General features: G+C 42.7%; 3 protein-coding genes across 5 annotated transcripts; 2 read left to right on the top strand and 1 right to left on the bottom strand.

Annotated features, from left to right (window-relative positions):
* Window positions 1-991: 991 nt before the first annotated feature.
* ATP5PB (ATP synthase peripheral stalk-membrane subunit b) lies at window positions 992-12,842 on the bottom strand. 2 transcript variants are annotated; one of them, XM_003892379.4, is made up of 7 exons: window positions 12,688-12,842; window positions 12,396-12,432; window positions 7,995-8,140; window positions 6,111-6,274; window positions 5,611-5,736; window positions 3,099-3,278; window positions 992-1,486 (listed from the first exon to the last, which is right to left on the bottom strand). In XM_003892379.4, exons 1-7 carry the CDS (start codon window positions 12,725-12,727, stop codon window positions 1,409-1,411), a joined length of 771 nt encoding a protein of 256 aa, XP_003892428.2. In that variant the 5' UTR covers window positions 12,728-12,842; the 3' UTR covers window positions 992-1,408. The 2 variants fall into 2 exon arrangements, with proteins under 2 accessions (XP_003892428.2, XP_021781520.2); XM_021925828.2 differs by having other exon boundaries at window positions 7,995-8,176; window positions 12,688-12,838.
* A 122-nt stretch (window positions 12,843-12,964) lies between these two features.
* WDR77 (WD repeat domain 77) lies at window positions 12,965-21,893 on the top strand. Of its 2 annotated transcripts, XM_017945785.2 has the most exons (11): window positions 12,965-13,218; window positions 13,470-13,655; window positions 14,578-14,719; window positions 15,010-15,059; window positions 18,047-18,117; window positions 18,246-18,300; window positions 18,770-18,841; window positions 19,398-19,506; window positions 20,068-20,136; window positions 20,768-20,843; window positions 20,899-20,961. In XM_017945785.2, the coding sequence occupies exons 1-11, from the start codon at window positions 13,104-13,106 to the stop codon at window positions 20,959-20,961; spliced, it is 1,008 nt and encodes a 335-aa protein (XP_017801274.1). In that variant the 5' UTR covers window positions 12,965-13,103. The 2 variants fall into 2 exon arrangements, with proteins under 2 accessions (XP_017801274.1, XP_003892427.1); XM_003892378.3 differs by having other exon boundaries at window positions 20,768-21,893.
* A 12,354-nt stretch (window positions 21,894-34,247) lies between these two features.
* OVGP1 (oviductal glycoprotein 1) lies at window positions 34,248-47,896 on the top strand. Its single transcript, NM_001112617.1, is given in 11 exon segments — window positions 34,248-34,284; window positions 34,888-34,917; window positions 35,340-35,544; window positions 36,540-36,596; window positions 38,188-38,353; window positions 38,840-38,964; window positions 40,199-40,307; window positions 40,411-40,596; window positions 42,151-42,267; window positions 45,721-45,856; window positions 46,837-47,896. Coding segments are annotated over 11 exon segments (1,872 nt in total). The 5' UTR covers window positions 34,248-34,259; the 3' UTR covers window positions 47,553-47,896.
* Window positions 47,897-65,675: the final 17,779 nt, after the last annotated feature.

Genomic DNA, 65,675 nt, shown 5'->3' with positions numbered 1-65,675 from the left:
AAGAACAGTATTAAATACATCCTTAATGTGCCACCATCACCACTATCCAGCACCATAACTCATCTTGTAAAACTGCGTGATGTCCTCAAGGTTCATTCATGCTGCAGCCAGTGTCAGAATTTTCTTCCTTGAAGTGCAGTAATACTCCATTGCATGGATATGCCACATCTTGCTTATCCATTCATCTACTGATGGACACTTGGGCGGCTTCCATGTTTTAGCTATTGTGAATAACGCTGCTATCACCATGGTGTACAAGTATCTCTTCAAGACCCTGCTTTTAATTTTTTTGAGTATATATGTAGATGTGAGATTGCTGGGTCATGGTACTTCCATTTTAATTTTATGAGGAATCACCACACTTTTCCGTAGTGGCTACATGTACCATTTCAGATTTCTACAAACAGTGCACAAGCGTTCCAACTTCTCCATATCCTTGCCAACACTTGTTATTTTCTATGTTCCTGTTAGGTGTCTGCTGGATTTTTTTTTTTTTTTTTTTCTAGATGGAGTCTCGCTCTGTTGTCCAGGCTGGAGTGCAGTGGTGTGATCTCGGCTCACTACAACCTTTGCCTCCTGGGTTCAAACAATTCTTCTGCCTCAGCCTCCTGAGTAGCTGGGATTACAGGCGCCTGCCACCAGGCCTGGCTAACCTTTTGTATTTTTAGTAGAGATAGGGTTTCACTGTGTTGGCCAGGCTGGTTTCAAACTCCTGACCTCAAGTGATCCACCTGTCTCGACCTCCCAAAGTGCAGGGATTACAGGTGTGAGCCACTGCACCTGGCCTGCTGGATTCTGAAGAGTGATTTTATGACACAGTGAGTCCATAATATTTTCTACAGGCATACTACTAAAATAGTAATGTCAACTATATGAATTAATATATGTAATATTCCATTTAGTTATTTTAAGAGTACTAGAATAGCTTTACACATCTCATAACCTATCAGTCAGAAATAGTTCATCACTGAATGGTCTCATAAACAAGACAGTAGTTCAACAACATCTTTAATTTTTACCCCGATGACAAAAGCTGAGTATTTCAGAGAATTATAAAACTTGAAAAACCTTGTTTCATTCAATTGTCACTTTATTGCAAGATGGTAGAATTAATTGCAAATTTAAACTATAATCTGGTAATCTTTAGTCAGGCCGCAAGTTTTTATAAAGACAAACTGCTTATTCAGAAGTGATCATGGAACAACTCAAAGGCAGAGTAAGAAGGATGAGAAACATTTGACTGGCCGATAGAGATTTTGTTCTCTTACTATGTGAAACAAACTTTTCATTTTTAGGAAGGGTAAACTATAACTTCAGTAGACATCAATACAGAAAGATTTCGTCAAATAGACTAGTTTCCATTTAGTCTGTCAACTGTTTCTAGCTGTCTCAATTGGGATAGATTCATTTACATAACCGGCTGTGCTTGAGCCTTCTTTGCCAGCAGCTTTAGGTCCGCAATGCACTTGGCAACTGTCTCCTTTTCCTGTGATAAGGAAAGAGAAATCTGGTTAGACCTTTCCAAAACATAGAAAAGTATAGAGTATAAACATCATTATTCTAAAAGACACCTCCTACCAGACCAGAACTTCAAGATTATTGGCTTAACATTATACGGCTTCTAGACAGGTTTAGAAGTAAAACTAATTAACACAGAGGAGATACAATTTATTTTAAGCAAATCCAGCGGGTTAGTTAAAACTCCCTGGCTCACAGCTTTTATGAGTGAAACCTGTATAGAATCTGAGACCAGATATTCCTGTAACCATCTGCCACTGATGTTGGCTTGTACAACTAACAGCTGCTTGAAAAAGACCAACTCAACAAATATTAGTAATATACAAATGTTAAGAATGAAAATAATTTTTAGTCTCTTTTCTAGACTTCTTTTGTATTTTCTAAGTTTCTTAAGCATGTATATTACATTTATGTAAAAGACAGTTTACTAGAAAAAGAAAAAAACTTTTGATAGGACCCTGTTTTTCTTTTTTTTTTTGAGACGGAGTCTCACTCTGTCACCCAGGCTGGAGTGCAGTGGCCGGATCTCAGCTCACTGCAAGCTCCGCCTCCCGGGTTTACGCCATTCTCCTGCCTCAGCCTCCCAAGTAGCTGGGACTACAGGCACCCACCATCTCGCCGGCTAGTTTTTTTTTTGTTTTTTTTTTTTTTTTGTATTTTTTAGTAGAGACGGGGTTTCACCGTGTTAGCCAGGATGGTCTCGATCTCCTGACCTTGTGATCCGCCCGTCTCGGCCTCCCAAAGTGCTGGGATTACAGGCTTGAGCCACCGTGCCTGGCCTAGACCCTGTTTTTCTAATCCTACATACGTTATGCTGAAAATGACCAGAAATACTTAAATGTTATAAACCCGAGAAAGAAAAAAATCAAGTCATATTAAAGCAAAAATATAAATGAAAAAAAAAATAGATTCAGTTTAAGCAAACAGAAAACATTTCCGTTCAAAACAGACAAATTATGCAGGTGAAAAGAAGAAATGGAATGTCATGGAATTAGAAAATGGAAGGGGCTTAGAAATAGCCTTGTTCAGTCTTTTATTTATTTTATTTTTTGAGGCAAGGTCTTGCTCTGTCACCCAGGCTGGAGTGCAATAGTGCAATCAGAGCTCACTACAGCCTATGCTTCCTGGGCTCAAGAGATCCCCTCACCTCAGCCTCCACAGTAGCCCTAAGTACAGGCGTTTGTCATTGCACCCAAGCTACTTTTTAAATATTTTGCAGAGACAGGATCTCGCTATGTTGCCCAGGTTGGTCTCGAACTCCTGGTCTCAAGTGATCCTCCTGCCTCGCCCTTCCAAAATTTTGGGATTACAGGCATGAGCCACCATGCCCAGCCCAGTCTGTTTTATAGAGAAATTAAATATATCAGTTAATGCTACCCAAATTTGAGGAAAGAGAAAAGCCAGCCTGACAGATAGGCAGCATCTTCCTGCTTATCACTATCCAGAAAAACAAACCGGGGTTACACTGCTACTTCTAGGCTAAAGACTCCTTGCCAGCTATTCCTACCTTAATGAAACATCAGCAGATACTTGTTAAGAGATACCAGTACAATGTCAGAACCTATAAAAATGTTGTGTACCTGCTCTGTGGAGATGCTTTGCACCACGTGCTTTTCCACCCAATTTATCATGTGCTCTTGTTCCTTTCGACGTGTCATGTTCTGCACAGCTATATGATAGTCCAGGCGATTTTTTACTTCCTTATATACTCTATATAGTCGTTCCCGGTAAGTAACCTCCAAAGCCATAGCAATGTTATTCTGGGGCAAAATGAAGAAATGATAAACATTGTATACTTGAAGGAATACTTCTACTCTGAAGATTCTGCCAGTGAGAATGCCCCACTTCTTTTGTATTTTATGTGGAATTCTTTTATTTAATAAATATATACCTAGAAATTATAACAGCATATGGCAAAAACATACTTAAAAGTGTATGCTGTAAGAAATAAGTCTCCTTCAGTCCCCCCATAGGCCACTAACTTCCTGTATTTCTTGTATTCCCTCCCAGAAATATTTAATAAAAATATAGGTATACACATCAAAATATAGGCATATACACATCACGTTTATTAATTATGACAGAAAAACCTACCTCAATTTTAAGCTACATTGGATTCCACTATACTGGTACTCCATAATTAATTTTTTGGTTCTACAAATAATGGTGCATACATTGTATATTTGTCTTTGTGTTTATGTCATAATACTTGCTGGATCAAATAATAGTTAACATTTGTAGAGTACTGACTACACTCTAAACACTTTTGTGTTTGGATTCAATTAAACCTTACAATGAAACCATGGCATAGTTATTATAATTATATCCATTTTGCAGTGAGGAAACTGAGGCAGAAGTTAGGAAACTTGACCAAGGTTACAGAGCTAATAAACTATGAAGCCAAGATCAGCATACAGGCAATAAGGCTACAAGGTCAAGCTCTTATATATTTCTACTTAGCTAACCCATAGGCATCACAAACCAATGCACACCAAACTGAAGGCTATTGGCAACAAGGCAATCAGAGTGATCCTTCAATGACTTTCTCTCATTCAGAGTCCAAGTCAAAGTTCGTATAGGAGCCTAAGGTCTTTATGTATCATAGTCACAGGCTACCCTCTATCTCCTTTTATTCTCCCCCCACCAATTCTACTTCAGCTGTATGAACCTTCTTACTTTTCCTTGACTATATCAAGCAAACTTCCAGGTTTAGGGCATTTGCAATTGTTCTTCCCTCAGCCTGGCACTTATTTCCCCAAAAACCCACATACTTTGCACTATTAGTTCTTTCACGTCTCTGCTCAAATATCATATTAGAGACATTTCCTGAATGCCCTTATAAAAATAGTAACTCCTTCTTCCTGCAATTTTGTAGAAAGGGTCTATGCCCAGGCTGGTCTCAAACTCCTGGGCTCAAGTGATCCCCCCGCCTTGGCCTCCCAAAGTGCTGGGATTATAGGCATGAGCCAATGCACCTGGCCTGCAATCTTTTTAATACTAGTTTATTTTCTATCTAGCATTTACTACCTGTTGACATTTGCATCTGTTCAATTATTTATTTTCTGTGCTTCTCCCAAAGACTGGCTAGAAAATAAGACTCCATCAAGGCAGAAGCTGTTTGTTCTCCACTATATTTTCAGCACTCTGCCTTGGTCAGAGTATCTACATAGGAAGAATTCAATAAATAGCCATCAAGTAAATATAAATAAATAAAAACCTAAATTACTATCATTTCACTCTTAGGAAAAAGCTACATTTTCCAGTATGGTTTTTTAAAAAAGCCAAAATATATGTATGCATGCATTCACATATGTGTATATACTACGCAAGAAGCAGGAAGCATTCTCCCTTTGTAACCTAAATATACACGGAATTAACATTTTTCTGGGATTTTTCAAATATCCATGTGCTTACGAGTCCTTAGGGATCTTGTTAAAAAGAATACAGATTCTTGGATAGCCCTTAAGAAAGGTTCTGATTCCACAAGTCTTGGAAAGAGGCAAAAAAAATTAACACCAAAGATAACTCTAATGCATGTGGTACCAAGACCACATTGGCCAAGATCCTAAACATTTCAGATGCTTACTCTAACTCCAGTCTTGACTTCCTGGGTGCAAGCAGTCCTCCTGCCTCACCCTCCTCAAGTCCTAGGATTACAGATGTGAGCCACTGTGCCCAGCCTGCTTTGTGGATTTAGAATATGCAGTATCAGATTTCCTTACAGCAAAGATGTTAAGATGTTCTTGTAGCAAGTGTGTATGAAATACACAGGATGTATTTTACCTATAGTCTTCCTTATACAGTGCATGTCATTTTTAAATCAGCTTTAACTTAATGACTATTTCTTTTTGTGTGGATCCGAAATGTTTTTTTAATAGCTTCTACGGTTTCTAATTTTATAATAATTTGAACTATTTTTCCACTTGACAGTTCTTAAATGTTTGAATAGCCGTGAATGCCAACTGCTACATAAATGTTCTCTTTTCTAAATAAAATATGTTCAATCTATTTAATCATTCTTCATAAAAAATTCTGAATTTAAAAAAATGCACACAAGTAACTTCATTCTTTCTAGAAACTTCTGAAACCTACCCTTTGCACATCAAAAAGGTAATGGCGCTTCTGAGTCAGTGCCTGCTGTGACTTCTCCATATCAATTGCATTCTGGAATTGCTGGATGGAAGCCTGCTTCGCCTCTTCTAGTTGGGCAAGTTTTTGCTACAATTGTGATAGCAACAACAAAGATCAGTGAAAACACAAAGGGTAAAAAAAGGAGATTCATTTCATGTTTCTTCAAAGTTGCATCTCTCATTTGTAAAAACACCCACAAAGAAAATAGAAAGAAATGCACAAATCCTTAAAAATAATTTCCCATAATAACTATACAATACCTTTTGAATGATTGTAGAAAAGCTGAAGGGTTTAGTAGATATAAAAAAATTATCTCAAATTAGTAACTAACATTAACACTTATTTGAAGCATTAGATTCATTTCTATGTGTTGCTCCCCTAACAATCATATCAAAAATATCACTAGATGACCTTCATGTTTCTGCTAGTCTAAAATAGGAAATAAGGTTTATGGTTCTTACCTCATTGATTTTATCAGCATATGCTGCAACAGAGGGACCATATTTTTTAATTCCATAGACCATTATCCCTATTACTGACATGGCAGTGAAGGTCTCTCCGGTAATCACATATATTTCTTTGGATAAAGCATACAAGATAAGCCCAGTTCCGAGCACATAGGGTCCTACAAGAAGAAGAGTTATTTTATGAATGGATATGCTATGCCTAAAAGAGGGAAGATAGAAAGGCACTTCTATATTTGATTAGCAGAAAGCAAAGTAATGACTTAATTAGATTCAAAGACAAAACACTGGATTGGGAAGCAGTATGGTAGAGCTGAAAGAACAAAGATATGGACTCAGGGAAATCTGTATACGGACTGTGCAATTTTAAAGAAACTGAGCAATGTAAATAATCTCTGAATTTAGTTCCTTATTTGTAAAATGGGGACAATACCTTCTTCAGTCTGATAAATTTGAGAAATAATGTTAAGCACAATACCCAGCACAGTAAATTAAACTATTCTACAAAGATGCCAGATAACTTTCTGAAGTAACTTGTCCAGCAAAATATACTATTTATTGAATGGGAACACTAGACAGGTTAAAATTTACACAAGAAACAAGCAAAAACAACTACAAAGTGGTATGTATATAAAAGAATGAATAAATATTAGGATTCCCAACTCCTGTAGCACCTAATTACAACGCTTCAAATATGGTTTTTTCTTTAACCAGGCCATGTATTCTGAAAGGATGCAAACCATGATTTACATTTCTTCAGTCTTTCCTCCATGCTTCACAGGATGTAAGAGAGGCCCACAGCAGGCTTTTAGGAAAGCATTTTACAGTATTTCTGAGAATCATAGGATGGCAGGATGTATCATGACAATAACAGGGTTACAAACTCAAATACATTTTACCCGGTTTCCCATACAAAGTTCCAACAGTTTTTTTTTAATTGTCTTTAATATACAAATTTTAAATATGAATTTGCAAGAAACATCTATCATATGTAACATTTTTATCACCCATTGAAGTCTGAGGAGACTAATGTTTCTAGCAATTTCAGTTAGGAAAATGCTACTTTAGGTGAGTCTAGGGCTAAAAACAGAGTCTTTGGCTTCCAATCTTCCACAGTCATAGCAATACTTGGGTATGGGCCAAGAAAGGCAGTACATGTAGTAGAGAGAATCATAAACTTAATCAGGGGACTCCTGCTTTACCTGGCTTCATTTTTATTCATACCCTTTTCATTATCTAACAGTATATTATACAGTTACTCATTTCTTTATTGTCATCCTACAACAGAATGTATGTTCCATGACAGCAGGCACTTAACACTGTTTAACACCATATGCCTTCAACAGTGCCTGGCATACAGCAGGCATCAAAAAATTTGATCTACTAACAGAGATAATTCTGCAAAATTAAGTTTAAAATCCCAAATACATTTATACCAAAAACAAGTTGGAGCAATCAAATCAACTGTTACAATTTCCTTTTGAAAACAGCTGACTTGCGGCTGCAGGCGGGTGGCTCAAGCCTGTAATCCCAGCACTTTGGGAGGCCAAGGTGGGTTGATCCCACGAGCCCAGGAGTTGGAGACCAGCTTGGGCTACATGGTGAAACCTTGTCTCTACAAAAAAATTAAAAAATGAGCCAGATGCATGCCTATAGTCCCACCTACTCGGGAGGCCGAGGTGGGAGGATGACCTGAGCCTGGGGAGGTGGAGGCTGCAGTGAGCTGTGATTGTGCCACTGCACTCCATCCTGGATGATAGAGTAATACCTTGTCTCAAACAAACAAACAAACAAACAAACAACCAAACAAGAAAACCCACCTAATTTGATTTTAGTGATGCCATCAAACCAAATTACCAAAGACCAGGCAAAAATGCTCACCTGTTACACCAGTTTTAGGATAAAGAAACTGGAAGAATTCCTCAGGGATCAGTCCATAACGAACTTTTCCTCCATATTCAGGAATAGGTGGTACAGGGGCAAGGTGTGGCTGCCCTGTATGGAAGGTCCTTGTTGCCTGCAATACTCTACAGGTAATTATTGTACAAATGTAAAGCCTATTTCTTTAAGGAGAATACAATGTATGAATAATTAGCAGAAACAATAAATGGGGTTGAGGATTGAGGCAGTTTTCTAACTCTCATAATGGAAAGAGAATGGACTGGGAATAGGAAGGTTAGGGTCCAGTAATCAGCTGTGACAAGAGCAAAGAATTAATTACAGACACTTAACCTTCTACCCAATACTGGAATCCTTTCTATAAGCCTTGCAGATCATCTGTCTAGCACTGTGTATGTCTATTATTAGCACTGAAATATGTAAGAATGTGGATGTGGCAGCCAGACAGACTCCTTGAGTTCAAATCCTAGACCTGCCCCTTGACTTTGAGTAAAGAATTTAAAGCTTTTATAATCTCAGATTTCTCTCAGTAAAATGGAAATAAAAGATAATACCTTATATGGTTGTTGACAGGATTAACTGAGTTAATATGTGTAAAGTGCATAGAATGATGTCTGGCACATGGAAAAGTGCTATGTAAGTGGCTAGCTATTATATGCCTGGTATGTTGGCTCCTCAACCTTTTTGAATACTCTCTTTGATGGGAGTGCTAATCACTATATGTAACAGACTTTTTCAGTACTGGGTAGCTCTAATTATATTCATCTTTGAATTGAGATGCTGCATACATTCTTGGAACCTCAATCCATTCTTAGTTCTAATTTTGCTATGTAAGATAACACACATGTACCAGGGTGAAACATCTGTTCCCTCACAATCCTGATTGCCCATAAAGACTTCTCTGGTTTTGTCTTTTTTTTAAATGAGGTATAACAGAACTGTATATAATACTCTAAGCATAGTCTGGTCAATTCATTCATTCTACAAATACTTATTGAGAATTTGCTATTGCCAGTACTGAGCTTGAACAATTGAACTATTATCAACAGTGGATTTGGAAACTATTCTTGTATTAAAGCAGCTTAAGACTACACTTAACAGTTACAGCATACTGATGTCTCCTTAGGCTTCTGATGAAATAAAATTTAGTCCCTTTATGTCTGCTGTCAAGTTTAGTCTCCTTCAAGTTTTCAGTATATTTTTGTCCCACTTCCCACCTCCCATTCCTCTACTCTGTCAACCTCTATCTCCTTGTAATGTAAGAATTTACATTATTTCATTTATTTTGGTACAATGCTTATCTTTTGAATATTATTTCTGCCTCCAAATATATTAGCTACCCCACCAGGTTTTGAAATCTGAGAATCACGCTTGAGATTCCTTCATTTACATCAAGGTTTCTCAACTCAGCACTACTGATGTTTGGACTGGATACTACTTTGTTGTAAGGGGTTGTTCTGTGCATTGTAGAACGTCTGGCAGTATCTTTGTGGCCTTTACACAACAAATACCAGTAGCCTCCTTCCTCCCCGACCCACCCAATGGTAACACTGAAAAATATCTCCAGACATTGCTAAATGTCACCTGCAGGCAAAGCACCCCAGACTAAGAACCACTGATTTAAATCATAGTACTAAAGGGTATGCTTAAGCTGATAAGTCTCCCTAACTAGCTATCTTAGTTCAAGCCCTTATCACCTCTTGCTTAGTTTAACAATCCAAAACCTGATCTCTCTGCTTATTTTATTTTTTTTTGAGACAGAATCTCGCTCTATCACCCAGGCTGGAGCACAGTGGCGTGATCTCTGCTCAATGCAACCTCCACTTCCCAGGCTCAAGCGATTCTTGTGCCTCAGTCTCCCGAGTAGCTGAGATTACAGGCGTGTGCCACCACGCCCAGCTAATTTTTTTATTTTTAGGACAGATGGGGTTTTGCCATGTTGGCCAAGCTGGTCTCAAACTACTGGCCTCAAGTGATCTGCCGTCTCGGCCTCCCAAAGTGCTGAAATTACAGCTGTGAGACACTATACCTGGCCTCTGCTTCTTATTAAATACCCCAACTTAAACCTAGCCCTCTCACATTACTGCCAATGTTTCTAAAATGAAAATTTGACTTGAAAACTCAACAGGCTCTCTCCTGCCTACTGAAAACTACTTAATATAACATATATAATCTAGTACCTGTCATTTTTTTTTTTTTGAGACAAGGTCTCACTCTGTCACCCAGGCTGGAGTACAGTGGTGCCATCACTGCTCACTCGCAGCCTCCACCTCCTGGGCTGAAGCCATCCTCCCACCTCAACCTTCCCAATAGCTGGGAGTACAGGCGTACACCACAATGCCCAGCTAATTTTTAGAATTTAAAAAAAATTTTGTTGTTTTGTTTTTGTCTCACTATGTTGCCCAGGCTAGTCTCGAACTCCTGGGCTCCAGTGATCCTCCTGCCTTGGCCTCAAGATTATAGGCATGAGCCACCACTGTGCCTGGTCCTGTCAAATTTTATAACCTCATCTTCCTTCATTCTCTTACTCTCCTGGAATTACTTAACAGCTCTCAAAAACAAACGAAGAAACACCACAAAAAAACTGCCCAATGCTGCTCCTTCTGTCTTGTATGCCCTTCATACCATGACTTCATAGCAATGACAACCAAGACCAATCAGCCTCCAGATGTGTAAAGCCCTCCCCCATTTTGGGCTAACATTCATTCTTTTAATCAATAAAACATTTACTGACTGACTTTCTACTAATGCTAGGTACCAGTAACATGGCAATGAACAAAGCTCCAGCCTTTGACATTCTAGTGGGGGTATGGGAAGGGTGAGTGTGTATCTCCAGACAAAATTTCAGGCAGCTCTAAGTGCTATGAAGAAAACCTGAGCAAGGTAAGGGGATAGGGAGCCAGATGACATTTGACCCAATGATCTGAGGAAAAGAGAGAAGAGCAAGTAGAAAGATATTGAGGCACGAATGCGCTTGGTAGTTTTCAGAGGAACACCAAGGCCAGTATGGTTGAAGAATGAGCTAAAAAGAGAACAGAAGGAGATAGTGTCAAGAGATAGGATGGGATCAATTCATGTTGGACCTTCTGGGTTATGCTAAGTTTGGATTTTATTCAAGTGGGATGGGGAGCTCTGGAAGGCTTTGGTGGGAGATTGACATAATCCTCCTGGCTATTATGAGAATGGGCTGTAATGGGACAAGAATAGAGATGCAAGACTAATGAAGAGACTACTAAAATACCTAGGTGAAAGTTTGCGGTGGTTCATACTTTAGTGGTAGTGGAAGCAGCAGTCAAGAGTCCAAATTTCTAGAGGAAGAGCCTTGCTGAGGTACTGGACATGAAGTGTGAAAGAAAACCAAGGATATTCCTTGTATCTTGTAAATATAAGTTATTTATTACCTGGTATTACAATTATTTGTTTACAAGTCTGTATGGGGTCCTTTTTCTTCTAAATTGGAAGCAGTCAATTATAGCCTCACTTCATTGCACACGAGACTTAATTACAGACAAGACCACTTTTTCAAGTCCAGTTTTTTCAATTTGATAGTTAACATAATTTGCAAGCTTTAGAACTAAATTTGGAAGTAAAAAGAAATCTCTAGGAAAATGGACATGTCTTATGAAACAATTTTAACGCAAACAGCTGCTAAATTTACTAAACACACACCATGTACCAAGAACTGTTTTTGAATTTCACAGAAATTGTCTCTTAATTCTCAAAAGCCACAATGCACTACCATGCGCCATTTTGTAGATGAGGAAATTGAGGTCACACAGCTAGTAAGTGGAGGGGCCAGGGACCCTGCACTGGCTTTGGAGCCCTCACTCTAAACCAATACTCTAAAGGTGCCTCCCATTTCTAGACTGTGAGCTCCATGAGGGCAGGTAATTTGCCATACTCATTCTTGTATCCTTGGTTATGTGTTTAGGCAACATAAATATTTACTGAATCAATGAATGATTTCTCTGATTGTTATTATATGGCAGCAAAAACTAGGTATCTGGGAAACAGACTATAAGCTTCACTGTTTTATTGAACAAAATTTGTTCTTGGGTATGTAATCTACTCTGATTCAGGCTGTGGGAGCTACATGTCATAAGGTCCCAAGGGAAGGTCACAAAGGAGAGGGGCGGGCATAGAAGACAGCAAAACCAATTTCTAGTTTAGTTAGAATACGTTACTTATCCTGTTAAAGTCTTGGTCATTAGTTCATATGACAGTGTTCCTGGCAGTTACAGGAACAAGTGTTTGAAAGAGGGTTTAAGTGTCCCAAAATTATCGGAAAGAGATTTCTGGCCTAAAGCTAAGGGGGTGGGGGCAGGAATCGAGAAATAAAAGATAGTAAAAACAAAGACGAAAGGGACCATTATCCTCACTTACCCTGGACCTAGGAAGGCTGCATTCTTCAGAGACGGGGCTGCAGACAGACAAGGCGAAGGTCAGCAAAGTCAAATGAACTCTGGTTTGTCCCTTCCTCATCCCCGCCAGGCTAGATCACTAAGGCTATGTACCCCTCTTTCCTGTCCCTTAAGTCCCCACGCTCCTCTCCGAGCGGCAATGATCACTCGCCGCTCAGGCCCGTGTCGCTGCGCCCTTCTCCCCTCCTTGTGACCCCTAGATTCGCTTCTTTCCAATCACTCTGATAGCCCAGAGCAGCGTCTACACCCCTCACCCGCTGTGGCGGCGGCGGAAAGTACCACCCGGGACAGCATGGTCAGCGAAGGTTCCGGTAACAATCTTAGAGTCCCTGTGACCCCGACAGGAGAATCTGTCAGGGCAGGAGCAAGATGGCCGCTCTCAAGTCTCGCGAGATGAAAATTTTGTAGTCTTCCTTCAACTTTCCTCGGGAGATTTTTTTTTTTAAAAAATTATCGCGAGACGAGGCAAGTAACGCTGAGAACCTATCGCAGGAAGGCGACAGCCGGAAAGCAGGATGGAGCCACAGAAGCAATTCTCGCGAGAAGTACACTTGCCGTAGCCTCGGGAGAGGGGCGGAGGCTCAGAGGCATACCACGTGGGGTTTGCTATCGGAGCTGAGTCTCCGGCTGGCGTCCAATTTGAGTCTAGGTTGGAGTTGGAACCGTGGAGATGCGGAAGGAAACCCCGCCCCCCCTAGTGCCCCCGGCGGCCCGGGAGTGGAATCTTCCCCCTAATGCGCCCGCCTGCATGGAACGACAGTTGGAGGCTGCGCGGTACCGGTCCGGTGAGCCGAGATCCCGGGCCTGGGAGCTCCCTTACCCCGGCCCAGGGCGCCCCTCCCCAGAGACTGACCCTCCCAGCCCATCCCCGCCCTGCATGTTATCCTGACCCGTGGGTCGCGCCGCCGAGCTGTCCCCAGCCCTGCCGCGCGTTCCTGAGCTCAGATCCAGACCCGGCCCGAAAGCTGTTCTGTGCGGTCTTCATGGAGGCGAGCCCTTCCACCCTTCACGCGCTGACGGCTTGTACCCCCCGTAGATGGGGCGCTTCTCCTCGGGGCCTCCAGCCTGAGTGGCCGCTGCTGGGCCGGCTCCCTCTGGCTTTTTAAGGACCCTTGTGCCGCCCCCAACGAAGGCTTCTGCTCCGCTGGAGTCCAAACGGAGGCTGGAGTGGCTGACCTCACTTGGGTTGGAGAGAGAGGTATTCTGGTGGCCTCTGATTCAGGTGAGTCACTTTCCCCTCATCCACCCCTCACCCCCACCCCCATCCCCGGGTGGAGTGGTAGAATGGAGGCTTGGGGTACGGGTAGGGCTGAGCTCAATATCTAATGTCCTATGTTCAGTGCTTGGAGGAGCCTGAGAGTGTTGGCCCTGAATGCAAACTCTTGTGTAGGTGGGAAATATATTTTCTAAAATTCTAAATTGTCTGTTGAGATTTCCTAGAAAAATCCGTAACAAAATTAAGCAACGGATTGGAACCATTTTTCTTCTGTGTAACCTGCTGCTTAACCCCCGCAGCCCAGACCAAGCATAGTCTTGATTTTAAGATGACACTGAAGCCAGTCTGTGCTACATGTCTCTTTCCATTTCTTACCGCTTTCTTGTCTTCCTTCTGCTTTCTTTGTGTTGACTGTAGGCTCAGCGATGCAGGCTTTGGCATTTTTTTTTAAAATCAGAATTTGGAAGTTGGCTGGCATTGCATGGAAGTTTAAAAGATCCACTTATAGATTTAACCTCTCTGACAATTGAGCTTGAACAGTACATAATCAAGAAAACTTTTGGCGGATTCTCTATACTGAGTCAGTCACTGTGCAAAACGTTCAATTATTCAACATATTTTTAAAGATTCTGCAAGACATTTATTCAACTAGTTCAGCAAATACTTATTAGTATCCAAATAATTGGGAAGTGTTAACATCACTGGCTTTCTCCACCTCCTTGTCTGGGCTGTCATTAGGAAAACAGTAACACAGAATAAAGTCAAAGGCTCAGAAATTAGCTAAACTCTTCAGTGATGTGGACTTTGCTTTTATAGGAATAACTAACTTACTTTGTTAATTTAGTGACAGTGGCTCTTTGAATCCTAGAAGTGAATTACTGCCTTGGTATAATTCAAGCTCATGTTTTCCTTACCCTACCCCCAACAGGTGCTGTTGAATTGTGGGAACTAGATGAGAATGAAACACTTATTGTCAGCAAGTTCTGCAAGTATGAGCATGATGACATTGTGTCTACAGTCTGTGTCCTGAGCTCTGGCACACAAGCTGTCAGTGGTAGCAAAGACTTCTGGTGGGTCCCTGTTCTCATTGCTTCTGTCTCTGAGCCTCCTTTGGGCGCCTTTCCTATCCTGTTAACCTTATTAGGTAACATTTTGGGCTTATTCTAAGAATTCAGTGACTAACTTTAGCATGTCTATAAGGTTTCCTTAGGGATTTTGCAGTCCATTGTAGGTAGACCATAGCAGCAGTCCAGGAGGCAAAGACTTGGGGAACGTTGATTACAGGAAGTTCATGTTTGAACACGTTTTTATGTTGCTAGTGTAGGTCAAGATTAAATGTCTGTTTTCTTTTGCCTCTTAGCATCAAGGTTTGGGACCTTGCTCAGCAGGTGGTACTGAATTCATACCGAGGTGAGTATTCTTTCATTTTTAGCCCTGGTCTTAGCTATTGTGTTTTTGGACTTTCTGAAGTTTGCTTTGATGTTAGGAACAGCAATTCCATGTTCTGATAGTTTTCTTATAAAACAGTAGTCAGGCTCCAGTATCTACCCCTTTTCCTTTTCTCAATTTCCTTGTTTCTTTTTTCTTTCTTTTTTATTTTTTTTAATTCGACTAGTCAAGTACAGTAGTGAAAAGAGGGGAAGAATATGACAAGGAGTTTAGTCTGTAACTGACTGTGAACAATCAATTGAGATAACTCGCTACCTTCAGACCAGCCAGTTTCCCTGTTTCTATTGATGGCCTCACCACCTTGGCAACACAGGGCTCAAACTCTCGGTCCTTTTCCACCCCTTCTGTTTCCCCACCATCAGTTGGCCACTAAGTTCTTTTTAGTCTTTTCCACTGGTCAGTCACCTTCCTATCCATTTCTATGCCCGTATTCGCTTTCAGGCTTTACCTTACACAGGTAGTAGCACTCATGTCTCCACTAGCAATCTAGCTCTTTTGGTCTTTTATTAGTTTCTTGTGGCCAGTGGATTAAAATCCCATTTTCTTGTAATGGCATTGAAACCCTTTTACTGCATTTCCTCTCTTCAAGCTTATTAGATCCTTGACATTCTCAAGGGATAAATCTTGAGACTTTCAAATCTTGAACTTTTGAGTATTTACCTTCATAAAATGTCTGTTTTCTTTTGAGAACCATTGCTTTTTTAATGCCCCTCTTTCTGCTCACTTTCATTAACAGCACTAGTGGTTGACTTTATCTTGGGAGCCATTCTTTGTGAAGATAATGTCTAGAACCTTAATGTGTGCATGTTCCAAGATTTAGATGCTGGGTGATTGATCACTGTAGTTCTCTCAATGGCTAAGTGCCTTCCCTGCCATTTCTAACTTCAAAGTACATGATTAACTTATAGACCAGAGAAATCACAGACTCATATCCAAGGTCCAGTATCCTGGACCTTCAGGGTCACTTGCAAATAGTTTTACAATAATGTTGAATGCCCAGCTGTGCGCAGTGGCTCACGCCTGAAATCCCAGCACTTTGGGAGGCTGAGGTAGGCAGATCATATGAAGCCTAGGAGTTAGAGACTAGTCTGGCCAACATGCCGAAACCCCATCTTTACTAAAAAGTACAAAAATTAGCCAGGCATAGTGGTGCACATCTGTAATCCCAGCTACTTGGGAGGCTGAAGCCCGAGAATCGCTTGAACCCAGGAGTCGGAGGTTGCAGTGAATTGAGATCACGTCACTGCACTCCAGCCTGGGCAACAGAGTGAAGCTGTTTCAGGAGAAAAAAAAAAAGTCAATGCCCTATGTCTATTATATTTGCCTTTTATTGCTTAGACATATGTGCTTTCCTAGTTAATGCTAACTCTTTTTCAGCATTTCTGCCATGCAGCCTTTCTGTTATTCTTTGTGTTTGTGTCTTATTCCCCCTGCTGAATTCCAAATCCTTTATTATTTTTTAATTTTTTGTAGTGACAGAGTCTTGCTATGTTGCCCAGGCTGGTCTCAAATTCCTGGGCTCAAGGGATCTCCCGCTTTGGCCTCCCAAAGTGCTGAGAGATTACAGGCATGAGCCACTGCATCCTGCCCCAAAACCTTTGAGGGTAGAGGAACCATGTATTCTTCATCTTTTCTTTACCACCATGGTGCTTGTCCCAGAGCTTTGCTTTTTTCAAGTGAGCAATAAATTCCTTTTTCTTACTTCTTATTCTGTTGACTTTCTATGAATTCTAGGGCTAGGAAAGAACTATGGAAGCTGGTTTACTTCCATCCTTCTGCCTCAGGGAAGGGCCACATTCAGACTACCTGGGAAAGTCTGGTAAAATGACTGTAGAAAAGGTTTCCACAGCTTCCAATTAACATGTAGCAGTGACTTTAAAGTTTTTTACATGTAGACCTCCTAAAACAATTTTGAAAATCTGTGCCCCCTCATACATTTTAAAATTGATACCTAAAGGAATTTTTTAAGTAGTTGCAGAGCAGGTAATTTCTGGCATATAATTTATTATATACTTATTTCAAGCGTATATTTGTCCAAATTTTAGATTTGCAGGTTAATCCTATTTAGTTTGTCCAAATGTCTACCAAATAGCCTAACTGGCAAAAGCCAATCTGCATTGTAAAGCCAGTGGACCAAGTTAGACTAAATTTTCTGTCAGAAAAAGTCTGACTTTGTTTTTAAATTCAGATAAAGTTGTTGAATATGTCCTTATCACAACGATCTGTCATATTTTTTAGTTCTCGTTATTAGACAGAAACAGAGTGAAGTTACAGAACCATACTTGTGTTTGTGGTGTGACTGAAACAAGATCAGTGCCCCCTTCATTGAATTTTACCTAGATGCTCTTTCTTTTTGCTCTTCAGTTCTTAGGGAAAAGCCGCTTTTGTGCCTTAGTTTAGAACCCTTATGTTTTTATACCCCTGAGCATTGTACCATGGAAAGATCTGGGATGAATGACAGGTATGTGTTCTTTCTTTAAAGTGGGAGAAGGGTGATTGTGAAAATAGAGGCAGTTCGATTTTAAGAAAGAGAACATTAGAGAAATTGGCTCTCTTAATACTATTAGCGCCCAGAACTCCCTCGGAAGTTTTTGTATACTACTTGGAGGTATGTGTGCTCCAGTATGAAGACTGCTATTCTAGAATTATTTAGACCTCACGTCTAAGATGCCTTAACTGGAAATTCCTTTGTTATTCTTAGTAAGCTCCTAATTTCTCATTCATTGTTTTTACTAATACATTTTTTTTTACAAGGCTTTTTAGGTTTTATAAGTGTATAAACTTCTCCTCTTAGCTTTTGTCTAATCCATAATCTCCCACAAAATTTGTTAAATTGCATCATGAGACCAGCCCTCCCTCCCTCCTGCACCTTGATTATTCCTGGGCTGGCCCTCTTGTAATGCTTCAGCTTGTTTTCTATCATGTTTCTCTTTCTCTCTCCTTTATAGCTCATGCTGCACAGGTCACTTGTGTTGCTGCCTCTCCTCACAAGGACTCTGTGTTTCTTTCATGCAGCGAGGTAAGAGATAGCTCCTTCTTCCCTAAACACACTCCAGCCCTCCATAGGCCAAAGTCTCTAGTGTGGAGACTTTCTGGCCTGCAGCGCTTTGGACTGTGAGATCCTTTTTCTGTTCCGCCTTCCTCTAGGACAACAGAATTTTACTCTGGGATACCCGCTGTCCCAAGCCAGCATCACAGATTGGTGAGTCTGAGATTCATTGGTGGAGAGTAGTACTTGGAACCCTGATAGAAGAGAATTTCTTTGGCCAGTGTCAAAGCATAGCTGCCAGATGCCCAGTGTAGTTACTGTGACATGAGTGACATAATCTTCTTTTCCACTGAGACTCTGCTAACCCCATTCTTGCAATGCATACCAAGAGGAAGGGCCAGTTCCTGGGCGGCTGATTTACGTTATTAGACGGGAGGACAAAGGGGCCAGAATTGTTATCTTCATGATTTGTGCCTGAAACTTGCCTGTGACTCATGTCCAGAAAGGGCAGGAAGCTGGTGGATAAATGGTTATGAGGCTCAAGGATGAGGACACTGCTGCCTCAGCAGGGTTTGGGAAATCAAATAAAGGTGCTCCCAGGATTTAGAGTGATGTCATTTGAGAAACCGCTTCTTCTGGACTCTTTTGAGTTTTTGTCCAGACCCTCTTCTCTCCTTTGCAGGCTGCAGTGCGCCTGGCTACCTTCCTACCTCACTGGCTTGGCATCCTCAGCAAAGTGAAGTCTTTGTCTTTGGTAAGGCAGCATGTCAGACTTCATATTGACTCTGGGAAAGGGGAGGAGGAAAGAGAAAGTGCTGACTCCACAATGCACAAGGCCCTTGCTGCTCAGTCTTAGCCCTCATGGACACTAGATGAATTATGAATTGAGGGTGGGGAGGTGGGGTGATGCCAAGGTAGTTTTAGTGTAGCTTTGGAGAACATGATTATTTTCCCAGTGGATTTGATTTTTGATTGATGGATCTAGCTCCTGTATTCTGGGCATGGCTATAAGTCAGTGAGCCACAAAGCAAGTGGATTGCTATACAGCGAATTCTTTTCTACTGTGGGTAGGTGTAGAGCTATTGTGGTCATGAGGCTGTGTGTATGGTGGTTAAATATGTGGTTAAAATAATAACTGCTTCATTCATTAATTTTCACAATCATCCAGTGACTTATTATTCCTGCTTTGCAAAAGAGAAAACTGATGCTCAGAATGGTTAACTTTTCCAAGCTTAAGGAACTAGGATTCAAATCTTTGGCACCAAAGTCCATGCTCTTAATTACCATGACATGTCCCTTCTCTTCTACAGGTGATGAGAATGGGACAGTCTCCCTTGTGGATACCAAGAGTACAAGCTGTGTCCTGAGCTCAGCTGTACATTCCCAGTGTGTCACTGGGCTGGTGTTCTCCCCACACAGGTACTGTTCTTTGTCATCAGGGGCCTGATGGGTATAAATGGGAACAGTGAGGGTGTGTGTGTATGTTTTCAAAGCATTAGCTCATTAAGTCGTTCCTTAAAGCAGACAGTGTTCTAGCTGAGGTTTTGGAACATCGAAGATCTCTTAAGTGGGAAGTGGAATCCTTTGGGAATCAAAGGATTTTTCAGATTATACGGTTTCTGTCTGAAATGGCTAAAATGTGGTCTCATTCCTGCCCAACACGCAAAATGGTTCATATTGTGGGCTTCTAGGACTGTGAGATTGGAAAAGCCTGTGTTTCTGGGTTATTGCTGAAGCTATAGAGAGGGACCAGATGGGGTGGTTAGTTACCAGGATGGTTGTCAACCCTAACTTTGCTTCATTTCCTTCATCTTTACTTGAAACTTTTAGTGTCGACTTATAGTAGTCAGACCTTAGCCAAAAGTGGGAATCAGGCTGCCTTTTCTGGATCACTTTACAGTAGCGGTGGCGCCAGCTCAGTTAAGGTTTTGTCTTGGGAGCCAGGCTTTGCCTTTCACAACCCTCTCCTCCCTCTAATAGTGTTCCCTTCCTGGCCTCTCTCAGTGAAGACTGCTCACTTGCTGTGCTGGACTCAAGCCTTTCTGAGGTGTAAGTGTGAAGTGGAATCCTTTGGGAATCAGGGAAGGGGAGCAGTGGGTGGGTGAGTCATTTTCCTCTTCAGAAAAGTGTATTGTGCTTTTGGAGAACAGATTCTCCATCTGTATCGGAAGGGACTTGGTAATGGAAGCAGGCTGGCTGTTGACCCTCTCCGTTGCTGGGGCACTTTCACAACCCCAAGGACAAAGCTGTGTCCTTGGTAGAGCGGGGTGGTAGGTGGAATTTTTAAGTCTAGCACTCCAGCCCTCTCCCACAAGGGGGCGGCAGTGTATCCTTTCACATAGAGAACTGCATATGAAATGCAGTCTGCTACAGGGTAAAAGGCAGCACTTGGAAGACCTGAATTGTACTTCCCTCCTTGCCATGATTTGCTGCCTGTTACTGCCCCACATCACTGTCTTGTTCTATCCAGCATTTCTTCATCTATGAAAATAGAGGACTGGATTGGATGATTGATGGCATCCACTGTGGATAGCTACACTGCTATCCTGGCGACGAGGCCATACAGTTGGTGAAATGTGTGTAACACACCCAAAAAATATGCCCCAGATGTGTTGGGTTCTCTTTTTTCTCCAGGTCTGCTTTTCTTGTCTCCACTATGCCCTGACTTTTTTTCTTCTAGGTTTAGAAGCCGAGCCCACAGAGACTTTGTGAGAGATGCGACTTGGTCCCCGCTCAATCACTCCCTGCTTACTACAGTGGGCTGGGACCATCAGGTCGTCCACCACATCGTGCCCACAGAACCTCTCCCAGCCCCTGGACCTGCGAGTGTTACTGAGTAGATTGGATTTAAGACACAAAGCAAGTCCCCCATGAGCGTCCACTTCTTTGCCCTACCCTCTCAGCTTGTGAGACAACACAGGAGCCTTCTGTAGTATGTTGATATGCTAGATCTGTGCCATTAATAGGCATCGTCCCTCAGCCTGAGGGAGGCTGGATTCTGGGTTCCTGTAGTCACAGGGAGGAAAAGCTTTCTTATAAATGGACATGTATGTGCGTGTGACTGTGTGTGTAGATTTATAGTTTTTGGTAGTGGCAGGAATAAAACAATCCATCCTACATATTCCCTAAGCACTGCCTCTCCCCACCCCCCAAAACAAGTTGACGAAAGGGTTTTATTCTTCCCATGTAGCTGTCTATGAGGAATTGGCTGTGTCTGGGTGGGTTATGGGATGTGGGCATCCCTGGGTTCTTGGAAGCAGCTCTTATGCTACTTATAGAGATGGGATTGATTTTATTTTTTTAAAGTGCTTAATTCACCATTATGAGCAATGCTTCCAGTCACAAAAATGCAGCCCAGCTCACTTTGAGGAAGAAGCAGGACTTGGTACGGATTTACACAACTCTTTGCCTTTAAACCGAATCAGAAATCCATTTTCTGGCTGAATAAAAAGTTTGGCTTGCCTTTATAATGCCCACTCCCTTCCCCCCGGCTCCCCAGTGATGGGGCATATATGAGAGAGGAGTGTTTTTCTATCATAGATGCCATAGGGGAAAGTTTGGGGATGAAGGAGAGCTTAAAGGCGTTTCAGTTAAGTTAGAAAACTGACACAGACTGTTGAGAAATCTTTGCTACTTTTCCCACCCCAAACAGCCTGGGTCCTGACATCTTCTGCCCTGGGCCCCCTTCTCTTGATGTGGAAAGTCTGAATGCAGTATTTATAGATTTCTAAGGTTTTAACATCCAGTATCAGGAAGAATATCAGAAATACTGGTTGGTGAAATAAAGAGTTTAGGCATTGTTGGCCTGTCTTTTTTGAAGCGTGTGTGTCATGTGTAGTTAGATATATTTCACTTATGTGAGTCATCATGGTGTCAGTCTTGTAGTCCATTATTTTTCCTGTGCTTCCCCAGCTTCCCAAAGAAGCTAGTTAGAACTTCAGATAAACATTAATTCTTGGGTTGGTGGAGTGGGTATTGCCAGTTAGAAGTCATGGATCAGTTACTGATTATATTGAAACTAAATATAATCAATTATGTGCTTTTGAGCTTTGCAGGTTCAATTTAGGTAAAAATCACATTATGAAACTGGGAAAGTCTGAAGGAATGTGGGCAAATACTTCTCAGTAAAGCTTCCTTGCTTCACCCTTGACATGACTGATTACCCTTGAGTAAAACATGGGAATTTATAGTCATGTGATGATCTGGGGTTGATGAAGAGTAGGAATAAAGTCTTCCATCGTTTTTATAATGTGGGAGGAAATAGAATGGGTAGGTACAATCATTTAAGTTCTGCCTCTCAAAGAGAAAACTTTAATTTTGTGGACACTTAGAGAAAGTAAGGGGTGGGGGAGCTTGAGGTCAGTAGGAATTTGCATAGCCCTTTTCTTCATGGACTTAAGAATGTTGGAGAAAAAACTCAGAGAGATAAGAAAGGAAATGTGTGTATGTGTTAAGGTGGTTACAATAAGGAAGGAAAACATAGGGTTTTTTTTTTTTCCTTTTTTTGAGATGGAGTTTCACTCTTGCTGCCCAGGCTAGAGTGCAGTGGCATGATCTTGGCTCACTGCAACCTTCACTTTCTGGGTTCAAGCGATTCTCCTGTCTCAGCCTCATGAGTAGCTGGGATTACAGACGCCCACCACCATGCCCAGCTAACTTTTGTATTTTTAGTAGAGACGGGTTTCACCATGTTAGCCAGGCTGGTCTCAAACTCCTGACCTCAGGTGATCTGCCTGCCTTTGCCTCCAAAGTGCTGGGATTACAGGCATGAGCCACCGTGCCTGACCAGAAAGCATGGTTTTTGAAGGACCATGTTTTATTGTAAAAAAATGTTTTAGTTCAGGTAGATCTGTACTGATGAGAGTAATTCACATCTATCAGTGACCACCACCAAGATATTTATAAACCTTATCAAATACAGTAGGAAGAACAAGTAGCACAATTTTGGGTGAATGTATATGTTGCAGTGAGCAAAGAAGATAGTTTAAAATAAAAGATGACCACAGAATAATTAGAAATGGTGCTATCACATGTGGGGTGATTTGCTAGGTCCTTCAGTTGAGAATAGTTCTAGTAGAATGAGTACAGAGCTGATGACAGGTAGAAATGAGATCAATCTATTGTTTAAAAATATACAAATATTTTGCATTTAATTTCATTGGTTAAAATGTCTAAACACTAGAGTAAACCCATTTCTCTATCTACATCCTTACTCTGAAGTCCACTAATCAAACCTACTCTTCCACGGCTGTTCTCTGGTCCACCAAGGGCTGTGAGACTCACCCCTTGCATAGTGCTCAGAACCACAAGGAATACTGAAGAAGGCTTGCCTACGATTTCAGGTGGCATCAGACATTGGGCTAATTTCCAGGGTATCTCTCCTGCCCAACAGGATAGTTGGAGTCTGGTTCTTTAATAAATAGCTATATGGACATTACTTAATGGTTCACAATCACATTACAGCAGCAAAAACACCCAAGCTCTATAACTGCTCTGGGCCTCCAGCCATGTTTCCTCCAGATAGCATGTTAGGAGATTTTAAAAATCAGACTGGACTTCAGAGGGCTCCAAAACTTCTTGCCACATCTAGACCTGAAAGTAAAGGGCTCTGATTATTAAGAGGCAGATTCCTGTTGGATTTGGACAGCACGAGTAATGGTCACACTGAACACATTAGAATCAGTTGTGTAATTGATTTTGTTTCAAAAAAGGATAGGCAAGCTGTAGTCTCAATTTTGAGTTAAAGTTTCTCAAGAACTTCATCAACAGCTCACAGGATACAGTTTTGGAAGAGTAAACAAGGTAAGCAGACAACTCTTGGACCCCAGACACATTTTCTTTTTTAGTTCTCCATCAAAAATAGGCATTTCTGGAGTTTTGGTCTCACTGAGTGATCACAGGACTACTGCAATCCAGGGAACTGAGGGAGCTGTGAGCATCTGAGAGAAAGGTTAACTCTTGTTTTAAGTTGTGACACAATTAGTGATCCCATAATCTTTTATCATCTGGTACAACATTTAATACAGTAGCATCCTACTTACTGTGGAAACTCCTTGTCTCATAAATGATGTTCTGCAGCTTCAATATGTAATGGATAGGCCATCAAAGTTCAAAATATAATAAAGAATTTGATTCCCAAACAACAATTTCACCTTTAACATTCTGGTGAAAGCCCAGCCAGTGTCACTGGTTCAAAGTGCCTTCAGTGGATATAGCTATATTTCACATGTCCCTGTGATTATGAGATACCAGATTCCAGTCAAGCGTTTCACTTTGAGAGGCACCATGTTGTAAGCATTAGGAATTTCAGTTGCAAACTAATTTTCCGTTCTGGCAGTAACTTTTATCTGGAGTCTCAGCTCTAAGTCATGAAAATTGTTTAGATTAGAAAATGCACTTTTTATGTACAGCCTAAATTAGCTTCATGTTCTGCAGTTTCTGCAACTTGTCTCAGAAATCCTCTGAGTAGAATTGATGTATGAGACCCTTTAAGACCATTATCCAACTGCAGTTTGCTTGGCAGAGTTAGCATTAATGCAACCTTTGATCTAGGCATCTGGAGGCAGGTAAGACAGGCTCTGCGTGCACCACCGGCCCTGGACCTGTTGTGGCAGACTCCTTGAAGCAAGATCAACTTGGGCCTTGTTTGAGTTTTTAAAGTTTTTTTTTTTTTTAAATGTAAAATTTGTCATTTTAACTTCGTAAGTGTACAGTCCAGTGGCATTAAGTTCATTTGCATTTTTGTGCAGCTTTCACCACTTCCATCTCCAAAACTTTTTCCATCACCCCAAACTGAAACTGTACTCATTAAACAGTAACTCCCCTTCCTCAAGACCCTGGCAATCACCGTCTTCGTTTCTACAAATTTGACTATTATAGACATTTGTGTAAGTGGGAGCATACAATATTGGTTTTTTTTTGGACGGGGGTTCTGGCTTAATTTTATAAGGCATTAACTTGTTCCTCAAAATGTGTTCCATAAACTGGGAGCATCTGTATAACCTGGAACTTGCTAGAAATACAGAATGTCCAGATCTACTGAGTCAGAATTGACATTTTCAAAAGCTTCCTATGTGACTCATGCGTATTAAAGTTTGGGAAGCACTGCCTTAGATTGCCTTTTGAGAATTCCAAATGGGTCAGAAACCAGGCAGTGAGCAGCTATGGTGTATCAGAAGTTGTTGGGCATTTTGTGGTTTGATAGTGAGCAAGGCAGACATGGTTGTCCTGCATTCAGCAACTTAGTCTAGAGAGAGACAGGATGGAATTAAGTGTTTAGGTGCTAGCCAAAAGTAAAGATTACTGGAAAACAAGGGTTCATATCCCAGTCATCAAAGTGATACATTTTCCCTGCTTAACATTTAAATTAAAATAATTAGGCCAGGTGTGGCGGCTGATGCCTGTAATCCCAGCACTTTTGGAGGCCGAGGTGGGCAGATCACTTAAGCTCAGGAATTCATGACCACCCTGGGCAATATGGTGAAACCCTGTCTCTATAAAAAATACAAAAGCCGGGCACGGTGGTGTGTGCCTGTAGTTCCAGCTACTCGGGAGGCTGAGGCAGGAAAATCACTTGAGCCTGGGAGGCGCAGGTTGCAGTGAGCCGAGATTGGGTCACTGCACTCCAGCCTGGGCGATGGGAGTGAAGCATAGTCTGAAAAGAAAAAGTTAATTGACAAATATTGTGTATATTCAAGGTATACAATGTGATGATTTGATAGACGTGCAATGAATTATCACAACAAGCAAATGGTACACTCAAGATGGTTTTGGAGGGTTTATTTATAAGGGGACTAATTACAAAGGTTTGGAAATGGTGTAGGAGAACCAAAGAGCTAGTGCCCAAGGGCAAGGGAAGGGAGAAGTTACCTGAAACTGGAAGAAAAGATAGTTTTGGAGAGCATCTGCTTTGAGAGCAGCGGTGACCTTTATCAAGAGATAAGAGTTCCCTTGATGCCATGTCATGGGGTGATCCAGAAGAATGAATACCCCAATTTCTCTCCCTTCCTCTACTCTTCTGTCAGGCTGAACCTGACAGAGCCCATTTGATGTAGTCCAAACAGACAGACTTTCAGGGGCAGCAAGCAAGGTGGAGAAAGATGGGAAATAATAGAAGGGCAGTTGGAAAATATGTTTAGTCTACTTTTTTGCCCCTTATCCTCTCTTGTCCTTAATATAGGTGAAATTTCATGTCCTCAACACAAGAGATGCCCAGAGTCCCAACAACTATTTTATCATTATGGGGTGATAACCATTTGTTCATACTTCCGTCTTAAACCTAAAGGATTAGGTATCATTAGTATCCTCATATAAAGCAGCAGTAGAAAAGTGAAAAGAGAAAAACAAGTAACGAAATATAGCTGTTAGAGTTCCTACTCATAAATGGTCATACAGCCTAAGTATCATGGCCATCTTTTCCCACCATCCATTCGACGTTGGGTTCCCCTCACCCTCTGAGAACTCCTCGTTGAGGTTCCCCTCACCCTCTGAGAACCTTGGTGAGATGACCGAACCTGTGTGCGGGGTCTGAGTTCTTAGTGATTTGCTCTTTATTGGGTTTCTGCTGCTTTCTGTCATGGGAATTACTGGGCAAGGGAGTACTGAAGATGTCCCTGAGTCCCCAGAGTGGTAAACACAGTTCTTTCTCTAGTTGTGCAGCAGCAACTCAATTCCCCCCTGGCAACTGGGATCAGTTACCCCAACCGGTACAATGGCTTCTTTCTTCACATTTTTTTTTTCCAGTGGCCTAAGGAGCCCCAGATGGCCAAGAGGTAGCCTTAGCTTCTAATTCATTGAGACCATAACTACTGGGTGAAACATTGCTCATTTAATGCTAGAATCTTCAAGCCTGCTTAGCCAGGACTACTGAATAAGAAGCAGAAACTCTTCAAGTGAATTATTGGATGCAATAGTAAAAAAGGCAACTCCTATTTCTACCCCTTGGTTCTTAATTGCAGCTATGCATTTTGGCCTTGGGAGAGAGGACACTATATATTCTCCCTGATTTAAGGCCTAATGGCATTAATACAGTGGACCAATATAATGTTTTGTGGGCTACTAAGAAAATTAAGTTCACTTTGGACTACATTGTAACAAAAAGTGGAAGAGTTGACAGTCCTGGGGCAAGATGGTATTAATAAAAGTATACTCTTGTCCCTACCGTACAAATGCAGTTTCCCCAAATTCCATAATGATTGGAATGGAAAATAAAGCAGGTCAGTAGCTGTACGTCAAGTGCAAGGGGCTATGTCGTTTTGCTCCATTAAAGAACAGCACATCTGGAATTGCAGTTGTGATTGGCAGCACAACCTGATTATCAACTGTCATTCTTCAGAATTTGTCTGGTTTCCAATTAGGTGAATAAAGGGATGATATTGTAAGAATTATCACTCTGCATTTCTCAAGTTTTCGATGGTAGCATTATTTCTGCCATTTCTCTAGGGACGTCGTAGTGGTTTTTTGTTTTGTTTGGTTTGGTTTTACTATTTTTTTAAACTATAAAGTTTTACACACACACACACACACACACACACACACACACAACCACGCATACATATATGCAACTCCAGAGGTTTCTGCCTGATCCTACCATAACAGTCCTCCTACCAGAGGCCAGGGAAATAATGTAAGGACTCTGTTTCTGATATCTATTCTCAGTATACATTCTGGGACTTGGGAAGAATCACATAATAAGTCCATGGTTACGCTGCTTAGATGGACTCAGGCCAAGACTTCATTTACCCTTTGAACTTTATAAGCCCCCAGTGACGCGTTAGGCGCGTTGGTGTTTCCAGTCTCTGAGAATCAGTGTAAATTTAGAGACAGTATCTAATGTCTCTGCATAGTCTAGGCATTTCTTTTCCCCAATGTGAAGTCATGCAGCCCACACTATCTCTGGGGAAAGCTTGGGTGAAAATTCAGAATGCATACGTGTGGCTACATTGCAGGATCCTTTCTCAGAAGGACCCAGCTTCCTCATAGTTAAGTGGCTCCAGGACTGTGAACTAGCTTAGACCTGGGAACTGGGTAAAAAGCTGTGAATCTGGGTTAGGTTTCTGTCTTGTAGACCTAGAAATTTTTCATCTATGTATGTCTAGCTGCACCTTAGTAGGCTGCTCATTTATTTCATTTTTTGGGACCTCACCATCAATTAGTCATCACTACAAATTCTTATAGGTCAAAACACCATGATTATCATATCTTTATATTTAGTTTAATTTATTTCTTTGAGACAGAATCTTGCTCTGTCACCCAGGCTGGAATGCAGTGGCACGGTCACAGCTCACTGCAGCCTTGAACTCCAGCCTCCCAAGTAGTTGGGACCACAGACATGTGCCAACATGCCCAGCTAATTTTTTTAAAACCTCTTTGTAGAGACGGGGGTCTCTCTCTGTTGTTCAGGCTGGTCTTAAACTCCTGGACTCAAGTGGTCCTTCCACCTCGTCCTCCCAAATTGCTGGAATTACAGGTGTGAGCCCTGTGTCTGGCCCATGACTATCATTTCTTTCTTATGGTTTATTGTGGTCACTGCCTAGCTTGTATCTGATTGATCAGGGAACTGATTCCCTTGTATCTATTCTCACCGTTAACTCCAGCATACAGAGGACAGCCACCATAGAGCTGCACCTTTCTGAATTGGGAATCAGTCACCATGAGCAAAGGCACAGCACTGGGAAGGTGGGAAAAGATCAACTCAAGATGGTTTAGCACCCTGCCCCTTTCCTGCCATCCAGTGGGTCTCTGCCCCATTCCTTCTTTTACTTGTCTCTAAGCGTCTTCCTAGAATATACTTTTGATTGTTTCCCTTTCCTGCTCAGATACCTTCCATGGTAAAGAAGTTTCTAAACCATCTTCTTCCCGAACAGTACATCCTGCATGTTTTCTTAATCATACTTATACAAAATATAAGTAAATAGGGAAAGGTAACTATAGTAACAGTTGCTATTGGAATTCCTCTTTGGATTTATCTGAGAAAGTACCCTAATATCTGCCTTGGATATAGACAGTGAAAGCCCAAGCATTATGGATCTGGTTAGAACTAAACTGTAGCAAGCAAGGGAGGAGTTTTTCAGGGACTCTGGAATGGGAGAGAGAGAACACCGGGATAGCTGAGAGGAGCCAGGAGTTGGTGAAGTCTTTGCATTAGGGGATGTGACCCTTCACAGGCACCCCTCACCCCTGTTTTTAGTAAAAACTACCAAGAACTAGATGTGTAAGGATTTCTTACAGAGGCCAGTAAAAGGGTTAAGTCATGCACCAGGCAGCTATGCAGAAAAACAGTCTACACCCAAGGATGAAGGAGCACAGGAGTAGAGAAGAACATAAGGAGGAATTCTTGAGACTTTGCTGGATTATCGGGGACACTGGGCTGACACAGGTTGTGGGGCTGGGATTTAGGCAGAGTGTAATCAGACCACTGAGGGGCAGGGAGTCTCTAACATCTAAGTTGCATGCTTGTATTTTAAATTTTTGTGATTTTAGTTTTTGCTTACTCCATTAGAGTAGAAAATAAGTATTTGTTGAATAAGTTAGAAAAATGAATGAATGAATGAATTGCTTTCAGGACTATGCCACAGAATGAGTAGGAAAGGACTTTAAGGATCTATTAGTTAAACCTGTTGAGCAGTTAGTTCAATGTTGTTAGGTGCTGATCTCACTGCCAATAATAATAACCATTAGCAGCAATAACAACCATTGCCACTATGAGTGCCTACCATGAGTCAGACAGTTTACATTTATAATCTCTGTTTTTTTAAACCTTTCAAGAAAAGTGTCAGTATTGCTACTTTTCAAATATATTGTCCAGAGTTTCTCTATTAGTGACCCAAATCTGCCTGTTTCTAAGCCAGGGTGTGCCCACTTCTTTGGCTATGCTTTTTCTCAGCTCATTCATTCCAAAGACAGACCATTTAACCATTGGATCTGGGGTAACAAAGGTGAATCAGTCATGAATCCTTCACCAAAAGAGCTTGCTTTGTAATAGATGAAACAGTTTAATTTTTAAATCTAGTATAATAAGAGTTTAACTAGTAGCACACGGTCAAACTTCTTTTGGAATGAAAAGAGTAAGAACTGATGACCACAAAAAAGCAATTCTGCTTAAACCAGGGTCTCTCACCTTTGGCACTATTAAATTTTCAGTACAGGTGGTCCCTGACTTCTGATGGTTCAACCTATGATTTTTCGGCTCTACAACGGTGCAAAAAACAAACAAACAAACAAAATGTGTTGTCAGTTTGTTCATCAACTTATGATGGAGTTACATCCTGATAAAATAGTAGTTAGTTGAAAACATTAATATTTTTTATTTTACTTTAAGTTCTGGGATACATGTACAGAACCTGCAGGTATGATGCATAGATATACATGTGCCATGGTGGTTTGCTGCACCTTTCAACCTGTCATCTAGGTTTTAAGCCCCGCATGCATTAGGTATTTGTCCTAATGCTCTCCCTTCCCTTGCCCCTGACTTGCTGACAGGCCCCGGTTTGTGATGTTCCCCTCCCTGTGTCCATGTGTTCTCATAAACATTAATATTTTCCACTTCAATGGGTTTATCGAGATGGAATCCCATTATAAGTCAAGGAGCCTCTGAACTGAATATTCTTCATTGTGGAGGGCTGTCTTATGCATCAAAGGAGGGTTAGCAGCATCCCTGGCTTCTACCCCTTAGGTACTGTAGCATACCTTCCTTCTTCCACCGTTGTGACAACCAAAGTATCTCCAGACATTGCTAGATTGGGCAAAATTGTGCCCAGTTGAGAATCACTGGCTTAAAAGGAAAACGGCCGTTGCATGGATGTGCAATAACACCTTTAGCCATTTCCTAATGACGTCATTTAATCAGTTAGGATTTTTGTTTTGTTTTTAGTATTTTGCTGTTACAAATAAAGCTGCAATGAACATTGTTTCTTTGTGTACTTGGGCATGATACATTTCTAAAAGTGAAATTGCTAGGTTATAAGATTTTATATTTAGGATTGCGATATTGCCTATTTGACCTGTAAAGACATTAAACAAGTAGCACTACCTTTACTATTTTATGACAAATATTCTTTTGAATTTCCTCAATTTTTAAACTTTAATAAGATCCATGAAAGTATGGGTTTATATGATAATATTCATTTTCCCACTATACATTAAAATAAACACATTAAATATTTTTTAAAAATCCCTCATGCACAACCAAAAATAATCTTTTACACCAAATATTGGAACACTCCCTTCACTTTAAAGATGTGGTAACTGACTAGAGAAGAGTCTTCCCTTCAAGTTTACAGTGATCTGTAGTCAATACTCTTTGGATTTCTTTTTGTTATTCAGCCAACTGATTTTGTTTAAGTCATACTTCTCTAATTCATTCATATGGGTATCATGAAATATTTGGCCAAATGCTCTGTTCAAACCAAAGCACTTCACTTGCCTTCATCTTGATAATTGTTGTAAAATGTGAGAGGTGTCACACTGCTGCAGGGGTTTATTCAGTAAAAAAGACATTTGCAAATGTCTTTTCTAACTTCATGAGAACAGGCTAAGCACTAGGGAGGGATATTTTCTAAGTATCCGGGTGGGTGGGTAAAAATAAAAAGCAATGGTTGTATTTTTTTTTTTTTTTTTTTTTGACAGCAAGAACTGAAGGAAAAGGATTGAGAACACACAGAGCGACACGGCACACTGATTTTCAACATAACCCCCATTCAGCATTTTACTATTCATCATCTGCTGAACATATAGAGGCATAGTTGCCAGCTCTTTGGCATGGTCATCCCTGCATTATGCAGAGGTCATTCCTGGGCATCCATTGTTATATCTTGGCATTCTCAGCATCATCAGTCATTTTTGCAAGGTACAGAGGGGTCAGGTCTGAGATCTAGCCATGCTTAATGCAGCAGAATAGGAATCCAGAGGATGACTCAGGTGCAGATGAGTGAAGTTCAAATTGGCAGGCAAATTTGGCTTCTGTGTTAGGTACAGCATTAGCAGCTAGTGCCCCTATTAGGAGCTTCAGTGGAAGGCCATAGCCTAGTGGGAAATCTCAGTGATGTGAAATCTTGAGGGGCAGGGGATGCTGTGGGAGGAGGCTCAGAAGTAGAGAAAGGTAGGCATTCCACATCAAAAAGGTCTTCAAAGACAGGAGGCCCTGAGGCTATAGGGTATGAGGAACCTAGCACGACAGAGTCAGCACACCCAGGCCCTAGGAACCAACTGTGGTGCCAGCAGTTTGTAGAACAGGAAGAGAAGTCAAAGCAGGGACCAGACCCAGTTACAAGAATGAGGGCACAAGGTCTAGGAATGGGGGAACAACAGCATGGTCATTGTAGTCAGAAAACGTACCGGGGTAGTCTAACCAATGGTACAAGTTGTTGCCAAGCATGATCCAGTGTTGGTCTCAGGAGGCATAATTATCTGCTGATTCAGGTTAATATTAGTCCAAGGAATGGAGGGTGGCATTGAGCATGCAAGTGGGACCCAGGTTGCCTCAGTGATGGTACAGAGTGGGAACTGTATCTCAAATCATTATGGCAACAAAACTCATGTTTTCCTCACTGCACTCATCATGCTACTTCTCCAAGAAAGAGAGACATACACTAGCCCTAGGGATAGGATCAATCTGTTCACTAAATTGTAAGCTCCTTGAAAGCAGAAACTGTTTCAAGTGCCGAGCAGGGTGTGGCACATGCTCAGTGAATATTTGTTGAATACGTAAAGAAAGGCAAAGATGGATGAAGAAAAGGAGACATAGTCTTGGTTGGGTGGGGTATTCTATCAGGCTTTCCCAGAGTTTCAGTGAAATACTCCAAAAATTCTATACAATTTGTTGCTTTTATTCCATCATATTCAAGCAAACTGCTGATTTAAAACAATGACTTTCCTGGTTTCTTCATACTGGAAATGAAGGATAGATGTTATATGAATTTGATCACTAGTCATTGTTTCCCTGTGTTGTGGATTATGTTGACATCTGGTTAAAACCTTGTGGTAGTTCATGTGGATGAGATGAGCGGCATCAGTCTCTGTGATGATGGGCAGAGGGTCTGAGACCCTCTGTAGCAGAGAAAGAAAACGGATGAATCATTGGCTTGCAGTCTGGTAATAATTTTTTTTTTTTTAATCTTTCATACTCCTGTTGTTGCATTTTTTAAAAACTGGCTCTTAGATGTCCAGAATTGTATCCATCATATTCTTGAGGTTCATGACACATCCTCACAATTGGCTCATATACTGACTCAAATATTGTTGACTCATAAAAATTCAGGTTTTGTCTTCTCCTGAGAAACTGAAGGATCCGGCAACACTGGTTCTATTTCCCTGCAGGGCAACCATTAGCAGCTGCTCAGAGTGCTGTCCCTCTTTATACTGATCTCTGTTGTCTCCTGACCAAGAGGCTTCATGTCAGTTGATGTACATCATTGGGCATGAACTGTTACTTTTCTAATAAAATGGAGAGAGCTGTTTTATTGCATCTATGCCATCCATTTACATTACCTGCCTGGCAAGTGTCATTTGAGTTTGAGAACTCTGCTCTCCTGGGCAACCCTTTTGACATCCCTAATAATAGCTACTATTCACTGAGCCCTTATTATATGCAAGCACAAAACTAACACTTTTTGACCCATTATCTCTTTGATCTCTATAAAGCTCTATGAGGTAAGTCTGAGCTGTCATCTCCATTTGACAAGCATGGAAACTGAAGCTCGCAGAGGCAGGTAATTTGTGCAAGATTACAAAACTTCTAAGTGGTGATACTGAGACTCAAACTTTGAATTCAAACCTTGGATTCAAAGCCTAAATCCAAAGCTAGGGTTTAAACTTTTTTTTTTTTAAATTACGCTGCTTCCCAGCCAATCATCTTTTAATAATAGAACTGCTGCTACCATATGGGGTTTCTCCCCCATATCTGGTCCATGTGGTACTGAATATCAGGAAGACCCTCTTCCTGGTATTCAGTGCCAACCCGGAGCTGTTGCTTTGTTGGAGAGGGAGGACAGGTGGTTCTGGGGTCACTATGACTCTCATAAATTACTGATCCTGGCACTGGTGTGTGTGTGTGGGTGTGTGTGTGTGTGTGTGTGTGTGTGTGTGTGTGTGTAGCTGGGCTGTCTCAGTGCTATCCACAGGGAAGCTCCTATAAAGGGCTCCATCTCTGGCCTCACAGCTATCAGATCATTGAGATGTGGAAGCTGTTGCTGTGGGTTGGTGAGTGTGGCAGGTCCCAGCAGTGTCACTCAGTCCAGGAGATGCCAGGCTTTATGAGTTTGTCATCTCTTTGGTTCCTGAGAGAGCAGCCTGAGACTCAGGGGGCCTGGATTAGATAGAGATGGGATGGGCTATAGTGAACGGTCAGAGGTCAGAGGGCCCCAGGGAGAAATGGTCAGAGCAGTGGTTCTGCAATCTGGTGGCACATTAGAAATTTTAAATGCTCGAGTTCCACCTTGGATCAGTTCCATCGGAATCTCTGCATGACCAGCCAGGATATCAGTGCTTCTTAATTTGCAGCCAGGATTGAGAACCACTAGCCTGAAGCTTTTTCTGGGACTTCTAAGACTCATCGTTGTCCCTGAGCAAAGCATGAGCATATACATGTGTTTATCAGAAGAAAAGGAACTTCTATCTAGCTCCACTGGTCCAACTTTAGAGACTAGGAAATGAGTGAATGGTGTGTGTGTCCCCATTTGTACGTCTGCATCTGCGTAAGGTGCTGTGTTGGTGGGCGCCCTTGCTAACCAGAGGGTGTGCTGTGGTATGCCACTCTGGGGAGGGTGTGAATCTCTGTGTGACTCCTCCCTTTGCTTCCCGCAGGGCTGGTTCTTGTGCTGAAACACCACGATGGTAAGGAAACTATGTTTTCCCTTCCAGAGCCAGGGAGAGTCTCTGGCTGAGAAGTCCTCCACACTGAGTGTCCCCTGCAGCCACCTTTCCCTGGCTCCTCTGACAGGGATTAGGGATCCAACACAGTTTCTCAGAGGGTTTTTGGTCACCTGCTGTTTGTGTCTCTGACTGTGTGCCTTGGTCCAGACTTGAGAATCCATTCTGACCAGGATTTCACGAGGCATTCTTTTCTTCCTGAGACCTCAGCAGTGCGGGAGGAATAGAACCACAGTGTAGTTTTGAGGTGTACTTCAGGGCCAGGGAGAGAGGATGTGAAAATGTGGCCCGGTCTCTTGGGCTGCTGCGTTCACATTGCTTTCTGGAAGCTGAGCTCCATCCACTCCCTTGGTTTCTGTCAACTAATGTGTGCTCTCCCTTACCAGGTGCTGCCCATAAACTGGTGTGTTATTTCACCAACTGGGCACACAGTCGGCCAGGCCCCGCCTCGATCTTGCCCCATGACCTGGACCCCTTTCTCTGCACCCACCTGATATTTGCCTTTGCCTCAATGAACAACAATCAGATTGTTGCTAAGGATCTCCAGGACGAGAAAATTCTCTACCCAGAGTTCAACAAACTAAAGGAGAGGTGTGTTCATATTGGATGTGGGGGTGGTATTTTCAGATTTCACCAGTATAAGATAACAGTCTATTTCTCTTGTTACTCTTCAACTTTCCTCTATTTCTTCCAGTCCTAGCTTCCTCTCAAATAGGGGTCCAGAGCACCCCCACCTTGAGAACTCCTTGTCACAGACACCTTGAGCTCTTTCCTGCCTCCTGACTTTTGTAGTTGCTGTTGCCTCTGCCTGGAATGTGCTTCTCTCTCTTCTCTGCCTGGCAAAACCCAACTCAACTTTTGAACCTAGTTGTGAGGATTTTAGTTATTATTGCGGTTAAAGTGGGCCTACACATCCCTAATGCTCAACAAATGCTCATGTTTTCATTACCGTTTATTAGCTATGAGCTACTCCAGGGAAGGGGCAGTGTCTGCTGTGTCGTTGTATCCCCAGTGGCTAGGTCAGTGTCTCACACAGGGTTGGTGCTCAGTAAGTGTTTGCTTACATTTTCCTCTCTCCAGAACTCCTGGGATCTCTCTGTGCCCAAGGGAAGGCTTGTTACTGCATTAATGGTTATAGATGGGCAGGGAAAAAGTTCTATGCCACTAGATTATAAGCTCCCTGAAAGTGGGGAGCTTATCTGTGTTGTTCTCTGTTCTAAAGTGCCTAAAGCAGTAAATGGCACATAGACATCGCTCAATAAATATTTGTTGAATAGGAAAAAGAGAAACATTTTAGACTACTCTTTTTTTGGAAACATCATGGGGACATGTGCGAGTTTGGCAGACTTTGTGCAACCTTGGAGTTGTTGGGCTGTGATGGCCCTTGGGTTGATTGTTCTGTCTGTCTTTCTTTCTCTGTCCCGTGCTCATTTCTCTCCTAATATCACCTTCCTCCTTTTCCTTCCCTTACCTCCCATCTCTCCTGTTTCCTGTTTTTCTTCCACGGAGCAAAACAAAAGAATGTGGCAGCAGCTGCCCACTGGAGTGGAGGACTCAGCTCATCAACCCTCTCTCCCACATCATAGGAACAGAGAGCTGAAAACACTGCTGTCCATCGGCGGGTGGAACTTTGGCACCTCAAGGTGAGACTTTGCTGTTATTGTCTTCTCCCTGGGAGGGTGGAGCAGGTTGGCTAGATGTGAAGACAGAGGGGGAAGCCAGCGAGACGGGCGGATCACGAGGTCAGGAAATCGAGACCATCCTGGCTAACACGGTGAAACCCCGTCTCTACTAAAAAATACAAAAAAAAACTAGCCGGGCGAGGTGGCGGGCGCCTGCAGTTCCAGCTACTCGGGAGGCTGAGGCAGGAGAATGGCGTGAACCCGGGAGGCGGAGCTTGCAGTGAGCTGAGATCCGGCCACTGCACTCCAGCCTGGCGCGACAGAGCTGGAGAGCAGTGGCCGGATCTCAAAAAAAAAAAAAATGCTAAGCTTAGTGCAGGCACATAGTACATGTTCAGTATGTAGCAGCTGCTCTTGTTAGCACTTCAGTCTCCATGAGGCAACGTTGAGATGACAAACTGCCTTCATATTTTCTGAAGAAACATTTCCCCTATTTCATGGCTGAGGCTTGGGGTAGAGGCCGTGCTTGCCTTGTTGCCTTAGAGGCATGAGATGCACAAGAGGGAGGCCTGGTGGACTGAGAGTGTGTGAGGATGCACTTTGCAAGATGGAGGAAAGATTTGGGGCAGAGGGGTGAGAACTAGCTCTGCCCAGCCCAGGCTTTACCTCTTCCCCTCTCTGAACACTCCCAGTGCTCCAGATACTGGGCTAGGGCTGTACATACATTAACCCGTGAACACTTGGAGGAAGCTTACAAAGTGGTTGTATTCCAAACTGGTAGCGCAGAAAGCACAAGTCACGAGTATTAAGGAACTTGCCAGATTTGTCCCAGGTATTCCTCAGAGATTGCCCAGCAAGGAGGTGGCAACCTCACCATGGAACCCAGGTCTATTTATGAGTCTGGTTAATCTTCTAATCATGGCTCAGCTCAGGACTAACCCAGAGTTGCTTCAAGTTCAGCCCCAATAAGTTAGAATTTTTCCAAAGTGTCATCACTATGGAAGAGAAAACAACGTAAAATAGAAAAAAATATCAAATAAGCAATGAACAAAAGAACACACGATCAGGAGCCCCTTATCAGAGCACAGGCCTCTTGTGCCAAGTTATACAGCTCAGGCTCAGATTAACTCATAGATGTTTCTGGACATACTGGCCCTAGACTCATGTTCTCTCTCCTAATCCAGTCAGGTAGAAAATGTCAGTGCTAGGACAGGTTGTGGGAATTGAGTGGTTACCTATGAGGAGACAGCACAGAGAGGGGCGGTGCCTTGCCAGTAGGCATACCATGTTTTGAGGGGCAGAGCTGGACTGAGCCGTTTCTCTGCACCCCAGGCTACCTGCTTGGTTCTGTGCCTGCTGTTCCCTGTGCCATCTGGCCTCGGGGCAGTACGTGGTTTTCAACTTCTTTTAGCTGCCTGAATTCCCTACTCTTGGGTATTCAGCTCCCGGTGCTGGGAGAGGCATGTAAGAAGGTGGGAGAGTTTTGGAGATCTGCCTTCCTTTCCTCCAGCCACATCTGTCAGGCCCACCACAGGGCACCAAGCTTGCAAGGGGCCTTGTAGGAGGTTGTCATTCTGTGGATAGTGTTGTCTTACCCCTGGTCTCCCTGCAGGTTCACCACTATGTTGTCCACATTTGCCAACCGTGAAAAGTTTATTGCTTCAGTTATATCCCTTCTGAGGACACATGACTTTGATGGTCTTGATCTTTTTTTCTTATATCCTGGACTAAGAGGCAGCCCCATGCATGACCGGTGGACTTTTCTCTTCTTAATTGAAGTAAGTCTGGTCTGGAAGCGCCAGAATCCAGAAATGATTCTACTTTTATATATCTGGGCTTATGGCAGGAGAGGAGCATAAGTCCAGGGCCAGGGGCAGAAGAGGGTGACAGAATGTTCTTTTACTGTGAACCCCTGGAGGGTAATACCTGTAACTCCCCAAGGTTGCTCCTTTCTCTGCACCTGGGACTTGCTCCAGTCCTCCAGCCTAAGGGATGCCTTCTGTGTGCAGCTTCCTGCGCTCCCTCAGGCAGTGTCTTTCTGAGTTCCATGCTCCTGAGCCTGCTCGCCACTGCACGATTAAATCATTCACCACATCAGCCCTCATCTGCCTGTCTCATGAGCCTGTGGCATGGCCCATGTCCAACTCACCTTCGTATCCCAGAGCCTGGCTCAGGAGCTCAGTAAATGCTTCTTAGATGACACTCTCCCCAGGCCCCACCTCTTGTTTGTCCAGTTCTCTGTGTCTTTCTGTCTTTCCTCCTAGGAGCTCCTGTTTGCCTTCCGGAAGGAGGCACTGCTCACCATGCGCCCAAGGCTGCTGCTGTCTGCTGCTGTTTCTGGGGTCCCACACATCGTCCAAACATCCTATGATGTGCGCTTTCTAGGAAGGTGAGTGTATATTGCCTTGGTGGGGCAGGACATTGGAGGGAAGCAGGTGTCTTGAGCTCAGAACACCAGAGCTTCCCAAGCACTGTTTTTGAGCTCACCATGTGCCTGCCCTGACGTCAGTGCAAGTTTGGGGCTGGGCTGAGGGGCATGGGTGGGGACAAGGGCTAGCTCCATTATACCCTGAGGGTTTCTTTAGACCTGAGAGGGAGGTGATGTAATATCTGCCCACAACAATGTTAGCACAGGTAGAGTCTTCTGCACAGCTTAGGAGAGAATCCCAGGGACCTGGCCTCTTTCTACCTAGAGTATATCTGTAGACATACACTATGCAGCAGATGCTAGCATCAGAGATGGGTGAATTAATAATCACTGTCACAAAAACAAAAGTAGGAATGCCCAGTCACACCCATAATTCAGAGCAGTTCATGCAAAAGTTAAAAAGCTAGACAAAGAGCAGCACATAAATCTTTTTGGACATGTCAGCTCTAGGTATATTTTCTAGAACTTTGAGAATCAAGTATTTACAGAAGAGGAAACTGAGGCAGATGCAGACCAAAAGAGAAATGGGATGTTCCTGTGTGTAAGTGCACTAGAGAGTGGTTTCAACGTGGGAGGAGAGTGAGAGACGCAGGGGACATGGAGTGTGTTAGTGTTGATCTTTTAGCCAGACAGGATTGAGAGAGTCCTGCCCTCACCCAGCTGGGCAACTTTAGGCAAACTAGTTAACCCATCTGAGTTTCAGTTTCTTCACCTTTAAAATGGAGATGCTTACAGTACTTAGGGAATTAGCCAGATTAAAATTAAATTAGATAATCAGTGTAAACCCTTATCCCTGTAACCTGGTAATGATGAAAGCTTTATAAAGGAGGTAGGTTTCAATGGCTCCTGGAATTATAGAAAGTCAAGCTACAGAACAGACTGCTTTTACTCATGACCATTTGTGCAGATGCCTGTTAGCATTTGTATCAGGCCTGAGTGTATTTTCTCTCATCTAACTCCTGCCTACCTCCACAGATACTCTCAGGATGCATAGATCCTCACACACAGCTGTTCCTAACCAGCTGTTTGTTCCAGTGGCAGGTGGATAGCACAGCATGGGCAGGCCCCACAGGCAGAAGGAGCAGGGAAGCTCTGGTGACCAATGTCTAGCTAACTAGCTAGACAGTGCTGTGATGATCTGACTTGAAAATCTGGCTAGCCCGGTCTTTATATCTCTTCCTCCTGCCCCTTACAGACTCCTGGATTTCATCAATGTCTTGTCTTATGACTTACATGGAAGTTGGGAAAAGTTCACAGGACATAATAGCCCCCTGTTCTCTCTGCCTGAAGACCCCAAATCTTCGGTAAGGAAAGGAAAGATCTCAGGTGGCCCAGACATCTGTCCCCCTGAGCTCAGGCCATTGGCTCTTAGTAACAAGGAGGAGTGTGGATTCTTCTTACCTGCAGGCATATGCTATGAATTATTGGAGAAAGCTTGGGGCACCCTCAGAGAAGCTCATCATGGGGATCCCCACCTATGGACGCACCTTTCGCCTCCTCAAAGCCTCTAAGAATGGGTTGCAGGCCACAGCGATCGGACCAGCATCTCCAGGGAAGTACACCAAGCAAGCAGGCTTCTTGGCTTATTTTGAGGTGATGGGAATAGAATAGCAGTCTCTGTCTAGCAGTTAGGACTCTCCCACCCCCAGCTGGAGCAAAGGCCAGGACAAGGGGCAATGGCAAGGGTGAGAGCTGTGGACAGGGCAAAGAGGTGGGCTATTAGGACAAGGGAAATCACTCTCTGGGGTATTTTCTTTTTCTTTGGGGTAAATTATTTGAGCCCTTTGTAAGGGACGAAGGACTTGGTGGAATCTGGATGGAAGGGTTTCATTGTATCCCAAAAAAAGGATCTTAAATGCTATACAAGTAAACCCTGACCTTTTGTATGGCCTAAATAAAAATCATTAATATTTGCAATATATATAGTTTCAAACATATGCAGAATTAAAAGAATAGTATAGCCTCTGTACCTCCCCCACATACTACTCACTCAGCTTCGATCATTAATAATTCATGGCCAATTTTGTCACATCTCTGCTGACTCCCTCCCTCCCTACTACTAGATTATTTTGAAGCAATTCCAAGGCCTTCTTTACTGCAGGTTCTTTCTCTCCACTCCAGCTCTACCCTCTTCATCTTCATCTCAACCAAGCTTGCTATTGAGTGGTGGAAAGAGACATGTTTCCAAGGGAATGGAACCACCAGAGGTGACAATACTAGCCACATAAGTGTGTGGCTGTAGTGACCTGGAAAGGTCTTATGGAGCAGGTAGAGTTTGAGCGGAGTTTGAAACACAGGAAAATCCTGAGGGACAGGAATGACTAGATGGGAGGGACTTCCCAGGTAGAGGACAGCAGGTACAGAGGGACAGGTTGAGTACTTTAGGCAGTAGCGGAGGTGCTGCAAGTCTCTGCAATCTCTGCTCTGCGCTGGATGGATGAGGGTGTTTTCCTGCTAATCCAATGAAGCATTTTTAGGAGTGTTGGCAGAGTTGAAACAATGTTCTTGAAGGGCAAAAAAGCTCTGATAGACACTTTAAAGCACCAAAAGCACAAAGGAATGACTTAGACATTAACTTCTGCAGCACAACTTGCATACCTCTACTTATTTGCAGCATATAGTTTCTAGCACAATGCTGGGCATCCAGTAGACACTCAAATGCTTAATTGATTGTAGCAACCTAGCTCTCCCTGCCTTCAAGAACTTCAAATCTACTAGAAGTTCAGGTGCTAGTTTGAGAACTACCTCTATGGGGCAGTTTATGCTGGGATCTAATGAACAGGAGAGACTTGTTTGTGAAAACACTTTGAATGAGATACAGGTTTGGTCAAGGATCAGGTATGTTACTCTTACGATTTTGGTACTGGCATTATATCCCTGGCTTGGTTTCTTAAGGATGTAATCCACTCTTTGGTTCCCTGTTTCCCATCATGGACAGTAGAGGAAGGAACAGGTAACAGTAGGAATTTATTCAAAATAGAGAGGAACTCATTTTTGAGTGGCCTCTCCATTCTCTCTTTGGTTTACCTTCTTCTCATTCGCTGGTTAGGGATTCTTGGGTTCTTTAACCTTGAGCAAGGAACAACTGTCTCCTGGTGCTTGTCTCCGTGGCACTTTCCAGAACTAACCTGGTGGTCCTCTTGGCAGATTTGTTCCTTTGTCTGGGGAGCAAAGAAGCACTGGATTGATTATCAGTATGTCCCATATGCCAACAAGGGGAAAGAGTGGGTTGGCTATGACGATGCCATCAGCTTCAGTTACAAGGTGAGAGCCTGGTTCTTTCATGCTCCAGCACATGGTTTCTTACTGGCTTCCATGGGGCCCTTTTCTGTGCAATGCATGCATGTGTATCGGGTGGAGGGTGAAAGGTGAGGATGATTAGACCAGGGGAGTTTCAGGCATGCCTACATTTTAGTTCTAACCGGGGTTTCATAATCCCATCTGTTCCAGTTCTCTATTCTGAAGAGAAGGAATCTAGGTTCTGAGGGAATAAATAGTTCTCTCAGTTCTTACAGCTTTTTGATGATCTTTTTGGTCTCTTCCTTTCCATTTGGACCAACTAATTTCATAGCAGATAAATAATAACCAACACAAAGTAGATCATGGTAAGTGCTCTGTAAATATTACTGACACGTAGCAGAAATGAGGAAGTCTGGGAGGGCTTCCTGAGGGAGGTGAGCAGGAGTAGGAGAAGATGATGACATGGAGGAAAGGCTCAGTGATGTAGAAAGCTTATAGCAGATTCAAAGAAGAATTTGAGTGAAGCAGAGGCTTTTTATAAAGGGACTTGAATGCTGGTAAAGGTGTTCAGTCTTCATCCTGTGGACATTTTAAGGCAAAATCAGGTTTCTACAGGTGGATGACCTTTAATTTTCAAACTTTTAGAACCAAACTGTGACCACCACTCTCCCTTCATGTAGGTGGTATTTTATGAAGTTGAATCTGGCAGGTTTTTATAGTGAACTAAAAGAGAACTGACATGCTCCAGCAGTTCCTAAACCTGCCTCTGTTTTGGAATCACCTGAGAGACTGGATATATGTATAAATCATGGTTCCACTCCTGAATATTCAGTAGGTCTTAGAAAAACTTTGGAAACTGTTTTAGAATGCCTCCACATGTGATCCTTGTACAAGCGTGAGATAATGAGGGTCTGGACTAGGGTAGTTGGAAGGAACAGCAGTTGAAAGGTGAGAAATTGTCATAATGTGGCAACTGCTTGGTATTGAGACTTAAATAGAGAGAATTCACAGTTCTCCTGTTACCAGTGATGCAGAAATGCCAGGTGTCGGCTGTTTTGGGGGGCACGTTTGTGTGGGAAGCACCAGAGAGGAAGGCACTCATGAAGATTCACTGTGTAGCTCTTCTGTGCATTAACACTGGGTGAGGCCTGCTGGGGAGGAGACAGATAAAAGAGCGTGGCTTCTCCCATGCTCCCATGTGGGATCTTGCTCTGTGGTTTGGGAATGGGAAGACACAAATAGGAAAGATTAATGACTCAACGCATTTACCCAATTGGATGGAATTAAGTCTAAGACCCGTAGGACGTCAGAAAGGGGATTGACCCCATGTGTTGGGGGAGGCCCTGGGATGAGCAGCAGAGGGTGGTCTTGCTTTGAGGTGCAGTTACTGTAACTTGCAGAACTAGGTGAGGGAACATGAAGCCAGGGTGGGGATGGTTAAGGGATTTTGACACAGAATATCAGAGCTAAAAGAGACTTTGGGGATTATTGTTGGGAGATAATTATACCCTGGATTTCTCAGAGTTCCTGCACAGTTTGAGGATTTTGGGCAAAGGAAGCAGACAAGCTATACTAAAAATAGAGAGCTGCTTTCCTCTTTCCCCCAGAGCCATTTGCTTACCTTCAATGATTGCAAAAGTCCCCTTCGCAGGGAGGACTTGTTTATGTTCCAAGTTCTCTCCTCTCTCTGGAGGGAGGAGGGCCACGTAGGTCAACCATTCTATATAAGTTCTGAGTCTCATAATTTCAGGGTTCTTCTCTGTAGCGCAGACCCCACTGTACATGCAGGTGAATTGAACATCTGACCTTCATCACATTGTCCTTTGGGTAATTGGGACATGGAAACTGACTCAAGGTGCTATTCTGGCTATTTTTTATTTTATTTTATTTTAGTTTAGTTTATTTTCTGTGAATAATGAATGTTCTGTCCTCTGATCCAGAGGTCTGGGGCGTTGGGGTTTGTGAGTATATGTGTATGTGTGCGTGTGTGTGTGTGTACACACAAAACTGACAGGCTAATTTGTTAGCTTGTAAGTAGGATAAAAGTCTCAGAAACTTCACAGTATCAGACTTAATGATTGGGTTCCTCCTTCCTCTTATTTTACATTTGGGGAAAGTCAACCCCTGAAAGCAGCCAATTGACTTGGCTAAGGCACACAGCTCTTTGGACCTGATGGAGTCTATCTTTTCCATCAGACTTGACAGAGCGCTGGCAAAGTAATAATAAAACCTGGACTTGAATCTAAGCTCTGCCATTTAGTTGTAGTGGAGGTTTTAAAAAGTGTGGATGAAAGCCTTTATTTTCTCATCTGTGAGAAGAATATAATATTTTGCTCTACTGCATTTTATAGCATCACTGTGAGATAAGGAAATGAATTTTAAACAGTAGAGCAATATCTACAGTTTAATATGATAATAATAGTGATTAGTGAGGTGGGGAACCCAGAGGGTTAGTAGCTAAGTTTTATTGAAGATTCACTGTGTGCCAGGTATTGATCCAAATATCTTATGCATAGGAACTCTTTAGGAAGGCTTATGTAGCATTCCTATGTAACATAAAAACATAAGATTCACCTTTTTTTTTTTTTTTTTTTTTTTTGAGACGGAGTCTCGCTCTGTCGCCCAGGCTGCAGTGCAGTGGCCGGATCTCAGCTCACTGCAAGCTCCGCCTCCCGGGTTTACGCCATTCTCCTGCCTCAGTCTCCCGAGTAGCTGGGACTACAGGCGCCCGCCGTCTCGCCCGGCTAGTTTTTTAAAATATATTTTCAGTAGAGATGGGGTTTCACTGTGTTAGCCAGGATGGTCTTGATCTCCTGACCTCGTGATCCCCCCGTCTCAGCCTCCCAAAGTGCTGGGATTACAGGCTTGAGCCACCGCGCCCGGCCAAGATTCACCATTTTAACCATTTTAAAGTCTGAAATTCAGTGGCATTAAATACTTTCATATTGTTTTATAATTATCACCACTATCCATCTCCAGAACTTTTTCATCTTCTCAAATGGAAACCCTGTGCCGGTTAAACAGTAACTTCCCCTTCCTCCTTCCCCCATCCCCTGGCAGCCACCATTCTATTTTCTGTTTCTGTGAATTTGACTACTCTACGTGCCACACATAAGTGGAGTCATACACTGTTTCTTATTTTGTGTCTGGCTTATTTCCCTTAGCATAGTGTCTTCACACTTCATCCATATTGTATGTAGTATGTGCATGTAAGAATCTTTTGGGTCTAAAAATGTTGACCATGTTATTATCCTCTTTTTTTTTTTTTAAACAAATGAGGCAGTTAAGACACATAAGGATTACATAACTTTTTCAAGATCCCATAGCTAATAAGCAGCAAAGCTAGATTCAAATGCAGGCTACACTCCTAACCACCCTGCTACATTGCTTCCTGAGGGACTATCTTCAGTTTTTTGCCATTGTACCCAGTCTGGAGAGTGCCAAGTACAGTGAGTTGACTGACTGTTACTTTTACAGGCGTGGTTTATAAGGCGAGAGCATTTTGGGGGGGCCATGGTGTGGACATTGGACATGGATGACGTCAGGGGCACGTTCTGTGGCACTGGCCCTTTCCCCCTTGTCTACGTATTGAATGATATCCTGGTGCGGGCTGGTAAGTAGCTGTGACCTAGAAGCTGGGGTTGGAAGTTGCATCACCAGGCACTGGGTGAGTCCCTTTGCTAGATCTAAATGCCTTGGTGAGGCAACATGACATCGAGGGGAGAGAAAAAGCTTTGCCAGGCCAATATGTTTTCCAGTCTTTGCTAGGATATTTGGCCCTTATTTGACCTCTTTGAGCTTCCTTTGTTCTATCTAAAATGGGAATAATCTGTATACTCATGACATTATTATAAGAACTAAGTGAGCTATGGAATGAAAATTCTCATAGTTAGCACTCAATATATGTTATTTCTTTCTTTCTTTCTCTTACTCTCATGGGCAAGGGCTGAGGGAATTAGGTTTCTTTTGATATCTCTTTTTGATAGTAGAGGCTACCCTGGCAATTAGGAAATGGAAACTAGCATGCAAGGGGTGAAGCATCCTTACAGATGGTTTATAATCTTCATTTTATGGGTAATGTGACTGGAGCTCAGTCAGGTCAAGTCTTTAGGTGGGCCCCAGTCCCATTGTTCACAGCATGCTGTCTCCAGCCTCCTTGCCCCTGGCTTTGTTCCTGGTGCCTCCTACAACATAGAGACATAAGAAGCTTCTCCTTGAGGATTCATCAAGTAATTCTTTAGCATTAGGCCTCGAGGGCAAGGTTTTGCTAATGGTGCAATCAGAGATGTCAAAGTGAGGGCTTGAGCACAAGGAATGGGTGGGTTCCTTTCTGGGGAATATAGCATGGAAAATGTAGCAAATCCACTGAGTGCCTGTGGGTGTCTGAGACCTGTGAACATGATGGGGTCTGGAGCAAGGCTTCTATGTGGTGGGATTTCGTCTATGTCCTCAAGTAGGTATAATATTAAATCTTCCACTTCTGAATTTTTGGAGCAGATTCTTCAGTGGTGGAGTGGTTCTAGTTCTGCCAGTAATTAATAGGATGAGAATGAAGTGGTAGGAATCTCATTCTTTTCTGTTGATTTTCTTTAGAGTTCAGTTCAACTTCTTTACCACAATTTTGGCTGTCATCTGCTGTGAATTCTTCAAGCACTGACCCTGAAAGGCTGGCTGTGACCAAGGCATGGACCACTGATATTAAGATTTTGCCCCCAGGAGGAGAGGCTGGGGTCACTGAGATCCATGGAAAATGTGAAAATATGACTATAACTCCTAGAGTTACAATTGTGACCCCTACAAAGGAAACTGTATCCCTTGGAAAGCACACTGTAGCTCTAGGAGAGAAGACTGAGATCACTGGGGCAACGACCATGACTTCTGTGGGTCATCAGTCCATGACCCCTGGAGAGAAGGCCCTGACCCCTGTGGGTCACCAGTCTGAGCTCCCTGGGAAGAAGACCCTGACCCCTGTGGGTCATCAATCTGTGACCACTGGACAGAAGACCCTGATCTCTGTGGGTTATCACTCTGTGACCCCTGGGGAAAAGACCCTGACCCCTGTGGGTCATCCATCTGTGACCCCTGTGAGTCATCAGTCTGTGAGCCCTGGAGGAATGACTATGACCCCTGTCCATTTTCAGACCGAGACCCTTAGACAGAATACAATGGCCCCTAGAAGGAAGGCTGTAGCCCATGAAAAGGTGACTGTCCCCTCCAGAAAGATATCAGTCACCCCTGAAGGGCAGACTGTGCCTTTAAGAGGGGAGTATTTGACTTCTGAGACAGGTACTCACCCCCAGGATGGGTAACTTGGGTCTTCAGAGGGAAGCTGAAAACAGGATGATGCTATCCTCCAGCCCTGTCATCCAGCTCCCAGAACATACTCCTCAAGCTTTTGACAACCACTTTGTTCCTGTCTATGGAAACCATTCCTCTGTCAACTCAGTAACCCCTCAAGCAAGTCCTCTTTCTCTAAAAAAAGAAATCCCAGAAAACTCTGCTGTGGATGAAGGAGCCTAAGCCCTGCTGGTGTCAGAAACCAGGGAAAACCCTTGTCTTTTCTTCTAAGTGACATGCTTCCTCATCCCAGAGCAAAGCAGGCATCAAAACCACAATAGGCCAATCTCTTTTCCATTAAATAAACTGTAAACACAAGAACCCACCGAGTTCTCTGAGATTCTTTTCTTGAATTGAACTCTGCAACTCAGTTGTCGGCTTCTCCCTTTCAAGGTCATTTTCCCCACTGCTATTTTTGGAAAGAGAGAGTTTGTGTGTAGTCTACAATGATGCTATCCTGTGTGGATTATGTGCTTCCTTCTTTGTTATGAGCAACTGCTCCCTTCACTGTTGGTTGGAGGCAGAGCCTCTTCTAGAACAGTTTCCGCCACCCTCAAGGGGAGCTGAGATGGGGAGGGGGAAGTTGAGTCTTCCAATTATATTCTCTCCTTGGTAAAATCCTTGTTTTCCCTGAAAAAACAACCCCATCTATTCTTTCCTCAAGAAGTGTTTGAGGAAAAGGTATAAAAAAGGTACTTTAAAAATTATTTTCTTATAGTATTACCTTCACACTTCTGCTTGGTCTCCTCTAGAAACACCAGTTCTCACACATTAAACCTTTAATCCACCCAGGGAACATTTTCCTAGGCATGACTGTCCCTCATAAGTTGCTATAGCCACTGGATCAATTTCTAGCCCTCCAATTCTATGAGCTAGCACTACACAGAGTGGGTGTCATACCTATCATTATGTTACTTTTTCTTTTGGAAGTGTAGCCTCCAAGTCTTTAAGCTGGAGTCTGAAATTAACATGTCCATAGGATCAGGCACCTGCCATTGAAGCATGTGAAAGCACATGGCCATTTGCTTAACAGAACCTAGGTCATATATGAAACCCTTTTGCCTCCACAAAAAAATTAGCTGGGCATGATGGCTCATGCCTGTAGTCTCAGTTACTTGGGAGGCTGAGGTGGGAGGATCATCTGAGCCCTGGAGATTGAAGCTGCATTGAGCCACGATGGTGTCACTGCACTCCAGCCTGGGTGACAAAGCAAGACCCTGTCTCAAAATAAATAAATAAATAAATATTTCTGATGAATCTGTGAGTTGTTTTTCTGTCCCATCTTCTGCATGCACTTTATTCAAGGGCAACTTGCCTTCCAGTTTCTAATTTATCTGTGTTTTTTTCTTATTTATAAGCTTCCTTGAACTTCTCTCTTAGCTATACATTGATTGAGTCTTCTGTCTTTATCCTCTAATCCAAAGCATAGATCAATGGGTGGTCAAGATTCTTGCCTCTATTTATGATAGCTGTTAGTTGCAGATAATGGAATCCACTAAAGTTAATTTAAGAAAAAAGACATTAGATGGTATTAGAGTTTCTGGGAGGATCAGGAAACCAGGATGGGATGCTATACATCTGGAAATAACATGTCCAGGAGATATGGATGACTCACTTTTTAAGACATACTGTTAAAGGTCTCAGATTTTACCCTACTTGCAACCTAACAACCTAGCCTTTTGCCGTGTGTGTATGCACACTACAAAAAACAAGACCTGTGGGTCAGAGACAAGGGAATTTATTATTAATAGCAAAAACCAGATCAAAATTTTTTCCCAGTTCCACAAGCTACAAGGGAGATGCAATGAGGACCAAGCTGTGCCTGCACATTCAGTGGGTGCATTTCAAGAGAGAAACCCCAAGATTAGGAAACTATGATGTTATATATAAGGCTGCTGATGACCAGCTCATTTTTCCCCTCTTCTTCCTTGCCTGGAGATAGAGATTTATCTGCAGTTCTCCAGGCTATTTGCTATTTGAATATCCTTGAAAAGATAGTCCAAGGTGTGCAGAAATGCCAGATTCATGGAGAATACCTTGGAACTATTCTAGCAGTAATCCCACTGCTATCACTGCCTGCAGCTCAGCATCCGTGATGTTGGAGACTAGATACTAGAATCTCTACCTCTGCTTTCCCAGAACACCTGGTCTCCCCTATACATTCATTACCTTTATTCTATAATTCACCTAAGTTTCCTATAGGCACATTTGCTTAGCAGAACCTAAGTCACAGATGAAACCTTTACTTCAGGGAATCTGGGAATTTTAGGTTTAGCTTGCTAGCCTATATCACAGGAAAGCATACTGGAGGGGGTTAGAATGAGTACCGAGTTGGGCAATGTTTACAGCTGTAAGGATCACTCTGGGGGTATGCAACATACACACATACATATTAATTATTCTTCTCATACTTGAGTATCCTAACAACAATTGCAAACAGTGCTCTTATCTAATACAATGCAAAAATTCATCCTCTCAATGAAAATGTGGTGGTGGGGGCAACTGAAAATGGAATACGAGCAGTAACAAATGAACTCTACTTAACAACAATATAACTGCAATGAAGAGGTCAGGAAAGAAAAGTACTAACCTTGGTAATTTTAACTTTGGAAAATAGGATTTTGAATTTATATGAAAAGGGTAGAGACAAAAGGAACTATACATAAATACTGTACTCTAGTTAGTGAATTTATTTCTTACTGGTGTATACATTAGCAATTCTTTTTTTTTTTAACCTTTAAAAAAGGTTAAAAAAGGTAAACTTGTGTCACAAGGGTTTGTTGTAGATTATTTCATCACCCAGGTATTAAGCCCAATACCCAATAGTTATCATTTTCCCCTCCTCCCACTTCTCCCACCCTCCACCCTCAAGAAAACCTCAGTTTCTGTTTTTTCCTTCTTTGTGTTTATGAGTTCTCATCACTTAGCTCCCACTTATAAGTGAGAACATGTGGTATTTCTTTATCTGTTCCTGCATTAGTTAGCTAAGGATAATAGCCTCCAGCTCCATCCATGCTCCCACAAAATACATGATCTTGTTGTTTTTTTCATGGCTGCATAATATTCCATGGTGTGTATATACCACATTTTCTTTATCCAATTTGTCATTCATGGGCATTTAGGTTGATTCCATGTCTTTGCTATTGTGAATAGTGCTGCAATGAATATTCATCTGCACATGTGCTGTATCCTTTTTTTTTTTTTTTTTTTTTTTTTGAGACAGGGTGTCACTCTGTTGCCCAGGCTGGAGTGCAGTGGCACAATCATGGCTCACTGCAGCCTCAACCTCCCCAGGCTCAGGTGATCCTCCCATCTCAGCTTTGCTGGTAACTGGGACCATAGGCATGCACCACCACATCTGCCTAATTTTTGTATTTTTTGTAGAGACGGGTATTGGTCATGTTGCCCAGGCTGGTCTCAAAGTGCTGGGATTACAGCTGAGAGCTGCTGCACCTGGCCACATGTGTCTTTATGGTAGAGTGATTTCTATTCCTCTGGGTATATACCCAGTAATGGGATTGCTGGGTTGAATGGTGGTTCTGCTTTTAGCTCTTCGAGGAATAGCCACACTGTTTTCCACATTGGTTGAACTAACGTACACTCCCATTAACAGTGTCTAAGTGTTCCCTTTTCTCTGCAACCTTGCCAGCATCTGTTATTTTTTGACGTTTCAATAATAGTCATTCTGACTGGTGTGAGATGGTATCTCATCCTGGTTTTGATTTGCATTTCTCTGATGACCAGTGATGTTGAAGTTTTTTTTCATATGCTTACTGGCCACATGTATGTGTTCTTTTGAAAAGTGTTTGTTCATGTCCTTTGCCCACTTTTTGATGGGGTTGTTTTTCTCTTGTAGATTTGTTTAAGTTCCTTATAGATGCTGGTTATTAGACCTTTGTGAGATGCCTCGTTTGTAAATATTTTCTCCCATTCTCTAAGTTGTCTGTTTACTCTGTTGATAGTTTCCTTTGCTGTGCAGAAGCTCCTAAGTTTAATTAGATCCCATTTGTCAACTTTTCCTTTTGTTGTGATTGTTTTTGGCATCTTTGTCATGAAATCCTTGCCCATTCCTCTGTCCAGGATAGTATTGCCTAGGTCTTCCAGAGTTTTTTAGTTTTTGGTTTTACGTTTAAGTCTTTAATCCATTTTCAGTTGATTTTTGTATATGGTGTAAGGAAGGGGTCCAGTTTCAATCTTCTGCATATGGCTAGCCAGTTCTTCTATCACCTTTTATTGAATAGGGAGTCATTTCTCCTTTGTTTTGTCAGCTTTGTTGAAGGGCATAGGTGTGCATTCTTATTTCTGGGCTCTCTGCTCTGTTCCATTGGTCTGTGTGCCTGTTTCTGTACCACTGCAATGCTGTTTTGGTTACACACACTCCAGCCTGGGCAACAAGAGTGAAACTACATCTCAAAAAAAAAGGTTTGATGAGAGGCTGGCAGAGCCCATGGAAACATAGTCCTTGGTATAGAATTTCACATTTTCTCAGCCTCCCAACAACCTGCAGCTGGAGTGGGAACACTCTGGTGTAATTAGTTTCTGCAGTTCAAACACAGACTTCCAGGAACACTGGTTACAGTCAGGTCCTGTGGAAGAGCCAAGGGCAGGGCAGAGCAGGAGAAACTAAATAATTCAGGAAAGAAGTGAAGAGAATATGTCAGTTGAGTTGTGAACACCCTGGAATTAATGTAGTCTAATACTGAACACATAGCAAGGGCTTCATTAGGCTTCTCCTCATTTTGAGAAAGACAATGTCTACATTCTGCACTCGTTTTCCCTAGGACCCCATGTGAAGCTCCATGTTGATCTTCCCAATATCATCATCTACCTTTTATTTTTTTCTTTCATTAAAAAGGTCTTTTTTTTCTGTTATGCAGACAGAGTGAAAGCCAGCTAATTCCAATCTATTTAAGGATTGAGCCGGGTCAGGGTTGAGTTGCAGCTTTTGAAATATTCATCTACTTTTGATTTGTCCCTGTTGCTCTGGAATGACTTCTCTGGGATTTTGTTGGACAGTTGGTGGATATCTATCTCTTCTTAAGTTTTGAAAGACTTAAGGGGGTTCCAGCTCAACTCTATGGCCTCCTGCCCCGTGCAGCTTCGAATCTTGAAGGGAAGACACACGTTTGAGGCGGACACTTTCCCGTGATAAGTCTTTGTTTTCTAAGCACCAAGAAAACACTGTAAGAGAATTCACTATGAGAGAATTCGCTCTACATTTAGAAGGTTTTGGTAAGCTTACATCATCAGTAGTCTAATATTGAACACATAGCAAGGGCTTCATTAGACTTCTACTAATTTTGAGAAAGAAAACATCTATGTTCTGTGCCTGTTTTCCCCAGGACCCTGTGTGAAGCTTCATGTTGCTCTTCCCAGTATCATCAGTTGCCTAGGACGTTGTGCCTACCTCTTTCCATTCTCATTTAAAATGTGTCTGGTCTCATCATTCCATTCCTAGCTAACAGGAAAAGCTAAACTACAGGCATGTTAATATTAAAAGTAATGGCAGAAACCACAATGACTTTTGCACCAACTAATAGGAGCTCTGTAATGAACTTGAACTGGCAAAATATGTGTATTTTAACAGGATGGTTTGAAGCCCCATCTACAGAGTTGGCTCATTCCATACTTATTTCTTGGGTACCTACTACATAGAAGTTACTGTGCTGAGTACAGTGTGTGATATTTCTGGAACCAGGCTCCCACAAGTCTTTAAAAATGATGAGAGGAATGACGTATCCCGGAGAACTCAGAGGCTGCTCTGCACTTTACATACATTCTTTCATCTTAGGCTAAGGAAACACTCAGAGAGCTTATCTAGTAACATCATGCTGCAAAGAAGACTGTCCAAACGTAAGAAGAGAGCACTTAGAAAGTTTTCTGGAGTGTTAAAGGGACGAACACTGTCGTGTTAAAGGATTGAGAGGTGAGAGGCATGGATGTGAGATGGGGGAAATCTTAAGAACAGCTGGAAAGGTGATGTTTTGGCTGCTTTGACATGGGTGGGGAAAGAGCAGTCTCAGACAAGACAAATGAACAGGTACATGTTGTCTTCACCTAGGAAAGAGCTGTGGAGAAGATGTTGGGAGCTATTTTCACATCTGACTTGGATTGTGACGCTTTTCAACCTTTCAAAACTCTGTTTTTGTAAGTTAGGAATATTGCCACCAGGTGGCAGCAGTTATCAGGGTTAAGTTTTTATATGCAGGCAGGAAAAATCTAGGAAAGATGAGAAAAGCAATTAACATACTTTTCCATAGAAATTATTTTCATTATACTTTAAGTTCTAGGGTACATGTGCACAACGTGCAGGTTTGATACATAGGTATACATGTGCCGTGTTGGTTTGCTGCACCCATCAACTTGTCATTTATGTTAGGTATTTCTCCTAATTCTATCCCTTCCCCAGCCTCCTATGTCCCAGTGTGTGATGTTCCCCACCCTGTGTCCAAGTGATCTCATTGTTCAATTCCAACCTATGAGTAAGAACATGCGATGTTTGATTTTCTGTCCTTGTGATAGTTTGCTGAGAATGATGGTTCCAGCTTCATCCATGTTCCTGCAAAGGACATGAACTCATCCTTTTTTATGGCTGCATAGTATTCCATGGTGTATACGTGCCACATTTTCTTAATCCAGTCTATCACTGATGGACATTTGCGCTGATTTCAAGTCTTTGCTATTGTGAGTAGTGCTGCAATAAACATACGTGTGCATGTGTCTTTATAGTAGCATGATTTATAATCAGGCAAGTCTATCCAACAGACAATGGAGGAGCAGGGTATACTGGAAACGTTTCTGAGGGACCACCCAAAGGCTGATCCAATTGCCAAGTATCGTTTCAATAATGATGCTGTTGCTTATGAGCCCATCACCAACTACATGTGAGTGATGGGGCAGGGAGTGTCCATAATCCTTGCATAACCACCATTCTTAGACATTCACTTATACTGCTCATTAGCTGTAATTTTTGACTAGTTACTAAACCAAAGTCTCACCTTTCTATGGAAAGAATCAGAACAAGTTATGAGTTGGTACCATCTAAGAGTATAGTAATTCCTTTTCTTTCCTCCTTTCTTCTCATTGCTGGCCCATCCTGCTAAAGCCTCATTTATATGGTTAAGAGATTCATGGTAGAAATGTTCAAGTCAACTGAGAGATCCAAAGGAAGTCCTGGCAATGAGCTGCAGGGGAAAGAAGGAAAATACATGTGAGACTGTCAGACAAAAGCTCCAGTGGCTCAGATACTGCATCTCTCTCTCTTTGGAAAGACGCATAGTCCCCAGAGCAAATGCCTGAATGTTCTCAAGCCCGCCATGTCTCATCAGGGCATCTTGACATCCTCTTGTCCTGTGGACTGTCCTTAGTGAGGTGTTATGTTACATGTCTGAGCTGGAAGCCACATTAGGGATCTTCTATTTCAACTCTCACATTTTATAGATGAAGAAACTAGAGGCAGGTAAGTGACATGACTGGCCCAAGTTAACTTAGAGCTTAAACTACCTTCCAGTGAAAAGGTCTTCTTTCTCTCCATGCTATCTCTTCTCCAGCTGCCTAGCACCCTCTGCCAGTGTGTGACTGGGAGGGAGGAAAATGGTGGTAGAAGTATCTAACATTGAAAGGGAAGGGGAGAGGAGTGGTGTCTGTGTGTGTGTGTTTGTGTGTGTGTGTGTGTGTCTGGACACTGGAAAAAGAGAAAAAGTGATTGTTTCCTCAATTCTGGGTACTCCAGTGCAGTGAAGATATCAGCTTATTGTAAAAGTAGAAAACACATTTGGAAGAGGATATTGTCTTGCCATATTAAGTGTTGGCTAGCCAAAGACTTTCAATTAGGGACAAAAAGTAGAATCTTGAAAGGAACTAACTCCAGATGGGAAGGAGAACTTGTGGGATAAGCCTCTCATTCCCCCAAGAAAATGATTTGGGCAGAGTGTGGCTTCCTGTGGGTTAACTGCTTGTCCATTCTTAAGACAAGGCTTGGTTGCTTAATGAAGGTGATAAACCTTTCTTTTGCAGTGTTTCTACTTTGGGGAGATCAGCATTGGGACACCACCCCAAAATTTCCTACTCCTCTTTGACACGGGCTCCTCCAATCTCTGGGTGCCCTCCATCTACTGCCAGAGCCAAGCCTGCTGTGAGTATGTCACCATCACCCTCCACACCATGAGGGGAGCAGATAGAGGGGCAGAGCTGGGATTTGAGTGCAGGCGTATCATTCTAAGTCCAGAGTTCTTTGTGCATATCCATCACGTATCCTCCTTCTGTTTGGAACATCTAGAAATTGCTCTCAGTCTATCACTTCAGCACCACTTTCCAGAAGTGCTGACTTTTTTGGAGACAGAGAGCAGAAACAGACTAAGGCTTCCTTTCCTTCCTCCCAGCTCTCTCTTGTGGCCGAGTATTCCTGGCAAGTCTGAGGCAATCTTTCCCTCAGAGAATGGTCAGCTGGAAGGAATTTGGGCAATGTGTGTCATAGACTTTTCTAGGACTAGCACAGTTTGTCTACAAGAAAAGATCTAGGGTGATGCCCTATCCCAGCCTTGGTCTGATTAGCCCAATCCATCAAGGATAAGTAGCCTTCATGTGTTTTGGAAAACTGCAAATGAAATTAATATTCCATTCTGTCTTTCTACAGCCAATCACAACAGGTTCAACCCCAGCCTGTCCTCCACCTTCAGAAACAATGGACAAACCTATACACTGTCCTATGGGAGTGGCAACCTGAGTGTGTTCCTGGGCTATGACACTGTGACTGTAAGGGGTGTTTTCATAGCCTCTGAGGGTCTGTGGTTTGGCTCCCATTTTTGAGAGTCTTACACCTTATTAGAGAAATCCATGCTTACTAATTAGGTCCAAGCTTCCCAGAAGCTGAGTGTTGGAAGGAACACAAAGCCTATCTAATTCAGCCTTCGTCCCAAGATGTAAATTGCTTCCATAGCAGTCCTGACTGCAGGAAGCCTTTGTGTTGTGCTAAAGTTGTTGTGTCTTCTTGCAACTTTGCTGTGTGGTCCTAACTCTGCCCCCTGGAAACACACAGATAGGTCTACTCCCTCTTCCACCCAGTTGCACTTTGCATATTTGAAGACAAGCCTTTTTACTATTTTCTTATTTCTTTAGTTCAAACACCTACAATTCCTCTAATCATTCTTGCACATAGATTGTTCAGTATGAAACCATTCAATTCTTTCACTGTCCACGGAAGTGGAAACTATAACTCCAGAAAAAACTTCTTCCACTTCTCCAACATCCACACTCTTTTTTCCAAGACACACATGATTGGAAAGGTTGCTCTTTCACCCTCCACTCCCACCCTTGTGGTTGGGTTCTGCATGAAAGAAGCTGATGTTCCCTCTCTAGGAGGGTTTCTGGATTCCATACCCTGTGCACATAAGTCTGGGAAGCCGTACGATTTGTGCACCTGAATTGTCAAGCTATACTGTCGGCTTGCCATAGGTTCAGAACATCATCGTCAATAACCAGGAGTTTGGCCTGAGTGAGAATGAGCTCAGTGACCCGTTCTACTATTCAGATTTTGACGGGATCCTGGGAATGGCCTACCCAAGCATGGCAGTGGGGAATTCCCCGACAGTGATGCAGGGGATGCTGCAGCAGGGCCAGATCACTCAGCCTGACTTCAGCTTCTACTTCACCCAGTGAGAACCTTCGTCCTGTGAAGGGCTCAGAAATTGAGGGTCCATGGGGATTCTAGGCAACCCAAGATCAGATGGGGTCCAGGTTATAAGGTGTTCTGACACAATGAGTATAACTTGCTATATAAAATTCCCGTATTTCAGAAAATTTGGGAAAAATCTTATTTTAAATACACTTTAAGAACTTTCAATTAGGCCAGGTGAGGTGTCTCATGCCTGTAATTCCAGCACTTTGGGAGGCCAAGGCGGGCAAATCACGAGGTCAGGAGACTGAGACCATCCTGGCTAACATGGTGAAACTCCATCTATACTAAAAATACAAAAAAATTAGCCGGTCTTGGTGGCGGGCACCCATAGTCCCTGCTACTCAGGAGGGTGAGGCAGAAGAATGGCGTGAACCTGGGAGGTGGAGCTTGCAGTGAGCTGAGATCGCACCACTGTACTCCAGCCTGGGTGACAGAGTGAGACTCCATCTCGGAAAAAAAAAAAAAAAAGGATTTTAAATTATATTAGCTATAAGCTACATGATGACTTTTCATAAAATGGAGTAACTGTCCCTCAGGGTTTATTTAGGAAATCTGGAGACTGCTGTGATAGCACTAAAGAACAAGCCACATGAGCATTACTAGTAAAGAGAACTATAATGGAGGAATAATCATAATACTACGTCTGGCTTTATAAAGTGCTCTCCTAGCAGTTACTTAAAATGCCATCTCAAAAATCCTCATATTAGCCCCATCTTGCCAGGGAGCAAATGGAGGCTCAAACAGATTGTTAGAATTGATCAAGGTCACTCATGGTAGGTGTGAAGCCAAGACTCAAACTCAAATATCTTGATCACAAATCAAGTACTTTTCTTGCTCCACTTGGCACTGAACTTTTGTGCCAAACTTTATCCCTTATTCCTTCTTTCCCAAACACATGATCCTCAAAGTACCTGAAGTTCACCTGTCTTTCTTCTACGACTGGCCAGCATAAGGAGCACAAAAGGCCGAAGTCCTTTCAGTATTGTCTAGTTAATGACCTGACCATGATGGGAGCATGCCTCTCAGAGTGCACTCGCGGGCTCTCTCAGGCTCCGTTCTAGTTGTCCCCAAAACCGTTTCCTGTTGTTCTCACTTCTTCCCAGGGACGGTTTCTCTGCGATCCTTTTCTGGTTCATTTTTGGGTGCCTGGTTTCTATTCCCATCTTCTTTATGGGCATCGTGTCTAGTAGTTTGGTGTTACTCTGAGAAGTCCCCTCCTGTGCCTCAGCAGGCCAAGTCTGAGAGCAGCTCAGAGGACAGCGTCCCCTCATCTGTGGCACCCCCGTGTCTGAGGGAGTGCAGGAAGGGGAGAGGCGAGAGAACGGCCTCACTGACTGTGTGTGGACACTCACGTTCTTCTACATCTCTCCCTAGCCAACCAACCCGCCAGTATGGTGGAGAGCTCATCCTTGGAGGTGTGGACCCCCAACTTTATTCTGGTCAGATCATCTGAACCCCTGTCACCCGGGAACTGTACTGGCAGATTCCCATCGAGGAGTTAGTAGAGAGGGCATCTCCTGTGGATTGTGGACACTCACAAGGTGTTCCCCCAGCTTAACAACATTTCCTGTTCCTCCACATCGCACAGGTTTCTTAAATAGAATCACCAGCCCCAGGCTGAGGTGGTCCTGGAGCTCAGAAGACACTGGTGTCTGGCGCTAGACTTTTTGAACTGGGTACTGAGCCTCAGCATGCTGGCAGGTTGGTCATTCCTAGGCACTGTGAATCTATGTTTCTATCTTGGAAGCTTGATGATTGCCATCAGCATAATCTTTACCACTTCTATCATTAGCGAAAGTAATAGCTGTCATTGATGTTTTATATATGCCAGGTACTATGCTAAGTATTTTATTTATTTATTTGAGACAGAGTGTCACTCTGTCACCCAGGCTGGAGGGCAGTGGCATGATCTCGGCTCACTGCAACCTCTGCCTCTCTGACCCAAACAATTTCCTTGCCTCAGCCTCCTGAGTAGCTGGGATTACAGGTGCCCACCACCATGCCCAGCTAATTTTTTGTAATTTTAGTAGAGATGGGCTTTCACCATGTTGGTCAGGCTGGTCTCAAACTCCTGACCTCAAGTGATCCACCCATCTTGGCCTCCCAAAGTACTGGGATTATAGGTGTGAGCCACCGTGCCCAGCCTAAGTACTTTGAATACATTATTGCATATAATTTCCACAAGAGCACTATAAGGAGGTCAGCAATATGTTTCATTCTATAAAGAAATCAAGGCTCAGAGGGCTAAGTAACTTGTCCAAAGTCACGCATTATATAAGGCCAAAATTTGAGCACAAGCTTATCTGATCTGCATTGGGATCAGATAAGCTTGTGCTCAAATCAGTTATTTCTACAGCCAAGAATTCTCTATCACATGCCAATTGAAGACAAAACTCCTTTGATCTGTATTTAAGACCATACAAAGTCTCGGCTCCACCTATCAATACAGCCTCTCAGTGCTTCACGATATTTAGCACAGACTTCAACAAGTCCTTGCAGCTGGCCATGATTTTCTTGCTTTTGTTCTTTTAATCATGCCACCTGGAGTGCTTACTTGAATTGTAGGCATTCCTCAAAGCCCAGATTAATTTGTATCTTCTCCTAAAAATCCTTCCAGGGGCCCAGAGCACAGTGATTTCTCTCTCTTTTGATCCTATAATGCTTACCTGTGCTGCTGTCACAATTAACATGTCCTAGTCATTGGGCAAGGCAGTGGGGAAACAGCCCAACCTACAAGAGTAGAAAGAGGTAAGAGCTTGGCAGATTATTTGTACATGGAATAGAGGTGTCTTTTCATATAGCCCAATTCTACTCATCCTTTATCACTTCCTCAGAAAAATCCTTGTTCTGGCTTCCCAAACTAGATCAAGTCCTGTTTTCTCAGGCACATTGCAACATGCACCTATCAGGGCTGCAATTAGACATCATTTGTGTGTTTTTGTTAAGTGTCTGGGCTCTCCACTAGACTGTGGTGTATGTCTTGTTTACCATTGTATCTCCAAGTGCCTTGCATGACACCTGGCTCGTAGACAGATCTCAACACATCTATGTGGGATGAAGAGGAAGGGTAGAGCAGTAGAAAAAAGCAAGACAAGGAGTCAGAGACTGAATCATGTAAGACGCTATGTACCACATTACAGGGTTTATCAGCTACTGCCTTACAGTGTTAGTCATGGCTTGATTAATTGTGTTGTTTCATCTCTATTAGAATAAGTTCCTTAAAACAGTAAGCACAAATTACCCACTCCTTGTATCACCATAAACCCTGAAAGAGTGTCTTACACATAGTAGCTGCTCAAAATGCAGTTATTTATTGATTACAAGCCCTGACTGTGTTTAGCACTATGTGCTGGACCCCATATAGGTAGATGAAAGAAGATAAGACACAGGCTCTGTCTTCCTAGAGTTTTCAGTCAGAGCTGGAGTGGGCATCAGATCAAGACTGAGGATGCAACTCCAATAATCACAAATGCACTGAAGCATTTCATGGGCAGATGTGTAATAGGAGTGGCTTGGCTGCCTGGAAGAGGAAGAACATCAGAGCTGCTGGGTTGGGGGACAAGGGATGACATGGCTTATGTTTTCAGTAGAGGCACTTGATTCTCTTTGTCCTGGTGTCCCCCTCAGATTTGCCGTCGGTAACCAGGCCACTGGCTTGTGCTCTGAGGGTTGCCAGGCCATTGTGGTTACCGGGACCTTCCTGCTGGCAGTTCCCCAGCAGTACATGGGCTCCTTCCTGCAGGCAACAGGAGCCTAGCAGGCTCAGAATGGTGATGTGAGTAATCAGAAGCCAAGGGCTTTTCTGCACACCCAGAGAGACTCAACACAGGCGCCTGAGTGCAAGGAGTTCACAACAGAGAGGAGGAAGGGTAGAATGGGACCTGAGGCTTTGGTAGGAAAGATGGGTGGGGACACAGCATGGCATTTCTGTCATGAACCTTCAATGCAAGGAAGGGGAAGGGGAGGGAGTAACACCATCTCTCCTCAGACTGATTGAGTATGGGATGAATGGTTGTCAGCAGGTGCTATGAATCCACTGTAGGTCCTGGGGGCAAATTTCAGCTTTCTGGCCACTGTCATTTGACTGCTCTGAAATATTAGAGTCAACACATTTCTCCATTCCTTTTGGTTTCTTTCTCCCGTAGGAATACATCTTTGGATTTCACTCTGAGTAGCCGCCTCTCCCCACACCTGCCCGCTTTGTACTCATATCTGTTGTTTGCTTCTCCCCCTATGCAAGAATCTATTCCCAGACTAAACCTTGGTTTCTCAAGTTGTGTGTGTGTGTGCACATCTGTGCACGTGCATGCATACATGTGTGCATATGCTATGGTGAGTACACAGACGTGTGCACACAAATGTGGATATGCGTGTGTGGGAGAGTAGGCTTCCACAAGTGTGTGCCCATGCCTTTTCTCTGTAATTTTCACTTTCTGAGGCTAGAGACTCTGTTCTAGAATAAACCTCATTCTTTATGACCATATCAATACAACCAAAATCCAAAAGCTGAGATATATTTAAGGAGAGGACCGAAGACAGCAAGCGGGCCTGGTCAGTTATTCCGGGGAAGGCCAGGCCTTCCACGCTCTGAAACAACCTTTACTGGAAGGTCGAGGGGAAGTCTTACAGGGAAGTCACGGGAACAAAGTGGGCCTTGGGCCTTTTACCTGGGCTCCTAGTCCCCTGGAGCGCCTCAGCTTTGCCTCTTTCCCCTCTCAGTTTGTGGTCCACTGCAGCTACATACAGAGCATGCCCACCATCACCTTCATCATCGGCGGGGCCCAGTTTCCTCTGCCTCCCTCTGCCTATGTCTTCAATGTACGTATTCACTCCTGGCTTCCTGGGCACTGGGATTCGGTGGCCCAAACAGGTGTTCCATGTCCCAGCTCACATCTGGGCACCTATGATGTGAGCGGAGCACCAGGGATCAGGCTGAGGCTGAACAGGAATTCAGGGCCCCCTACAGGTGTCATGTAATATAACATGGGGAGTTCCTGTGGGGAAAGGTCTCTATAGTACAGCTAGTTGTATCTTTATGTCCTTTGTCTCTTCAGAACAATGGCTACTGCAGGCTCAGAATTGAGGCCACCTAACTGCCCCTCCCGCAGTGGGCAGCCCCTCTGGATTCTAGGGGATGTCTTCCTCAAGGAATATTACTCTGTCTATGACATGGCCAACAATAGGTTGGGTTTTGCCTTCTCTGCCTAGACTAGCCAGCAACTGCTGTCTCCACCCTCTCTGCAGGACTCTGGGATCGTCCTGGTGTTTCTGTCGGTCCATGGCAGCATTTTTAATGATCCTGACTCCCTCTGCTCACTAGAGTCTTACTTTCTGGAACTAATAAATTGGAAAACTCCGAACACCTTTAATGTTCATTCCCAGATGTCTTTTTTGGTGTGTTCTGCTTTTTGTGGCTTATTCTAAGTTGAAACTTAGCAACAGTTACTACAGGGGATCAGTTAGTTAATCAATGGGAGAGAAATACAAGGAGGCAATCTCTGCCTGAGTATGGAACTGCAGCATAGGCATTAAGGACACAGTGATATTTCCTTGGGAGGCTCTGGTTGGAGGTTATCACCCACCTAGCTCTCTCTCCCCTGATATTGTTTTTGACTGTCCTTAGAAAGAACGTGTACCAGAGCAATGGCTGACTCAAGAACAATGTAAGGGATGGGGGAAGCAACAACTTTATAAAGCATTTCAAACACGTGTTTTGCAAGCCAAACATAATCAGAAAACTTTTTTTTTAAGGGAAGCAGCACAATTTCAATGAATTTGCAGATTAATGGGCATTATCATAGTCCTTATGACTCCCTACTGGTACTCAAGCTACTTCACATGTTCACTTTGCCTGCCTGGATCTGAAAGCATTTGAGTTCAAAATCCCCAGTTTTATTTTACATTGGAAGGAACTGAGGCATGGAGAGGTGATCATACAGTTGGTGTTCAAGTCAGATTGAGATTCAATGTAATAATGTTTTTAAGTTATATTTCTATGTAATAAAGTCCACTATGCCATGGGGTCACGGAAAATATAAATGAGGCATGGTTTTGATCCCTAAGAATTTTAAATCTAGAATACCTTGCTTTTGAGCATTTCCCTGTTTGAAGTGAGCTCAGTGGTTAGATTTGTATTACACAGTCAGTAATCAAAAATCATTTGAAGTGAGGTCCTCTAATGTAGAAGGTTACCTCAGGGAATTAAAAACTGTCATTGCCTTGGGATCTCAAAAAGGTTTCAATAGTGGAGATATCACATTAATTCCAGTATAATTAGAAAAATGTATCTGGATAAAAACATTCAAAGCATTCTCAACCCACCCATGTATGGGGTAGGGGGCAATAGTGGTGAATGTTAGTGTCCATTTTCTTACATAGTTTTATTGGTCCTGTCTACTGACGTGTAATAGAGCTGGTCTTATTGAACTGAATAATGTCTGCATTTGGTCATTTGTTTTTTCTTCAGTGTTGTGTTTATCTTATGGAAGAAATAGATTCTTTTTATCAAAGGGAAGGGCGATGCAGGTCAGCCTCACTGCACCTCCATCCTCCTCCCCTGCCCTGTCAGTCACTGTTCTTGCCTTAGCATCACCTCTGTTTATGCTCTGACTTTTGACCTCAAGCGTTTAGAGCAAAGATGTTGAGTTAGAGATATAATTTCCAGAGAGTTCTCAATACAGTTACTGAGAGATAATCAAATTCAAGTTACTACAAGTCATCTGAGGTTTTTCAGCAGGTACCAGTCTGCTAGAACAATTATAGTATTTGCAAAGCCAGAGTTAGAAAATTATATCTGCTCCTGTTTTCTAGAAAATAATAATCAATGCCCAGGCGCGGTGGCTCATGCCTGTCATCCCAGCACTTTGGGAGGCCGAGGCGGGCGGATCACGAGGTCAGGAGATCAAGACCATCCTGGCTAACACGGTGAAACCCCGTCTCTACTAAAAATACAAAAAATTAGCCAGGCGTGGTGGCGGGCGCCTGTAGTCCCAGCTACTCGGGAGGCTGAGGCAGGAGAATGGCGTGAATCTGGGAGGTGGAGATTGTAGTGAGCCGAGATCACGCCACTGCACTCCAGCCGCAACAGAACAAGACTCTGTCTCAAAAAAAAAAAAAAGAAAAAGAAAAAAAGAAAATAATAACCAACAAAAACTTCCCCACAACTTAAGGTCTGTTCCCCTTTGCTTATCATCTGTGGGGTGGGGACAATACTTCTATTAATATGTGAGTGTTCCTCACCTTCCTCTAGCACCCTTCTGTCCTCATTGTACTAAATAAAGACCTTGGCTGTCCAATCCCTATATTTTTGTGAAAGAGAATTGGGGGGCTGCCAAAAACCAACAGATATTGGTGAGAATGTGGAGAAAAGGGAACACTTACACACTGTTGGTGGGAATGTAAATTAGTACAACCACTATAGAAAACAATAGATTTCTAACTAAAAATAGAACTACCCTCTGATCCAGTAATCCCGCTCCCAGGTACCTACCCAAAGGAAAAGAAATCATTATATCAGAAGGACACCTGCACTCATATGCTTATGGCAGCACAATTCACAACAGCAAAGTCATGGAATTAACCTAAATGTTCATCAACAGATGATTGGATTAAAAATGTGGTATACATATTTCATGTGATACTACACAGCCAAAAAAAGAATGAAATCATGTTTTTTGCAGCAACATGGATGGAATCAATGGGAGAGAAAAATAAGGAGGCAGTCTCTGCCTGAGTATGGAACTGCAGCATAGACATTAAGGACACAGTAGTCCTTATCAGAGGCTGTTATCACAAGTGAAATGACTCAGAAACAGAAAGTCAAACACCAAATGTTCTCCCTTGTAAGAAGGAGCTAAACATACGGAGTGGAATAATAGACAATGGAGACTACAAAAGGTGGGAGGGTGGAAGAGGGATGATGGATGACATACTGCCTATTGGGTGCAATGTGCACTATTCAGGTGATGGGTACACTAAAAGCCCAGACTTCACCATTACACAGTATACCCAAACCTCCATCTGTACCCCTAAATCTATAAAAATAAAAACAATAAAAATAAAAAGCAAAAAGAGAAAGAAAACACATGGATATCTAATGACAGTTTCAGTTTCCAACATAAAAAAGACAACTTAAAAAACATGAAAAAAATTTGTGGACTGGGTTGAGAGAGAGGGGAAGGTCTGCAGAAGTAGAAGGAAAGATGAGAGAATTAGACAGAAAGAGCTGGAAAGTAACAGGGGCGTGAAAAGGCATAGAACTATGAACGGTGGATGTGAAGACAAGGATTTGGGCTTTGTTGGGGGAAATGTCCCAGCCCAACATCTCTGGAGGAGAATGTAGAATGGTAATTTTGAAAAATGTTGCCAATGCTTACATATTAGAGCTTTTCAAATATTCTTTAAAGAGGTAAATAAGTAT

The sequence above is a fragment of the Papio anubis genome, chromosome 1 (genome assembly GCF_008728515.1).
Source record: "Papio anubis isolate 15944 chromosome 1, Panubis1.0, whole genome shotgun sequence".
In the NCBI taxonomy this organism is placed as follows: Eukaryota; Metazoa; Chordata; class Mammalia; order Primates; family Cercopithecidae; genus Papio; species Papio anubis.
This window is presented reverse-complemented; position numbering and strand designations above follow the sequence as displayed.

Excerpts from the sequence above, each read along its gene's own strand:
- ATP5PB (XM_021925828.2), bottom strand. The coding sequence starts at position 12,727 with ATGCTGTCCCGGGTGGTACTTTCCGCCGCCGCCACAGCGG. Across the intron at positions 8,177-12,395 it reads GCAGCCTTCCTAGGTCCAGG|AAATAGGCTTTACATTTGTA; the intron begins GTAAGTGAGGAT and ends TTCTCCTTAAAG. Across the intron at positions 3,279-5,610 it reads ACCTTTTTGATGTGCAAAGG|AATAACATTGCTATGGCTTT; the intron begins GTAGGTTTCAGA and ends ATTTTGCCCCAG.
- WDR77 (XM_003892378.3), top strand. The coding sequence starts at position 13,104 with ATGCGGAAGGAAACCCCGCCCCCCCTAGTGCCCCCGGCGGCCCGGGAG. Across the intron at positions 13,219-13,469 it reads GGCTGCGCGGTACCGGTCCG|ATGGGGCGCTTCTCCTCGGG; the intron begins GTGAGCCGAGAT and ends TACCCCCCGTAG. Across the intron at positions 18,842-19,397 it reads AAGTGAAGTCTTTGTCTTTG|GTGATGAGAATGGGACAGTC; the intron begins GTAAGGCAGCAT and ends TCTCTTCTACAG.